Source organism: Pithys albifrons, chromosome 3 (genome assembly GCF_047495875.1).
Source record: "Pithys albifrons albifrons isolate INPA30051 chromosome 3, PitAlb_v1, whole genome shotgun sequence".
Classification (NCBI taxonomy): Eukaryota; Metazoa; Chordata; class Aves; order Passeriformes; family Thamnophilidae; genus Pithys; species Pithys albifrons.
In genome coordinates this window covers 98,851,557-98,921,650 of record NC_092460.1, presented here as the reverse complement: position 1 = coordinate 98,921,650, position 70,094 = coordinate 98,851,557, and the positions used below count along the sequence as shown (strand labels likewise).

The 70,094-nt window shown below is 46.6% G+C and overlaps 3 protein-coding genes and 1 pseudogene across 6 annotated transcripts; all 4 read left to right on the top strand.

The window, feature by feature from the left end:
- The first annotated feature begins 25,268 nt into the window (after window positions 1–25,268).
- On the top strand, window positions 25,269–38,654 carry LOC139670710 (endonuclease domain-containing 1 protein-like). 4 transcript variants are annotated; one of them, XM_071552875.1, is made up of 3 exons: window positions 25,269–25,601; window positions 34,860–35,179; window positions 37,290–38,654. In XM_071552875.1, exons 2-3 carry the CDS (start codon window positions 34,895–34,897, stop codon window positions 37,833–37,835), a joined length of 831 nt encoding a protein of 276 aa, XP_071408976.1. In that variant the 5' UTR covers window positions 25,269–25,601; window positions 34,860–34,894; the 3' UTR covers window positions 37,836–38,654. The 4 variants fall into 4 exon arrangements, with proteins under 4 accessions (XP_071408976.1, XP_071408974.1, XP_071408975.1 ...); XM_071552873.1 differs by lacking the exon at window positions 25,269–25,601 and adding an exon at window positions 32,387–32,722 and having other exon boundaries at window positions 34,919–35,179; XM_071552874.1 differs by lacking the exon at window positions 25,269–25,601 and adding an exon at window positions 32,639–32,722.
- LOC139669593 (endonuclease domain-containing 1 protein-like) lies at window positions 29,619–31,226 on the top strand (annotated as a pseudogene).
- Window positions 38,655–46,248: 7,594 nt separating the features above from the next.
- On the top strand, window positions 46,249–50,683 carry LOC139669613 (endonuclease domain-containing 1 protein-like). The gene is made up of 3 exons (XM_071550115.1): window positions 46,249–46,335; window positions 47,962–48,275; window positions 49,588–50,683. The coding sequence occupies exons 2-3, from the start codon at window positions 47,991–47,993 to the stop codon at window positions 50,128–50,130; spliced, it is 828 nt and encodes a 275-aa protein (XP_071406216.1). The 5' UTR covers window positions 46,249–46,335; window positions 47,962–47,990; the 3' UTR covers window positions 50,131–50,683.
- Window positions 50,684–55,434: 4,751 nt separating this feature from the next.
- On the top strand, window positions 55,435–66,057 carry LOC139669612 (endonuclease domain-containing 1 protein-like). Its single transcript, XM_071550114.1, has 3 exons — window positions 55,435–55,549; window positions 61,787–62,103; window positions 64,112–66,057. The coding sequence occupies exons 2-3, from the start codon at window positions 61,819–61,821 to the stop codon at window positions 64,652–64,654; spliced, it is 828 nt and encodes a 275-aa protein (XP_071406215.1). The 5' UTR covers window positions 55,435–55,549; window positions 61,787–61,818; the 3' UTR covers window positions 64,655–66,057.
- The last annotated feature ends 4,037 nt before the right edge of the window (window positions 66,058–70,094 follow it).

Below are 70,094 nucleotides of genomic sequence, written 5' to 3'. Positions count from 1 at the left end.
CACTCACTTGGAGCAGCACAGCCTGGGATGAAGGGGTTGGGAAGGGATGTCCCCACTGTGGTGGGGAGCCAGCTGTGGTATTTTTCCAAGCAGTACAGGGCACTGCAGAGTATGGGCATCACTGGAGAATGTATTTTAACTTCATTTCTCCAAATACCATTACTTTTTGTATTACTATAAAATGCTTGTGGGGGTGTTAACATAAACCCCAATGAGATTCATTTTAATGATTTTACTTGGAAAACACTCAAATGCCACCATTCAGGATAAAATCCCAAAACAGAACAGCAGCTGTAAAAGCCATAAGCACAGGTGAGTTAACTGGTCCATTAACAGCCTCCAGAGGACCACAAAGTGATTTTCTCCATTAGATTTTGCCATTATTTAATCTTCATTCTTGCTTGTCCTTACTGTGGAATGGACTGGAAGGAGAATGGCTTGATAGTCCCCCAAATAGTTCATTACTGGAAGTGCCGTGGGGTGATGGCATTGCCTGTTGAAAGGTGCCAAAATCCTTATAGATCAGAACCTTCTCAAAAATCACATCTGGGAAAACTTAAATTTTCTCAGGAAATTCATAAAAATTATCATGGACTTTCAGACTTCCAAGTAAGTTGTCATGTAAAGATTCTCCACTACGTTTCCAGTGTGAGAACTGAAATCACAACTGAAGCGTTTGAAAAAATAGAGAAAAGACTTTCAGCACAAGTAAATTTTCAGATTCCACTATGCAAATCAAAATTCCAGTCTGAGAATTTTGGAGTGAACCAATGGTGTAAAAAGCCCCACTCTTTAGTTGAGATTAGCCTGGAAATTTTAAGACATCATGAATAATTTATAAACCAGCCTTCCCACGGATGAGCAGCAGGACCAGAGCGTGGCTACATTTGTCACCATACTGAGATGTTTTCTGGCAATGGTGGAATTTTTATGGTGTTCTTGCTCATAATGGAGCTGTTGCTTAGCTTTTAATGTCCCAAATGTAAACAGATCTGAGGAAGCAGATCGTTAAAAACGTTTAGAAAGGGCGAGTGAAAAAGCGAAGTACTTGTGCGCTGCGTTCCAAGCAAAGCCTATAAATCACCGGCGTCGGAATTAGGCTGCCAGCCCAGAAATGGCATCGGGAGGAATAATCAAAAGATTGATTTTTTTGAAACCATGGCAAAAGAGCGGAGGGAAGAACCCAAGAGGTTTGAGAACCTGTCCTGTGCTCGATTTTCAGTTTTAATGTTGTGCTTTAACAAATCCAAAATTTGAATCCAATCTGCTTTTCAGTGTTAAGCTCCACGGTCTCTGAAGCCCTGGGACCAGTTGACTTTGCTGCCTGGTGCTCCTGCATTAACAAGGGCTGGGAATGCTTCAATCCACACAGAGGTTTTCTGCGTAGGAGTAACTAAAAAAAAAAAAAAAAGGAAAAAAACCCCACAGTTTCATTTGGATGTGAATCCGCAAAGCTGTTTTCTAAACTTAAGTTTGGGGTTGCAATGTTTGAGCCTTCACGAGTCGCTTCAATAACCCATCGCTGTCTCCTGGGACCAAAGCTGGGGATCCTTTGGGGCGCGTAGGGAGGGTGGAAGTGCCAACTCCTGGGAAGTGTTGGTGCAAGGGGATAGGTGGAGGCTTGTGCCCCCAGCAAGGCTCTCCTTGGCTCCCCTCTCCCTTCCCGAGCCAGCCCACCAGATGTGAGATGCTGCCTTTGGCCCGGGAAGCAGCGGGAGCTGCGTGGTTTGCTTCGTCGGGAGAGGCCGTGGGTGGAGAGGAGCTGGCAGAGATCCCAGGAGCCGTTGGGAAGAGGCTGCTCGCGGGGGAGAGCGAACTCACCACCCACTTCGGATGAAATCATGGAGTAAAGGCTGGTGAGGAGAAGAAGATCTAAAAAAAGGGGGACAGGAGAGGAAGGATGCTGGACCAGTGAGGAGGACGGTTCCTGTGCTGGTGGGTTCACGGAGGATCTGGTTCTCACAGGAGTCACTTGTAACAGATACAGAGCTGGTGTAAGGGGAGGAATTTGTCACAGGAAGGTTTGCTCCAGCAGCGTAGAAAAGTAGAACTTTGATACATGACCCATTCGATGGAAATTTACTAAAACGTGTCTGAATGGAGGAGTGATTGCTGCTCTCCCAGCCTAACCTCTAACCAAGCTGGGACCAAGGAAGATGCCTTCCTGGAGCAAGGAGAAGGAGGAGCACTCATCTGGAGCTGGCTCGTTTAAAACAGTCTTTTAAGGGCTGCTGGCAAAGAGAGTTTACAGTGCCACTTTCCTTACCCAACAGGTGGGTTACCTTGCTGCCCCAGCTGGATGGGCACCTTGTCTCATCCCTGGTGTGCAAACGACCAAGAAAAGACTCCAGTGTGGCTCACTGTTGCACTCTGAGACTGAACATCACCCAATGTGAACTCTTTGGATTCTTTCCCCCCATATTTATCTGATTTATGATAAATGACACCACTCATGAGAGTAGCTGTTTAAATCCAGCAAGAAGACTGTCAGTGTCCATGTTTTCCACCTGGGTTTCTTTCCAAGCTGCCTCACTGCAGCTCATCCCACGTAATTTCTGGAGAGCTCAAGCAGGAGGGGAGCCAGCTGAAGGAGCTGACGTGGCACGGGGGTGCATCAGCATGAGGTTTGGTCCAGTGCACCTTCTGAAGGCAACCTGGATCTTCTGGTGGGTTTTGTTGGATCCTTTTTTGCTCTTGGGAACACAGTTCAGGACAAAACTGTCATGGTCTGACTTTGAGGAATGGGATTCTCTGTGCTTTCCTGTCTGCTCCAGCAAGCGGAAAGGGATGTGTAAAACTCGTTCACCACCATCAGCTCCAGTGGGTGCAAAGTTGTAATCGTTTCAGGGAAGATACAGCCAAAAAAAAAAAGAGAAAAAACATTTCCCCAGCTCATTTTCATTTCCCAGAAAACCAGATGGATGAATCATTACAACAGCAGCTATGACAAGGGACCAGACAACAGACTGAGCCCGAAGCCCAGCCCAGTTGAGGCGAAATGAAAAACTGTCCAAGGATTTACCAACCCACCCTCCCACATGTGTTTAAAGGAGCAAGACTCCAGAATTAGGGCATGTGGATTTTAACCTTCCTCCTGTGTCCTACGTAGCAGCAGGGACAGCTATTGCAGAGACCACAGTGGAACAAATGCAGTGGTGCATCAGCAGTGACACCCAGTGAGGTATCGTGATGGTGTGGTCAGTGATGATCACCAGAATAGGATCACAGAATGGTTTGGGTTCAAAGGGACTATAAAGATCCTCTAGTTCCAACTCACTTGCTATAGTTAGGGACACCTTCCACTAGACCAGATTCCTCCAAGCCCCATCCAGTCTGGCCTTGAACACTTCAGGGATGGGAAATCCACAGCTTTTCTGGGCAACCTGTGCCAGTGCCTGACCTCCTTCACAGGGAAGAATTTCTTCCTGATACATGGTCTGACCCTGCCCTCTGTTAGTTTGAAGCTGTTTCCCTCTTGTCCTGGGCCTCCAGTCCCTTGTCCAAAATCCCTCTCCAGCTCTCTTGGAGCTTCTTTAGGCACTGAAAGAGGCTCTTAAGGTCTCCTGGAGCCTTCTCTTCTCCAGGCTGAACAGCCCCAACTCTCTCAGCCTGACTATAGCAGAGGTGCTCCAACCCTTGGAGGATCTCTGAGGCCTCTTCTGGACTTGCTCCAACAAGTCCACATTCTTCTCCTGTTGGGAACCCCAGGGCTGGATGCAGAATCACCTCCTTCTGTCAGTGATTCTCACTTCACCTCACCTTCTGGACTCAGAATCACCTCCCTTGATCTGCCCACATTTCTTTTGACTCAGCCCCGGACATGGTTGGTTTCTGGGCTTTCAGTGCCCATTGCTGGGTCATGTTTAGATTCTAATCCACCAACATCCCCAAGCCCTTCTCCCAGGGTTGCTCTCCATCCATTCTCCACCCAGTCTACTTGGAGTTGCCTGAGCACAACATGAAGCTCCTTAGACCACAGTGAGCAGCCTCATTGCTTTGTCTGTGAGTACATGCCAGGCTTTGCTGGGAGAGTTATTTGCAAGATATGAAGACATGCTCTTAATATAGTAGAGCAGTCCTATGTGTAAAACTCATCAAAACAACACCAGAAGTGACAAGGTTGAGAAAGCATTTAAGAGAGACCTGCCTTCAGGCTGCCCACAGAACCCCTGTAGGTGCATGTGCTGTGGTGCATCCTCCATTACACAAGGAGTTATTTTTTCCCAGAGGACACTGCCCCACTCCCTGTTCACAATGGTGGTACTCACATGCTGAAAAGCCATATAGGGTTGGGTTTTTTTATTTCATCCTCATCTCTGCAGCACTCAAGAGCTTTGGCTGAAGCAGTTGCTGTGATGACATCAGGTTTTTTCCTTGGTGAGGTTCTATTGTGTTTTCTGCTTTACAAACAAAGAACTGGAGCACAGAGAAACAAAGGTCAAAGAATCTATTAATTTTGGGTGTCCAATTTGAAGTAGCCGGTGCAAGATATTCAGGACTCTCTGTCCAAAGCACAGATTCCTCTCATGCCTTTCTTTGTTTTCCTCCACCCCCCTGCTTAGTTCCTTGCCTCTTGGGCACTCTAATTATGATTTTTAAATTCAAATGCTGCTCTCAGCTTTCGAGTGTTTTGATCGCTGACTGAAAAGCTATAGCTGAGCTCCACTCTGCAATACATGTTCCCTTTCTCTGCAAGGTAAACAAGGTCACTGCAGGTAAAAAGCCACAGGTCTGGGAAGAAATAATATCATTCAAGCCAAGGCACTTGGGAGCGATGTGGAGATCTCTTCATCTCTCCTACCCTCCATGACTTCCATGGAACCCATCATAGAGAAAGAACAGCACAAAGAAGCTGCATCTCTAAGAGAAAAACCTGGGTTTTACCTCAGGTGCTCAGGCCTTGGGTACATCTGCTTTGGCAGAGGCAGCTGTGGAAGAATTGCTTCTAGGGACGCAGGGAGCAGAGCCACGAGAGGGGTGGGAGGGCAGAGGGGAGCCAGCGGTACCGAGCCTGTTGTTTGTTGTGTTGGGAATAGCTTGTACTTGTGGGACTTGGTTAAAAGCCAGGAAAACCCTGAGGGTGAGGCTGCAGCACTCCTCGTGAGATGTTCCAGCCCCTGGAGCCCTTGGGAACAGCAGTGCTGAACACTGTGTGCTCTCAGCTGCCCCAGGCACAGCCACATCCATCCACACAAGGACACGTGTCCTGGGCTCCCTCCAAGCAGGAGCTCCCAGAACATCCACCTTTTATTTCTGCCTGCAGAGTCCTCTGGTCAGGCAGGTTTTGGGTGACTTTGTCCCATGTCCCATGCCTGAAAATACCCTCCAGCCTCAACACCTGGCACTTGGCTTTGGCAGAAGGAAGTAGTGGGACAGCGATGATGGGATTTTTGAGGCTGTGTTTGCCAGTGGCTGGTGAAGATGCAAAGGATCTATGCCAAGTGTAGTATAGGAGCTGAGGACATGAGCACAGTGAGCTGAGACCTCAGAAGGCCCCTGGGGTGTGGGTTTGAGTAGGAGGGAGCTGAGAAGAACTTAGGGGCAGGAGGAATAGTAATTAACCATGGAGCAATGTCTAGATGGCTCCCAAGGGGGCCTAGTACTCATCTGTCTGGGCATTTCCTGCTGCTGCAGGGGATTCCAGCGCTCCTCCTTGCTGCTTCCTTCACCTCTGGAGCTCTGCATCACTGTTGCTGTTGGAAACACCCTTATTTCGTAAGCAGGAGAGCTCAGGGCTGCAGAGACAGCACAAAAGCAGCTTGAGGACACTCAGAAGCAGGAAAACCAGTTATTTTTGATCAAACTTGCATAGAAATGTTGGCTCTGAGGAACATACTAGGTCCAGCCTCCCACTACGAGCAGGACTGCAGCCAGGCTGGCATCTTAAACAAGTCCTAAATCCCCTAAGTATGGAGGGTCCAGCCAGGGGGTCTGTGTCCCAGGGCACCACTGTCTCACAGTGAGAGACTTTCCTACATGCAGCATGAGCCTCCCAAGCCCCATTTTGCCACTGGTCCCTCGTGTCCCAGTCTGGTATGAGAGAGTTTTGTTGTGTCTTTACAACCACCTTTCATGTATTTGTAGCCAGCACTTTGCGCACCATCAAAAATTCAGGGCTGTGCAGGGCTTTCTCCCCACTATTTGCAGTTTGCTCATAGTGAAAGTACAAAAACCCACCTTCAAAGCCCACTCTGCTCCCCCCCAAACCAGGGTGGCAGCCACAGCATCCATGGGCACACCTGCAGGGGATGAGTCAACCACCACCAGCATCTCCCACGGGACTCAGTGCTGGCTCCCACGCTGGTGACTTTCTGTGCATGCAGAGGGGTCCAGACAGCAACTTCCAACTCCCTCCAGACCAGACACCTTCAGATTGGAGAACTGAGAAGACACACAGCCCTGGGGGCAGCAACTAGCCCAGGTTCCGTGGTAGACCTAGCCCCATCCAGAAGAGAAAGTCCAGAACATCATATCCTGTCCTCGTGGCTGGATCAGAAGGGGGTGGCACTAGGGCTGGGCCAGGGGAAGGGATTGGGCACACGACTCATGCTCTCCTTTCTAGAAACCATCCTATATCCTAGTTCATGAGGATAAAGCTGTAAATCATCAGGAACAACTTCAGTCATCACCATCGACACCAGGAGGAAGAGCTGTCTGGGAGGAGAGATAACAGAGTGCATTGGTGGTCCTTCCTCATCCCCTTCCTCTATGCTTCATGCTGGTGATATAATTAGTGCCTTTTTTTTAATTCACTTTTAATTTCACAATGAATATGAACAAGGCGAGTCCAGATGCAAATAGGAGCCAAGGCCCTTCTGCAGAGACCCTGGGGGAGGCTCCGACCACCACACACTGAGTCACCTCCAGCCCCCGAGAACCCCGCAGGGCCAGGAGGAGACGGAGGGGTGACAAGGCAGAACTTCCTACTAAAAAAAAAAAAAAAAAGTCCTGTTTCTCGGTTTGGTAAGGAGAGGAAAATAAAAGTTAATGCTGCGACCTAGTGGAGAAAAATCAGCTGTGCAGGTACGCGGGAATAGCTAATCCAGGCGTTGGGAAAAGCAGAAGGTTGTGGAATATGTATCCAGTGGAAGCCGTGGTGGTGCAGCTTATTTTTACAGGATTCCAAACCTGAGAGCACGTTCTGTAACAATTTCAAGTTTTCAGAAGGTGCTTGGCTTAACCCGAAATGATCTGGGGCTTGCATGGTCTTTAAGGTCTCTTCCAACCCAAAGCATCCTATGATCCTTTATTTCTCTGATCTTATGGAAAGGCTGTAAACATCCCCATGGCCTGTGTTAAACCTGGCACAGCACCAGTGTGACTGTGGCTCAAGGTCTGCTGCCAGCAGTGCCCACCTGGCATTGGATCTGTGCTCCCAGCATTTTATCCAGCCCCAGGAGGAACTGGAGCAGAGCCTGTTTGTTGGGCAAAAGTAGGGGGGGAAAAGTCATTGGCAATGGTGAGATGAATTTCCTGGTGCCTGCAGCTGTGTAAACCTGAGCTTGGCATGGCCTGGGACTAGATCCAAGGCTGGAGCACCTGGACCCAGCAAGTGGAAAATCCCTAAAGCACAGGGTTTGGGTCAACAATCACCCAAATGGGAAATACGAACACTACCTGAGGTAAGGGCTACTGTGAGTGAGTGCCAACCAGGGCAGGAAGGCACAGGGATCCTGGGCTCAGACTCAGGGTCCACACTGCTAAAAGGGGCCTGGAAAATGGGAAGGATTTCAAAGGAGAGCCCCAAGATTGAGGAAATGCTGGAAAAAAATTTCCAGGGGGTAAAGCTTAGCTCGGTGTGTTAACCAAGAGAGCAGGATCAATCTCTCCCCACCACCATCACCACCTGCCACGTCCAAGGGCCCCGAGCCCTTTGTTCTTTTGGTGGATGGCCTGGAGGACACCCAGTAACTAAACCCCTCTGCTGAGACCCTGCAGGAGTTTGTACATCCAGGGGGGTTTGCCACAAGGGAAGGAGGAGGGGAAGCTCCCTAACCCTGCCTGGGACACAGCCTTCTGCCTGGCCAGCTTCACCCTTGTGCTGAGGGTGCTGCAGAACTGAGACGCCTCTGGGATTAAATAACAGCTGAGCTGGGGATTTATAGCCCCACATTTTGGCTTTAGATGCTGCAGCTGGCACCAACCTGCCTAAATCCCCCCACTTCATGTCTCTGTGGCTTCATCGACTCACAGACAGCAGCAGCTCCTTTGGATCCAGTGGGGACCTGAGCCCAGTGGTTAAAGCCACCCTGGGATCCAGGACACCCTGTGCATGTGGCATCAGCTCAGTTAAATCACAGCTACTGACTTTCAGTCCTTCTGAATATGGAGGACACAAGGGATAGGCTGGATCCCACTGTCCTGTGTTCTCAGCCTGGATCAGGGAATGGGTGGCAGCCCTTAAACCTGGAGGTACCCAGAGTCATCTTACTCTGGCTGGGCATCTTACCCTGCTCACCCCACATGTCCTGCCTCCAAATTTGTGCTGTGCTAAACCTCCCCCACACTGCTGCTGCCCTTCAGCTTGGGGTTGTCACCAGTGGGTCACACTTGAATCATTTAAAATAGCCAAGCATTGCAAGGAGAAAGAAGCAGGGAAAGAGGATGGAGGAGTATGGTCAGGAGTAGCAGCAGGAAAAAAATGAGGAGGAGAGATGTGGCTCTGGGGGAGCAGAGAGAAACACACCAGCTCGAGGCAGCTGCAAAGAGCCTGACAGCTGGAAGACAAAAATAACTGTCAATGGTGAATCAATTTTCTCTGAGGAATGGGTGAATCTGGGGAAGCAGCAACAGGGGGAAGAAGATGGGGCAGAAAAATCTACAGGGCAATGAATCACATCCCAGAAAAGCCCCTTTTCCTGAAACAAGGCAGTGATGAAGCAGAAAACTGAGCAGAGACAGAAACAACCAATTATGAGGCAAAGGGAAGCTGACCTCTGATGAATAAAAGGCAAGGAGTTGTCTGGTAGGTGGATAAATCACTAGTGAAAAATTCATGGTTGTGAGAGACAACCTGGAGTGACAATCCATGAATGTGTCCATCAAGCAAAGGTTCTGCAGGGCTGCCATGGGGACATGGAGCCCCTGGAGATGCTCCCTCTAGACCTGGGTGCCAGTCTCCCAGTGATGGGAGGACAAGGAATTTCAAACAAGGGAAGGTGAGCTGCAGATGTTGAGCTGGGCAGAGGAGGTGATGTCAGGCACTGCCATGTGATGGGTGGTGAGTCCCATAGACCAGGATACAAAGTCCCCTAAGTTCCAAAACATATTTTTGGGGCATGGGATGAGATGTGCTTGAAGCATTACAGATAACAGACATTGAGATCATGGTTTGGATCCTGCAACAGCCTTGAGGATGGATACAGTATAATAGAAAGTACATTCAAAGGTCTTTCAGAAACAGTCTAGTTGTTATGACTATGAATATATAATAGACAGTGATGAGAAGAGCCTAGAAAAAAATGTGGAGAGAATCAGATTTCTTGAGGAAAGTTCTCTGTGTACCGATTTGTGATTACTAAAATCTTTAGAGAGACATTGCAGATATTTCATCTTGCAGAAAACACACATTTGTTATTAAGCCATGGCTGCCTTTGGCCACTGTAAGAGTGACCCTATGTAGAGGAGCCAAAAAAGCAATGAACCATAATTTGGAAATGAGTTTTGGGTGTTTATCAAAAATTTGGGAATGCTTTTTCCCAGCTGAGTGCTCCAGCCACTAGACTGGACTCCAGCTCTGTTCCTCCTTCATCCTCACCCAGCTGCTCATGGCTGCTCCATGATGCTGCTTTAGGAAAAGGATGATGGGCATGAATGGTTGCAGGACTTTGGAGGTGGGCTCACATGTGTGTGGGAAGGGGGTCCTACCAACTGCCTCCACCCCGTGCAGCTCCTCTTCAAATCAGCATTTCCCGGTTCACCCTCCAGAGGGACAGGAGCATCCCAGCACCGTGCTGGGGGAGCGGCTGTCCATGAACAGGCACAGGCAGAGGGCACTGACAGAGAAATGAAGATTATTCATGTGGACACAGAATCTTTCATATCAAACTCTAGACAACTCAGTGGGGTTGGAGATGCTCGCACACCCCACCCGTGGGGCTTGCAGTGAGTGCTCCAAGCCCAAGGGCCACAGCTCCACAGTCCAAAGGGAAGGAGAGTCACACCTCCGGATGCAGAAGCTGTGCCGCAGCCTTCCCTCGTGCTGATGCGAGGCCACATTGTCACTAGAGGGAAGCAGAACCATGTGCACGGGGCTGGCCGGGCACTGCTGGCATCACCAGAGCTGCTCTGGGCCGGCAGCGTGGGGACTGTGAGCAGAGGCACTTGCTCAGAGCAGCTTCGAGCTGAAGAAAGGGGTCACCTTCCTTACCTTGGACTGGGCAGAGCTCCAGCGAAGGGTAGTGGGGGAAAGCCACAAGGAAAGGGAGCAGCCAAACTGATTCTGGGCCACATCAACCAATTGTTACTCTCCAGGAGCACATCTGGGTCCTGTGACCCCTCTCTGGAGTGCCTCTCACTGCTGGGCAGCTGACACTGGGGGCTGAAGTGAGGTTCAAGGGCACTCCAGGGTGCAGGATCATGGTCAGCAGGGCTGGCTGGGGACTTTGAGCACTGCTGTCTCTGCCAAGGAGATGGCACTGCTGGGGACAGTGGGCACAGCTCTTCACTCTGCCACCACCCTGTCTGGAGCATGACCCTCCTGAGGTGGATGAACTGGAGGGATGGGGGTGTGAGGGCAAGGGTAGGGGAGGCACGAGGTGGTAGGAAGGGGACAGGTCCCAAACTGCCCTTGGAGGGATGCCCATGGTGTCTGTGCTCAGTGCTGGCAGTGCTGCCAGTCTGGGGATGCTGGGGAATGTGCAGGACATGCTGATGGAAACCACACCACCCACAGAGGAGGCTGGTCTCCAAACCAACTGCTCTGGGACCTGGAGATTTTATTCTTTATGAAGATGAGCAGCTGAAATAGTAATTTTCCCCTCCATCTCTAGAGATGAGGAGGATTCCCCTTCTCTCCTTGTGCACTGGGCTTGGCTCCACTTACACCCTCAGCTCTCCCATGGGGCTGCCTTGGCCACGACCCACCTTAAACCCACCCACATGTCTGGGGAAAACTTTGCCAAGCATTTGTCTGCTGCAGATCAGGAGAATTTCCCGTCATATTTGGAAATAAATGCATCCTGTAAATATCTTCCTTTCCCCACTGCTCCTGAGAGGTTTTTGACACAAAGGTCAACCTATTGACCAGCAGCTGCCGGTTTAGTTCAGTAACAAATCTTGCCACCAGAGCTCTGCTTGTGTTAGTACAAGGCTTAATCATTGTGGTTCTTTCTCCCAGTGCAGGTCACAGAGCTGGGCAATGCCAGGACTTGCTGCTTTGGCCAGCTCAAGGCTGTGTCTCTCTGCCAGCCTGACAGAATAGAGGTGCACTTCCTGATTTTCTCAATGCCATCTCTCCCGCAGAGAAATTTTCAGGGCATTTTGGTAACTCAATCATGCCAGTTGTGGAAAATTGCATTGACCCAGGAGGCAGGGCAGAAGGATTTATGTTGTGCCTCTGGGTTTCTGGAGGAGGGTGGGATGTCAGGAGGAGACAGAAGCTGACAATACCAGCGTAGGTGATCAGAAATTACATTTCTCAGATAGTGTAAGGAGCCTTCCTCTGGTGCCAGCACATCACCCAGCAGCCTTTGCCCAGGGCTGTGTAAGCCATGGGGCAGGTGCAACTGGGGGTGCAATTGAAGGGCATCTCCATGGGGAGCCATCAGCAAGATCATTCCCCTGCACCATTTTCATGCTGTCTGGTTAAATACTTGATGGAAACCTTAAAACAACAGAAACCTTAATTCTGCCATGCTGGGTAATCATGGAATCACAGAATGATTGGGAGAGACAAAGTTCCAGTCAGTTCCAGGTACTTCCAAGCCCCCTACCATGGGTAGGGACACTTTCCCCTAGAGCAGTTTGCCCATAAACAATTGTGGTTTGGGGTTTTATAGCTGCAGATGTTTCTCTTGCTGGTGAGTGTCAGAGCCAGTGTTTGTTCAGCTTATTATTGGGTGCAAGGAATGATGTGGAGCTGTTCAGTGCTGGATTTTTGTTGTTCTTGAGCTGAAATTGGTAGGGAGAGCTGGAAAACAGCCCAGGCACTTTTAGCAATTTGCACCCAAACATTCTGGTGTCACTTTTCAAATGTCTGTCCAAAGTAGACACAGTTGGGAGAGCAGCTAAGCATGGAGAGAAAGGAGTATCACCAGGATAAAGGGTCTGTAGTGCCTAAAACATCATTACAATGAGGAAATATCTGCTATTAAGGACTATTTTGGAAACTGGAGAAAAAAATATTAGCTGGTGTTAGATCTTGAGCTCAAGAGCTAAAAGTTACTGCCAGCAGGAGTAATTTGGGTGAGGAAGGAGAGACGTGTAGGCAAAATGGCTCACCCAGGAGGACAGAGAAAAGGCAAAAAAAATGACTGCTGAATAAAACAGTGTTGTATTTTGTTTCTGAGAAGTGGAGGTCCCTGCAGCTCTGGGGGCATTACTGGCCACTGCAGCAGCAGCAGGAGGCCAGATGACGGGCACAAAAAAGGATGTGATATTACAGTGACCCAATGGCAACGGCGAAGTGAAGAACAAGAAGTGCTAATGAATGCCTTGTTTTTAAAAGGAACTTTCGTTTCTCTCCATCACTGAGAACTTCCTGCAGCGAAAACAAAGCTAAGCTGCTTTCTTTTTCTTTTTATGAGCTGGTAAAAAACTGATTCTGCAGCACCCTGCATATGACAAACTCCTGTGGCAAGGGCTGCTTCAGCCAGGCCCAAATCACCAACCAAACCAAACCCCTGAAGTTGAAATCAAGGCCTAAAAAGGCTAAATTGGTGCTTATGGTTCCTGCCAAATCTCCAAACCCCACACTGTGGAGGTCAGTGCCATGAAATGCTGTGACTACAGATACCTCCAGCACCCCAGCTGGCTTCATGTCCCCCTGTGGCTGGAGCTCTCAGTAAAGGTTAAACCAACCTGTAATTAATTGGTCCTAAAAGCCAGGAAGGCCTGCCTATACTCTGGCCATAGCACTGGCCACCTGTTCCTGCCAAGGCTGTGGAGCACAGATCAGGACAGCAGTTGGTAGGGACAACTTCTCCACTGGTTTGAGTTCTGGCTGGAGACAAAGCTCAGCATTTGAATGATAACATGCCCTCTGCACCTCCAACCTGTGCCCTGGGGCTTTTTTTCTGCTTCTGTGGTGCCTCTGAAACTGGTCCTTGGTGACATTACAGCAGGAATGATGAACCATCTGGAGGTGGTTCATTGAGAGGCTGGATCAGATGACCAACCTCAACCATTCTGTGACTTAAAGAGTCTCAGCTTCACTTATTGTCCCCTTCATTCCTGACGCTGACTTGCTGGGTTTGCCATTCATCTGCTGCAATAACTCTTCTTGTTTGGTTGACTTTTCTTCTTTTTTTTTAATAGGGTTTCATAACTAAGCATCCATCTTCACCAGTTGAGCTCCCCTGTTTTATTTCATTGCTGGGACCTCAGTCTACACAACAGTTCTGCATTGAAGGGAACACACTGTAATCCAAGCCATAAAATGTAAATGAGGTGGATTTCACAGGCAGCTGTAAGAGCTGGATTCAGGAATAGGTTTTTCTTGTCCTCGGCTGTTTGTCAGGACACCTGTGTCTTGTTCCTACCTTTGTCTCCTGTTACTCAGGGCTGACCAGGAGGATCTTGCAAGAGCAAGATCTCATCAATGCAAATAAATATCTCAGAGGCAGGTGTCAAGAGGATGGTACAGAATTCTTCTCAGTGGTGCCCAGCAACAGGACGAGGAGCAATGGCCATAAACTAAAACGTAAGATGTTCCATCCCAACCTGAGGAAGAACATTTTTCCCTTGAGGGTGTCAGAGCACTGGAAGATCTGTCCAGATCCTGGAGTCTGGTCCTGGAGCCTCCCTCTCTGGAGACATTCAAAACCCACCTGTGTAACCTGCTCTAGGTGACCCTGCCTTGGCAGGGGAGTTGGACTAGATGGTCTCCAGAGGTTTGTTCCAACCCTAATGATTCTGTGATTCTGTAAGAAAATCTGAAAATTCAGCCAGGACTGTGCTGATGGACCTATTGCTAAGTAGCTCCACTGGGACTCCAAGTCTGCTCAAACATCATTTTTTTACAGGGGGAAAAGAGCAAGGAAAATTAGTCCAGTGGGTGGTTTTTCAGGTGAGGAGCTGCAGTTGATGCTCTTCCATGTCCAAGTGCTGCTGCATGTTGGTAACTGCAGTTACAGTCCTTCAGATTTGAACACACACCATGTAGCCAGACAGAAACCTATAGACACATGATATAGACATGACTCCCATGGATGATCATGGACAACCAACCCTGGCCACAGCACCCCCAGGCATCTCTCGGTACCTCCAGAGACCACTGTGGGGTCCAGAGGTTGCAGTGCTGAACAGCTGCGGCCTGCCTGGCACAAAACTCAAGGGCAGGCATCCATCCAGCCCTTCTGCTCTACCAGGTCGTCATAAAGGAAGCAAAATGTATTTCTGGCTAGAGAGGAGTTTGGAGGGGACATGTTCCTTTAGGATTTGCCAGTGGGCCTAGTTGGGGAGTTGTAGTTGTTGCCAGGGTTTGCCCACCACTGACACTGCTGCAGGAGAAAGCTGCTTCCAGGGAGTGATAGAAAACAACACTCAGCATGCCAGGCGTGCTGCAGGGCTAATATCTGCCTACCAGTTCATCTCCCATCTCCAGGAATTATGGCTTTTTTTCTTCTCCCCCTGGATCTCCCCATCTCCAGGAATCATGGCTTTTTTTCTGCTTCCCCTGGATCTCTCCACAGTGCCCACAGGGCTTCATCTGCCCCATATTCCAATAAAACTGAGCACTGCTGCTTTCTCCCTGTGGTGGCATCTCCTCTAAGGGCCACAATTGCAAGGGGGTTACTTCCAAGAGTGATTAGGGATTTGACAAAGCACCTTCCTGACCTCACCCCCCACCAGGCAGGGCTCTGCCTTGTTGGAGGTGGCCAGGCACGATGCCCGTGAGCTGCTCCCCCAGTGCCAGCTCTGGGCAGATCAGAACAGCTGACCGAGGCACTGTGCTGCTCCCACCCCCCAGCTGCACTGGGGCATCTTTATAAAAGGAGAAATTGCTGTTCTTTAAAACTCAGGGGTAAGAAATGGTTGTCTGACCTTCTCAACTTCTGCTTTTCACTTTTACATGGTAAACAGCTGTGCTGATGAACCCCAGTTCAGCACATTTCCCGTGCATGACTAAAGCTCTTTCCAGCACAGAAAACACAGGAGAGAAAACCTCCCTCCACTTCCCATCTGTGGCCAATATTTGCCCTTGGGGGGCTGTGTTGGCCACTGAATATCAACAAGAGTTCAAGTATGCAGAGTGGGAACCCTCCTGAGGCGACACTGCAGGGACAGTGTGTTTGACAAACTCTGTCAATCTAAAGTCAGCCTCTTTCCCTGTGCACAAGTGAGGCTGCTGAGCACACCCAGCTGTCACAGACCTGTGTCACAATGCTGAGTGAGCAACTCCTTGTAGGACATGCAGAGAGGAGAGCTCAAGATCTAACCCCAGGTAGTATTTTTTCTTGAGAGGAGAAAGTGACACCAAGGACTGGTGTCTCTGGAAGACCCAGACAGTCAAAAGATTGGATAAAAGGAAAGAAGAAAGCTCTGACTCACAACTGTCCTTCATTGCTGAGCATTCCTCGGGGACTCAGGGACAGTAAAAAAATGTTTTCATTACTTGGGAGGGATGCAACTGAGCTGAAGGACTTTGGGAAAGACTTATCTTCACTTCCCACAACTAAAGACCAGACCTGCAGAGATGTGATGGCAGCTGCAAAGGCATTAAGCAGAAAGAATCTGACAGGGATAAATAGTGCTCTTTGTAACATTTTGGAAGGATGTTGGTCAGAAGCAAGTCAGATGTTTAATCAGGCAGTTGTTGGAGTCTTTCACTTCTTCAGGGCACATTTTCACTAGTCACTAATTTTCAGGGTAACTGAGCAAGATTCAGTTCTATGACTTAGTGCTGGGAGGAAAACAGCTCCAAAAAACTGAGCAATTTGATTTCAGGCACACAGTAAATCAAAAGCAAACTCGAGTACAGTCATAAGGTTAGAGATAAATTGTTGCCCAGAGAAGTTGTGGGTGCCTCATTCCTGGAAGTGTTCAAGGCCAGGTTGGACAGGGCTCTTGAGCCACCTCTTCTAGTGGAAAGTGCCCTTGTCCATGCCTGGGTGGTTAGAAAAAGATGATCCTTAATGTCCCTTCCAACCCAAAACTTTCTGTAATTCTATGACATTTTTCAGACCTCAAAGGTCATCCCATGAATTTCCCAACCAAACCCCAAAAGTAATTATGCTTGTGGTTTATTTGGAGGACATCCCCTAATGGAGAAACCCCCCTACCTTCCCAGAGAGCCTGTTCCAGTATGCAGAAAGTAAAGGAAACTTTCCTAATGCCTGACCCAAACTGTATGAACTTGGTCTGTCCCTCCAGCTGGGCCCTTCTGGTGTTGATGTTGGGGGTGGTGTTTGAACCTTTGAGGAAGCTCCTGCCAAAATGCCATGTCGTGGTGCCATCTCATGCTGCACCGTGTGGATGATCCTTGTGGGTCCCTTCCACCTCAGAATAGTCTGAGATTCTGTGATTCTGTGACTGTAGGACTCAGCATCCCACAGCCAGCATGGCATCACCACCAGGCACCAACAGCTCTGGGCACCATAACTTTCAGATTAGTGCCAGTATCTGCAATACTGGTCTTGTGCTCTGCCTTCAGTGGCTGCCCAGATGCTCTGAGCACAAAGTACCTCTGTCTCTATCCAATCCATTCCACTGTGCAGATCTTTGCTAACTCTCATTGTGGAGGTGGCGTGGGGATAACAGTGCTGGATGAAGTGGAACAATTATGTCTTGAAGGCTCTCCTACCATGCTTGTGAATTTCCAGGTGGGTTTTTTTCCCCCCAGAATATTTCTCTAATTTATTTTGATCCCTTTAAATATTAATCCAACTTCCTCATGTCCTTGAACTCCTTTTCTGCTTGGAACAGTCTGTGAATTTAATAAGGATATGGTCTCTTCCATCAGCTGAGCTACCAACAAAGACAGTGAACAGAACCTCAGGAGATTGTGTGGAAATCCATGTTCTTCCACTCTGGTGTGAACCATTAAGTGCAGTTCCCTGGAAGCACTTTCCATCACTTCCCACATGTATCCCCATGGATTGTGTCAGCCTCTGGTCTCTCAAATAATACCATGAGAGACGTGATCCAAAATCTCTGTAAAGGAAGAGCTATGGAATCATCGGTCTCTCCCTTACCCACAAGGTCTGTTACCAGCTCACAAGAGGAAACCAGACTGGTTTGGGAAAATTTGGTCTTGACAAACCCCCTCTTTCCTTTTACTTTACAGATACTTGCAGAAAGGTGGTCTCAGAGTTGTTGTGGAATGAAATTAAGTTCATCCTTCCAGTCTATGGGTTCCAGGATCCGGTTTCCCTCCCAACCTCTTATTTTTAAAGATAAGAAAGATTTTGCCCCTTTTCTTCATGTGAAAGCATTTTCTTACCCTGCTCAAGTTCCCCAAACGGACTTCTAGTGAGTTTTTTTAATCTCAGAGGTGTCCCCATGACCAAGGCAAGGTGAGGCATCTCCTGCTCCTGGGTGCTTTCAGCTGATCAATAGCCTACCTTCTGCCCTGAGCAGAACATCAGAGTTCCTTCTCATCATATCATGGTCAGAGCAACTAAAAAGGGATTTTCCATTGCCCCAGATCAAGGCTGTGTTGTGTTTTGGCCTTTCTGATTTAGTCCCAGCATGTTCAACACAAGGAGGCTCATCTCTTTGAAGCTGACCTAGTTTCTGCTCTCTCTATGCCACCTCATATGCTGAGGTCAATGAAGACCTTGAGTTTAACCTGACCTATATTGATGCTTTTCTCCTTCACTGCAGAGAATGTTGAACTTGAGATCTCATTGTCGCTTATTTAATTTTTAATTTATTAGTTTAAATTTTATTTATTATTAATTTTATTATTTTTAATTTATCTTTATTTTATTTTAATTTATTTTAATTTAAATATAATTTATTATTAATTTTAAATTGAGAAACGAGTCAAGCATGCAGGCACATGTGTGTTCAGCGTTGGAAAATCTGAATTTCAAAACTCTTCCAAAACTCTTTTAAAGAGCTGAAATTCTGGTTAGTCATAAAATTATTCACTAAGGGAAAGAACAGATTTTGTGACCTAAAGTGTGAATTTGTGTGTTATTGCTTGACTTGTGTAAAAAATCTTCTCAGTTTTGTAGAGTTTTTCTGAATTCCAGTTTGTAGTACAGGAAATGGCCTCAAGTTGTGCCTGGGGAGGTTTAGATTTGATATCAGGGAAAATTCATTCACTGAAATGATTGTCAAGTGTTGGAACAGGTTGTCCAGAGCGGTGGTGGAGTCACCATCCCTGAAGGGACTTAAAAGCCATGTGGATGTGGCACTTGGGGACGTGGTTTAGTGGTGGCCTTGGCAGTGCTGGGGTAATGGATGGACTTGATGATCTTAGAGGGCTTTTCCAACCTAAATAATTTTATGGTCAGACTGACCATCTCCTCCTTAATATGCTGATGCAATGAACGTTAAATCAACTTTTCAACAATTTCAGTAACAAAAGCATTTAGGATTTTAAATAGGAATAAAACAATAATCCAGCAGGAAGGGCAGCCAGTTAGGTCATGCAGGCAAGGATGTGCTGCCCAGGCATGTGTGGAGGCTACAATAAATAAGTTTTTGTGAGTACATGGCACGGGCAGCTGCCAGGAGTGATGTACTCTGGACTGAACCTTTCTGAGGGCTGATGATGGACTGAATGTCCTTTTCCAGGTGTATCTGCTGTGCTGTTTGGGACACTCCCAAGCTCCCAAGTGTTTTATGTCAGTCACATCAAGGTAGGGAGGCTGAGGCAGAGGATTTAGGAGTCTGCAATAGTCCTTCTGCAAGTCTCTGTCAAAACTGAGGTTAGAACTCAGGAAATCCTGGCTTCCAGCCTGAACTCACTGAGGTTTTTCTTGTAACAGCAGAGACAAGTCAAAGGAAGACCAAGTCTGATACTTCTCATAAAGAATTTCCCCTGTGTTGAAGAGTTAAGTGCACACCATCCTGCTTTGCATGGGAAACCTGGTTGCAATTCAGCTCTTGCTGAATGGAGTGGCTCAGGCCAAAGATCAAGACCTTTTGTGCTCCAAGGTGAGGATCCCAGACAGAGGATCCCAGACAGAGGATCCCAGACAGCTGCCTCGCTGGGCTCGTGTCAGTCCCCAGCGAAACTGAGGAGCTGCAGCCTCAGCAGCTGCTGCGAACATGGAAGTGTCGCAGCACTTCCTACATGTGACTGCTGAGCACTGTCGAGCACAGGCTGAGCACAACCCCCTTCCTGTGCAAGGGCTGTTGACACAGCTTTGCTTCTCCTAAAAAAAAAAAAAAAGCCCCAAAAATATCTCTGGTCTGAGGAAAGCCCCTTCACCAGCCAGAGATCTCAGTGCCATGCAGAGCACGGTGTGGTGGGCAGCCCCTTTTCCTTCTCTACGTGATGTCTTTGCAGTGCTCCAGATAGGATGGAGTGAGATACATGTACCAAAAATAATTGGGGATTTTTTTTAAATAAAACCTGGTTGCCCTGTGTTTTGATGCTGATGTATGTTGCTGAGAGCCTGCCAGCTTGTGGGATGGGAAGGCGAGACTTTCAGGATGGGGTTTGTTCAGACAACAAAGTTGGGAAACAAAAAGTTCAGGTTTTAATACCTGGTATGTTTTACCCATGAACATCACCAGGCAGAAGGTAGACAAAGAAATTCCCCATACTGGCAGATTAGTTTTTCCTCTACCTTATCAATAAAGTTATCTAACATTATTGCAACTAATTGCAATATTGAAATTGAAAAATATTAATTGCAATATTGGAATTGAAAAATATTAATTGAAATATTTGTAACACACTGACATTTTTCTTCTACTGGAAAGTCAGTCTGAGAGCAGCAGAGAATTCAATCAATCTGTGAGTTTTTACCTGCAACTGGTAAATGTTATTTACTTACCTTCAGGAACAGATTGTTTCTACATGTCAATTTGTTTGGATGACTGAGAATAAATAACATGCAGCCTTTTTATGCTGCCTGAATGGATGCTAAACGAAAATAATTTGGAGCACGAAGGAGTACTTTGAGGGTAAATAATATCTCTAAGTCTGTTCCTCTATTTTCTGAAGGTTTAAGTGATTTCCAAGAGTAAAAATAAAGCCTCAATGCACAGTATGGCATGGGGAGAAAGAATCTCAGATGAGCAGAAGACTTCATGCCATAAGCACTGACAAATAATGCCCAAATGGCTGGAGGGCACCTGTGATCTTCAGGAGAGAGGAGCTCTGTAATGGAACAATCAGGCTGAGAAGTTGTCCCAGGTTACAATAGAAAGGGGTGTTCCCTCTTTTAATCCTGCAGAAGAATAATATTTGGAAAGGTTGATATTAAGTAATGGCATGGATTTTAAAGGCAAGTTTGTGTCACTACCCCAAATGTGCCTTCCACTTTATGCATCCACAGGGAATGGAGGAAGGGCTGGAGCACCTCTGTTATGGAGTCAGGCTGAGAGAGCCTGGAGAAGAGAAGGCTCCAGGGAGACCTTAAAGCCCTTCCAGTGCCTAAAGAGGCTTCAAGAGGGACTCTGGACTAAGGCCCAGAGGGACAGGAGAAGTGGGAATGCCTTCCCATTGCCAGAAGGCAGGATTAGATGGGATGTTGGGATTAAATTCTTCCCTGTGGGGGTGGTGAGGGCCTGATGTGCCCTTGTTGCTCAAAGAAGTTGTGGCTGCCACAGCTCTGGAAGTGTTCAAGGCCAGGTTGGACAGAGCTTGGAATAACCTGGTCTAGTGGAAGGTGTCCCTGTCCATGGCAGAGGTTGGAATGAGGTGAATTTTAAGGTACTTTTTAACACAAGCCCATCTGTGACTCTGATTATAATATCCAGGACCAAGTGTGAGAATGGTATACAAAGAAGGGGTCATGTTCTCAGCACTGTGTTTCCTGTAGTACAACCTCCAGGGTACCCTGTTGGGGCTGATGGTAACAGCTCTGCATTTATAAGAAACTGTTGTTACCACCAAAAAAACCACAAAAGCATCAACTAACTCATTTTGTTCTGATTTCTGTGATTTTGGTCTGTGCCTGACCGAAAAGCAAGAATGAGGGCAAAGAAACCAAGTGCTGAACGTGGTGTTTTCAACCTTCTATTGCTCCAGCCTTTGACCAGTATTTTGGTTTTATTTTGAATGACTCTCTGGATTTATTTTCATAATACCCGTGGCTGCTGAAAGATTTGCCTTTTGTCACCTGAGCTGGACTTGACTCTACACTGACTCCATCCCCTGCCCTTCTTAGGGAGGAAACCTCTGTACCACCCCCTGTAACTGAGGAAAGGCGTTTCTTTAGAATGATGGAATCATTTAGGTTGGAAGAGATCATCAAGTTCAACCATGTCCAGCACTAAATCATGTTCACTGTTGCCAGTTCTACACGTCTTTTAAATCCTCTCAGGGATGGTGACTCCACCACTGCCCTGGGCAGCTCATGCCAGGGCTTCACAAAACCTTCCCTGAAGACATTTTTCCTCAGATCCAATCTAAACCTCCCCTGGTACAACTTGAGGCCAATTTCTCTTGTCCCATCTCTTGTTACCTGGGAGAAGATGCCACATGAGCCTTTTTTTTTCTCCAGGCTAACCATCTCCAGCTCCATCAGCTGCCCCTCATCAGACTTGTGCTCTCAATCCTTCACAGACACTTTTAGGTTTTGTAGATACAAGAGTAAGTGGAAAATTCCAGGTGAGTCTTCTCATTCATTGCTCCTGTGGGGTCAATATCCACACATTGAGCACGAGAGACACAGATTTGGCTCCTGCTGAAGTTACACAGGAAAAAACAGGCAAATCCAAAAAGATCCTCATGGAAAGACTGAGGCTGGAAGGGAGCTCTGAAAAGTCCAATCTTTCCCTTGCAGCAGGTCTGGTACCAATGCCAGATCAGAATGCTCAAGACTGACTACATTTTTTGCTTTATGGTGTTTCCAAGTGTTAATATTGGACAGTTTGATCAAGTCCATCTCTTTGCATTCAGTACCTCCACCCTGAGGTTGTTGTGCTTGTGGTTTAGGGTTCTGCACTCTCAAAAGATGCTGATGGCATTTGCTCTCGCTTTGTCCAGGCACAACAGTCTATACTCAGAACAGGTGCAGCTGCCTCCTCTGCCTCAGAAAATATCCCTCACTGACAGCTGGGTCCTGGCAGTCAGTGCTTGATGGGAATATTGTGTTCTAGGGAAGTGCCTTCTTCATCAAAGAGCCAGCTGAGGTGAGGTTTGAGCTGGTCCTGTGCAGGTTTCTGCATTTCTCTGATGGATTCCTGTGTGGTTTTGTTTCAGGGAATTCTTGGTTTATCACTGAAGAATGTGCCCATTATTAGCCCATTATTATGGCTGAATTTCCCAAGTTACACCTGAAAATCCATCCACCCTTCGAATTCCCATTCCCCTCTCCCATATCTGGAATGTCAGATGCTGTACATGTACAACACTTTCAACCCCACGTCAGTACAGAAACCCACAAAACATAAGAAATACTGATTTTACCTTACCACAGCTGATGACTCACTGTATCTTGCTGACATATAGCTGGAAATACCCATTTAAAATTTTCCTATTTCCTTGTTAGGGACAGAGGTACCTTTTTACAAGAAACTTGTTCTCTGCATCAGATTCTGCATCTGTAGCATCAGGACTCAGGATTTTCTCACACATCCTACTGACAATGCCCTTGTTCCATGAAATGGTATCTCCAGCAGAAAACCAAGCCACAAAGGAAGCATCATTGGTGCCCTTGGGTTGTCCTCAGCCCTCTGAGGCCATCTCTTTGGGATGAAACAGGAATGTTGCAAGGTAAGGCTGCATCCCAAGGAGAAGAGTCAGCCCAGAGGAGGCATAAACTGACTATCGACTTGCTCTGTTGCAACCATGACCTGGCTCTTGGTGCAGCAGCAGGTCTGACTCAGAGCGAGTCACCTGCACAAAGAGCTTTTGACTTCACTGCTCAGGCACCCAAATTTGCATCTAGGCCATGGCTACTTTAGCATGAGCTCATCTTCACACCAGATGATCTTTGGTGTGGTCAGCTGGTGCACCAGGTGATCTTTGGGCACTAAGAGGTAGAGAGCTCCACTTTAACCCCAGCCAATCCAGCCAAGAGGTAGGAGAGATAAAGTCTGGTCCTCACCTTCTGTTGTGTTCTGCAAACACATCAAACATCAGGATGTAAGAACATCAGCACAGAATTCCATGAAGTGCATCGTTCCCTCCTGTTCTTGTTATGCTGATGATTTATCTATTTTTCTGTCAAGAAAACCTCCTCCCACACAGGGAAGGTGCTGAGCACAGCAGGTGAGGAAACTCCCCTCAAATTCCTGTGGGACTGACAGGTCAAGCTCATGACAATGAATGAGGAGGTGCTGTTTGCATCAGAGGTCTGTCCATAAGGAAAGAGCTTTGGAAAAGGATGAGTTTTGTATTTTGATATTATGCTTTGGCTGAATAATACAATATAGACATCATGTGTATAGAGATGTCAACACGGAGTGTGACTCACCTCATGTACTGAGAGGTGCAAATCAGAGCTTGTCACTCTGGGAATCCTTATGGTCATCAGAGAGAAATCAGCCCTTTTGTAGTGGAATTCCCTTCATCTCTCTGCTGGGAGCTGTGCCCTGGAAGTGTGTGTTCCTCTTGTACTGACTGCACAGGGAGTGCTGAGAACCAGCTCTTAACAGGGTGGATCCTGCTTAGCCCAAACCAGAGCTGCTGGGACCTCAAGTCACTGAGATGGAGTGAGGTAGGAGGGGCTTCTTATAACTGTTTATCTGTGGTAGTCTGTCTCCAAGGGCCAGTGTCTTGTAAATACAGTTTAATGAGGACATGACCCTAATCAGGCCAGGTTTTAAGTCTTGACTTTTTTCTTCACACACACATCATGGTGCAACAGTGGGCAGCAGTGTCTGAGAGTGACCTGCCTATTCCCACTGGTGCTCAGCTTCTATTCCAGATGCCAATTTTAAGTATCAAGTCTTGTTGATTTTAGAGCAAGGTTTGTTGATTTTAGGTTTAGCCACCATCCAAGGTTACTTGAAATACCATTGGAAAACATTAACTTGTCTTGAGCACTCAAAATGTAAAGGGTTTTATCACCTTCCCAAAAGCTTTTATCACAAGTATGTTCAGGAATCAATGAGTGTGAGCACTGCAAAAGATTTAGGAATGTTTACTCAGAAGTCTGGATTTTTCAGGAGTGGCAAGAAAGTCCTAAAAACACAAAATGACAAAATACATAGTTACAAAGTTAGTGATGTGCCTTGAGGAGAAGCTGCATGAGGAGTGGCTGAGGTCACGGGCCTGTTCAGCCTGGAGAAGAGGAGACTGGGGGGAGACTAATTGTGCTCTGCAGCTTCCTCAGGTGGGGCAGAGAAGGGGCAGGAGGGATCTCTTCTCTCTCATGACCAGTGACAGGACCCAAGGCAATGGCCTGAAACTGGGAAATTTAGGTTGGATATTATCACCCAGAGAGTGATTGATCACTTGAAGAGGCTCCCCAGGAAAGTGGTCACAGCACTAAGTCTGTCTGAGTTCAAGAAAATTTGGACAACACTCTCAGGCACATGGTGGGGTTGTTGGAGTTGTCCTGTGCAGGGCCAGGAGTTGGATTTGGTGATCCTTGGGGGTCCCTTCCAACACAGGATATTCCATGATTCTAAGATGACACTAAGCAGGAATAAGGGCTCTTCTGACAGCTCCAGCATCTCCAAAGGCTTTCTCTTAAATCACAGCTTCAGTCTCTTAACAGAAAGTCATGTCTGTGTGTCAGCAGGATTTGCCACCTCCCAGGATGCACCATTATCATCTCTCTCCTGGCTGGAGCCAGTGAGCACTGAGCAGAGTCAAGACATTCTGAGGTGAAGGGAGGATCAGTGTTGCCCACTGACTGCAGAGAGCTGGCCCTTCCTGCCATGCCATGTCCATGGGCTCCAGAGGATGCCAAGTCCAGCAGAGATGACCCAAGGCACAGCCCCTGAGCACAAGGGCTGCTCTTCCTCATGAGCAACGAGGCTTTTCTGCTGGAGTCTGCTCTGACATATTTCCGCTTGCCATCAACACCCTCATTTCCATATGAAGTCAGCCAGAAGTCAAACTGGAAATCCTGCTGATGTAAGTGCTAATTACCCTCAGCAGAACTAATGAGCAGTAGCAAAGCCTGTTTTTATTTCAGAGGACCAAGCCTGGACTCCAGAGCGGTTGAAGTGTGGCTCTCCCCGTGGAGTGGCTTTGTATGGCTTGCAGAGGAACTGGGTTTGTGCAGAGACCGTTGGACATGATCAGTCTCTCCTTGTGGAGACAGATTTGCTGATGGGATCTCATCTAGTTGGTGTCTTTTCCCCAGAGGAGTCTGAACCCAGTTTCTGGAAGTGTGTCCTCCTCTTGGCTCTCTGAGGTATGTGGTGTGTTTTTTGTTACTTTGGACTATAGAAAGACTTAAAAATGCAATTCTCAGGGCCAGAGAATTTGGCCATTTACTGTGTTGTTATAATTTTCCAGGCTCTGAGTGTGACAGGACAGGGAAGGGCAGGGGGTGGAGAAGATGGGAGATGAATCTATGTAGGATCTTAGAAGTGATGGTTGGAGCATCAGGTGGAGGACTCCAATTCAACTTCCTGGTTGAAACAGAAGCCCTGTCAGCTAAACCTTGAGTCACCCCTGCAATTCATCATTTATCATTTCCCAATAACCAGTGCCAGTGCTGTACTTGCTGCCTAGAGGCATTTTTCATCCTGCTGTGCAACCTGCACCTTCAAAGCCACAGTCTGTGGCTGCTGCTGCCCTTTGTTATAGTGTCTGACTTTACCATGAAGATCTTGACTTTGCTCTCTTTGCCTTTTTGAGTAGCTGTAGGTGCCTTTCAGCCTCCCCTTTGCCAGGCTCAGCAAGCCTGAGGTATGTGCTCCCTGCTCAGACCTTGGTAGCACATCTCAGAGCAGCTTCAAACCAGTCAAATTTCAATATGTTTGGGAGTCTATACATGTGGGGAAGTCCTAGCCCTAATGTACAAATATCTCCCAGGAAGATAAATCAAAGGAGGATTAATAAATAGGCTTTATTAGTAAGTAAAAGTATTTAATACTCTTAAAAATATATCTGTATGAAATCACAACATGGATTGGTTTCTGTGCAGACCAACAAGTTAATAGAATCAAAGTGCAGTTGTGAGCATTGCTATAGCTTATAATATGGCCTCTTAAGGTAAGAAGTCTGCTGTTCTCACTGTAGGCTGGAAAGAAAAGGAAAGTCCACAAATTCAGGCTCCAGAGTTGTTTTAATATCTTGGGGGTTCCATTTTACCTTGGGAACAACTGCAGGGTGTGAGACAATTTCCAGTCAAACCTACTACCCTTTGAATTCCTTTGCTGTGAATGAGACCAGCAGTGGACTGGAGCAGTGCCTCAGCTTGATGCTGCTGCTGCTTTTCTCCAGGTAAAGTTTGCACCTTGGTGCAGATGGGTGACCTGTGAGGGTGAGCTAAGCCTGAAGGAGGGAGAATGGGCTGTGCTCCAAGCCTGGAGGGAGCTGATTTCCACACCACAGAGAACTGAGCTTCTCTCTGGGTATGTGGGAAAGAGCTCTGAAATCTGGAGAGGTGACCCCAGTGATGGTGTGGCCTTGGCCTGCAAATGCTTTTCCAGATATCTCCCAAAAACAGAGTCAGTAAGAGAGGAGGTGGATTCATTGCACAAAAGCTTTTAAGTATCTGAAAGTCAGACATCTGTAACCAAGCTACAGCTTGATTGACTTTATATACAAACTCATCTCTGGAGTCAGGTTTTCCCCTCCATTGACTACAAAGGTTTGGAAATCTCATTTTCAAATGCCTGAGTGAGGATGAATGAATCCCATAAACAGAAATTTTGGGGATGGGCATCTCTTATTATTTCTTCCTTTGTAATATTTTCCTATAAGATTATTTTAGGGTTTTCATGTGTTGTAGGTATATACACAGCAACTCCCTTTTCCCTTCCACATCACTGCTTTTGCCATCCACATTTTACCCCTTCTCCCAGGCTCACACCCTGCTTTTTCCTTGCTGCCATCCCTTCATCCATCAACACCCAACCCAGAGAAGTACTGGGGTGTGTCTGTGACAAGAGGTTTTGGTTTTTGCCTAATCCTTCCCTGGAGAATCTGTGTTGCCACATGAGAATCAGAAAGTGAAAATAAAGAGACTAATTTTTAGTCTCCAAAGCTGAAAGAAACTGAAAGAGTGAAGTAAACCACAGGGAACCCGACAGCTCTCAGCTGGTGAGTGTTTGTAGCAGAGTGATGCTTGGCTGGAGACCCCTCTGTCACCCAAGTGTTACCTGCTCTGCATGCACAGGGACTGTGGCACTCAGTCTGGTAGAGTTAATACAACCAAAGGTATCCAAATCCCATGACAAGTTTTTCAGCTGAAGTGTACAATATCAAAAAACCTGTCAATCCTTGTGAAGAATGAGTGGACTGAACACATTTATCTCCAAAATTCAAGGATTGCACTTTAGTCAACATTTGGAATGTTGCATAGAATGCCTCAAGGAAAATAGTTTAAAATAGATAATGTACATCCAATGTCCTTGGGGGGATTTAGCAACATGGTCAGTCTCTTATATCCTCACCTTTCCCTTGCATTTTTCTCCATAGAAGTGATACTTCTTACACATCCCTGGAAAAGAGTTGTGTTGTTCACATGAGAGATGAGCATGTTCCTGAAGGGAGAGCTGCACAGCAGAGGTACTTTAGGATCACTTCTGGGACACAGGGGAGGGACAAAAGAAGCAGCTGTTGCCTCTTCTGGGTACCTCAAATCTTTGATCTGATCTGGGTCAGTGTTTTAACCGTCACTTGAAGCTCCCATTCATTCAAACACCTGGCAAAGCTGAAATGTGGCTGCCTCATCCCTGGAAGTATTCAAGGCCAGGTTGGGTGGCACCTTGAGCAATTTGATCTGGTGGAAGGTGTCCTTGCTCATGGCAGGGAGTTGGAATGAGATGATCTTTAAGATCCCTTCCAACCCAAACCATTCCATGATTCCTTCTATGATTCCATGAACATACTTGGTGCAGCAGGAAGGTGAGACATGCATGTCTCAGCATCCTGGTTGTTGCAAATTGTGCTGGCCTTGAGGTGTCTACATTCCCTCTCTATCCTCGCTTACATCAGCAGAGTATCTCCAAAAACCACAGGCAGCACACGGGTCAATGAGGGTGGAATGTCCAGTCTCCAGACAACTCCAGAGCCTGCTGTGACCATGGGATCTTTGCTGCCTTCAAAGGAGACCAATCCAAACCAGCATATATCTCCTTCATCTACATGTCCAAGTGACATTTCTCTTCCTGCTTCTCTTCTTTGCTGCTGTGATTTACTCTGTCCTGAAGACCTGCAGCACTCAATCTCCTTAGCATCTCTTTGGCTATTCACTTCCTTTTTCCATGGGGACTGAAGACTCAAGAGAAGGCTTTAGTGGCACCTGATTTTTTCAGCAGAATTACAGAATCATCAGGTTGGAAAAGATCTCCAAGATCATTGAGTCCAACCTTTGACCGATCACCACCTTGTCAACTAGACCAGAGCACTGAGTGCCACATCCAGCCATTAAGGTAGAAACATTACTCTTCTCTGGTCCAAAATCCCCTTTTTCCAGTCCTGAGGTTTTTCCATTTCCCTGCAGTTGCTCAGCTGCCTCGCAGCTTGCCCTGTCCTGAGCATGAGGTTGGACTGCTGCCTTCAGCATCTGATACAAGCAAAATCTAGCTGTAAATCAGGAAAACATCCACATGGAGGAGCCAGCTCTGGACTTCAATACACTTTCCCCAGAAAAGTGCTGCAAGTCCTGCTTCTTTTCTAGTCTGACATGGAAAGCTTATCATAAGTATTCCATGTGCATATCTCTGGGCTTCCAACTGGGAGAAAAGTGGAGGATCCAATAGGATTCTTTACTAGTTGAAGAAGTGGAGGTTTGTCTTGCAGAACAGACCACATGGGGGCTGGATCAGTGAGCAGCAGAGCTCATTGAACATCACTCACAGCACTTCTCCATCCAGGAAATTCACAGCTCTGGACAACATGTAGGCACTGCCTGCACTGACATGAAAAGCAGAGCACAATTTTTATAAAAAAACCAGTGAAATGGAAATCCATGAGCTCGTAGACCCCAGGAGTAAGAAAAGAGGTTCGTGGCTTCTTCTTCTCATTTCTGATAATAACAATCAACACATTGTTCCAGTATTTCTGGACTTTTGGAAGTGTAGGAAAAATACTCCAAATGAGTTCTGAATAAATGAGCAGTGGGAACAGTCCCCTCCTCTGCCAGCTGCGTCCCACAGACACAAAAATGACTCCAGACCATGACCAGCTCTCTCCAAGTTCAGTGTCCCTCTGCATTTGCCTTGCAGGGGAGCAAGAGCCCTTCACCTGAAATCCTCCCACGGTGCTGTGGCTGCTGCTGCTGCAGGTCTGGGTGAGCTGCCTCTGGCTGGGACACAGTGAGCTGGTGACATCCTTAGGAAGTTGTTCTCAGTTTTTCTACTGGGACACCTCCCCAAAACAAAGCTCTGAAGCCAGAGGACCCAGCCTGGATCTGTCAGAGCTACAGCAACAGTCATTACTATGTCACCTTGTACAACAAAACCAGGTGTATTCCTGTCTACTCTGCTTACAAATATGAGCCTGGACCTGGCAAATGACTTGAGACCCAGGTGAGTGTCCTCTCCTACAGCATGTCACCTTTCAGTCATTAAAAGATGAACTGCAGCATTTAACCAAACACTTCTATTTCCTCCCACCCCCCAACACTCAATGCAAATGAAACCACTGGATGGGATTCATCTCATAAAACTTCAAACTGTCATCACAACACCTCTCCCTGCATATGGGGTTCAAGGAGGCAAACACTGGTGCCCCAGGAGTGTGGTACAGCCACATATGGAATCAGAGAATGGGAATGGGAGGATGCAGGGAGAGCTCTGGGCAGATGTGGGTGTGGAGCAGACAGTAGGAAAGAGAACCAGATATGGTGAGGAAGATCTCACCAAAATCACATTTCAAACCTAGGAGTGGCAAATGCTCATTATCTTATGTTTCCACTCCCACTCCCAGCACAGGCTGCAGGCTGGATGACAAAGCTCTCAAGCCAAAATGAGAGCAGTAAGATTCTGAGCTTCTTTATTTTTCTTTTTAAGTTCTTGTGTTTATCCATGAGGGGCAATTTCTTTCAAATTCATTCATTTACATACTCTGATATGACAAAAAATGGTGTCCTTGACACTCAGAGACTTCTGCACCAGGGGAACTTGCTCCATTACTCCTATTCCCAATACTAACACTTTTTCCTCCTTTTTACCTGTCAAGCTGCTGGGTTCAAATTATCCCAAAACTATGGAAAAAGTTTCAACCCTCTAACATGAGCACAATGGCAGCTTAGAGAAACTCAGCGAGAGCCAAGCTGTCCTCCAAGACTACAAGAACCTGAGGAGTTTGAACCAGGGCCATTTGAACCCCAGTGGTCATCTCCATGACTACAGATGCAGCAGGATGGGTACCTTCACCCTCACCAACATAGTTCCCCAGGATAAGAAACTCAACAGAGGTTCCTGGAACAATTACAGCAGCAAACAGCAATCAGGAAGACCCAGGGCTGCAACACCACCTATGTCATCAGGGGTGCTGTATCTGGGGACATATTGCCAAGGAATAGGCCTGGGAATATTGCCAAGGCAGAGTTAATAAAGCCATCTACATCTGGTTGAGTTCCTGCTATGAGAAGAACCTCAGTGACATGGAAGCTGGGGTGGTCACTGCTGAGAATGACAAAAACCAGGTTCTGCAACTCGAGCTGGGCCAGCTACAAGCTGCTTGGACACACCTCTGTGGGATGGGACAAGTTTCTCTGTTCCACAGTGACTGTCCCTGGGAATAAGCCTCCCATCCTGGGTGTAAAAGGCTCATGAGCTTTTGCCACATGTTGTAAAAAGAACCACAGGATCACTGAATGGTTTGATTTGGAAGGGATCTTAAAGATCATCAAGTTCCAACTGCCCTGCAATGGGCAGGGACACCTTACACTAGATAACGTTGCTTAAAGTCCAGCCTGACTTTGAACACTTCCAGGGATCAGGCAGTCACAATCTCGCCAGGCAACCTGTGCTGGGGCCTCACCACCCTCACAGCCAAAAATTTCTTCCTAACATCTAATATAAATCTGCCCTCTCTCAGCCTGGGGCCATTCCCCCTTGTCCTGTCAATACAGGTTCTCATTTGAAGTCCCTCTCCAGCTCTCTTGGAGCCCTTTTAGGCACTGGAAGGGGCTTAAAGTTGTCACCAGAGCATTTTCTTCTTCAGGCTGAGCAGCCCCAGGTCTCTCTGCCTGTCTCAAGAGCAGAGATACTTCGCTCTCTGATGTGTGAGAAAGGTTGGCAGAGCCTCCAGCTGGTTTGCTTTGCTGCCCATCCTGGCAGAGAGCTCTTAGGGATGAGTCCTTGCCCTGACACTCTGGAGGGGCCAGCAAGATAAAAGCCCATAGACAAGGAAATCAGAGCTTCTCACTGAGATGACAAGGGCTTTGCCTTGTTTTTTCCTTTTTCTCCATGCCCAGATACAGACATTAGTTCCTTCCTCTCCTCATCAGCTGTCCCTGGCAGTGTGCTGCTGACCTGTCCCTCACCTCCTTAGCAAGGCTGTGAGACTAGGGCAGTTCAGGTTTCCCACAGATGTTGTGGAGTCTCCATTGCTGGAGACCAGCCCTAATCTCACTACAACATCCTTTCAGGTAGTTACAGAGTGTAGTGAGGTCCCCTCTGAACCTCCTCTTCTCTAGACTAAAATCTAACCTTAATATCTAATCTAAACCTGCCATTTGTCCGTTTAAAGCAGTTCTCGCTTGTCCTGTCACTCCAAGCCCAGGTCAAAAGATCCTCTCCAAATCTCTTGTACCACCTTCAGGTAGTGGAAAGGGCTCTAAGGTGTCCCCAGAGCCTTCTCAGACTTCAGCTAGTAGCATGACTAGGTGCTGTTACACAGCATTTGCAATTAGGCAAGGAAAAAATATGTAGCCTGACCATATTAATTATATTCTGAGAGGCTGTAGAACAGCAGACTGTGAACACCTGCATGCAGTCAGAGACAGGCCAGTTGCTCTAATTACACCAGAGATGTTCTGCTGTGAACAGGCACATGGAGATGTTGCAGCAGCAGCTGTGGCCCGTGGGGAATGAGGAAATGGACAGGGAAGTCACCAGAGGCAGTTGAGTGCTCCTGACACGTGATGCTGCAAGTCAGTAAAGCAGGAAAATATCCTGAGGAACTTGCAAGTAGCAACTGTCTCCCCATTTCAGGGCAGGCATGATCAAATCTCCCCTGAATAACAACAGAAAACCTTTCTTTCCTGTGGAATTCCCTGTTTGTCAGAAGGGGCAGATTTACAACTGGGTCTATATTGCAGTGGGACTCCTGAGGGATCAGCCCACCTGTTTCTCCAGGGAGAAGAGGGACGGAGCAGTTCAGCTGCCTGTTCTGAGACTCTGCTTCAGGGTAAGCTCTTGCTCCTTTCTCACCATTGATTGCAAGTGTTTCCTTCGCTTTGGAATAAATAGGTCAGACAAAGTGCAGGCTGGAGCTGCTGAGCTCCAACGTGTGCCCTCCAAAGAGAACTGTGAGTTTATATCTGCACTGAATTGTGCAGCTCTAACGTTTTGAGTTAAGGAGGTCAAGGACGGAAGGACTGATTTGGGAAAGAAACTCAAGCCAAGTCACCTGGAATATTCACACCAAACTACTGAATAAGAAGGCAAGGGGAGCTTACTGAGTACAAAAACTCCACCTATAACCTTGCAAAAAACTTCTGGACAAACACAGGTGCTGGCTGCAATCCTGGACAAACTTATTCTAAACCCTTTTTGGGAAATCTTACAACTCTTCCTTCCAGGAATCCTATATAAACAGCCAGTCTCAGACTGCAGCAGAGGCATTTCAAAGTTCTCTGCCACTCTGGGGCTGCGAGCAGAGTCCTGAGCTGCTCTTTCCCACGGTAGGTTGGTTTCTATCTGTCTAATGTCAGGTTAGTTAGACATATTTTAAGCTCGTGGAGGGGTAGGTGGAAAAAGACTTTTGAGGAACTTCTCTGCTTGATTTGGGGGCAGAGGTGGTCATGCTCTGCAGAGCACTGTTAAAAGCCACTGCTTGTTCATGTTCTCAGTTTCTGACCAGCTCACTGGTCATCAGGTGCCTGATCCAGGGTTGGTAGAGAGATAAAGGACCAGATGTCCTGAGTCAGAGCAAGAGTATTTGTAGCTCAATATCTCACTGTCAGCAGAGAGCCAGGCCCCCAAGCTGGACCACCTGGGGTTCAATATTGGAGCTGAATGGAAGAGCTGCATACCTGGGTGAACCTGGATGGGGGCAGGGACTTGCAGAAAGAGCAACATCACTGTTATTTCCCTGCCAATTCCCCCTTGAACTAAAGCCCAGCTCAGCATTGCAGGTGGCTGAGCAGGGTCCATATCCAGCTACAAGTCTGTGCTGTAGGAAGACCCTCAGAGCAGAAGCAAGCAAGAATGGAATGAAGCTGAGTCAGGGGAGGTCTGTGAAACACCAGAAGGTTTTTCACCCAGAAGGTGTTCAGGCACTGAACAGGCTCCCCAAGGCAGTGGTCACAGCACCAAGCCTGACAGAGTTCAAGAGGTGTTTGGACAATACTTTCAGGCACACGGTGGGATGGTTGGGGTGTCCTGTGCAGGGCCAGGAGTTGGGCTCGATGATCCTGATATGTCCCTTCCAAATCAGGACATTCCAGGACTTTATGATTCTGTGATAATACTCTTTATTAATAGAAGTGTGGCAGGTTAAGGTACCAGGGCAACTGGTGACAATATCTGACTGCAAAACTATATTCAAAGCAATACACTAGTTCAAAGCAATGCACTAACAAGCTCTAATCCCCAGCAAAAGCTGGCTGGAGATAATCATTCAGCACTCACAGAGTATTGATCTTACCCCATAGGTGTCCCTATGGAGGAGAAGACAGGTTCAGGTTCAACCCTGTCATCTGACCCCAGAAATTATGATGGAGTCTTCCCTCACTTCTTTGCATTTTTAACTCATTTTTATGCCATTTCTTTACATTTACATGGAGCTGGAGTTATTTTAGTGATACTTATTACTCAGTGGGGGGTGGTTGTACCACAGAGATGGATATCTCAACACAGTACCAGAGTTACCTCAGGATGGCGATGTGTGTCAGTGCAAGGAGAGTGATTTTACCATGGTTGCTGATTCAACAGCAGGACATCTTCCTTTGCCTCCCTTGGTTTTCAGCTGCTGTACAGCTTTATCAGCTAGAAAACACCACTGAGGTCCCTCCTTTTCAAGGGTTTGGACAGAGCCTGGTCATATCTCCACTCTGCTCCACTCTCTGTTAAGTCCCTTTAAATTGTGTTGTGTGTGGGAGGCCAGGTAAGCTGACTGTGTTTCATCTTGGGAGTAGCAAGCATATTTTTCCCTGAAATTTCCATACCTTTATCCTTTTACCCCAATCTTCTTCCAACACGCCATTGCCCTGCTGATTTTTCCATAATCAGCAGGACAGACGTTATCCCATCCTTGATCTCTCATAGTCCCCTCTCAGACCAGTTCTCTCCCAGTTCAGTGTCCCTCTATATTTGCTTTTCAGGAAGGCAAGAGCCCTTCCCTTGGAATCCTCCTGCGATGCTGTGGCTTCTCCTGCTGCAGGTCTGGGCGAGCTGCCTCTGGCTGGGACACAGCGAGCTGGTGACATCCTTTGAAAGTTCATGTCCTCAGTTTTTCTTCCGGGAGATCCCCCCAAATGAAGCCCTGGAGCCAGAGAACCCAGCCTGGATCTGCCAGCGCTACAAGAACCAGTATTTCTTTGCCACCTTGTACGACAGACAAGAGCGTATTCCCGTGTACTCTGCTTATATCTACGAGCCTGGACCTGGCAAACGGCCTAAAGGGTGGCTGGTTGAGCCCCAGGTGAGTGTCCTCTCCTACAGCATGTCACCCTCCAGTCATTAAAAGATGAACTGCAGCATTTAGCCAAACATTTCTCTTTCCCCCCACCCCACTACACACACCTGCAAATGGACCCACTGGATGGGATTCATCTCATCTTACTTCAAACACCTGCACCACATGATTCCTCTGATGTGTCTGAGACATCAGCAGGACCATGAGATGAGTCACATCCAAAAAGGTGCCCAGTTTTCTGCATTGACCTCAGACCAACATCAAATCAAATTACATTGCATTACATTACAAAGTCAACTGACCCCCCTCACTGTGTCCTGCTGTGTGGGAGACCAAGAGATGGGGAAAAGGCATCCAACAGCAGCTACATTTGACGGATCAACAGTCCTGCTGGGCTCTGATCTCCAATTCTCCCTGAGCTGTTTTGCATCCCTGATGGAGCTTATTTGCTTTCAGTGAAGACTCAAACAGGCTTTGTAAGTGACATGAGAGAAGTGAGGAGAAACTCAGAATTGAGTGAGATGACCCAGGGAAAATCCTTTGCACAGGCACTCAGTGATGAAAGGGTTTGATTAACGCTGGGGATTTTTTTAGTGATATTTTAGGCTGTGAAAAGTGAGGAGCATCAGTGTCAGTCCAGTTAGAAGGCCATGACCTCCACCCATGGCCCCTGAGCACTGTTGCCTCAGGCCTGGTTCAGAGGGATCCACCAGAAATACAGATCTTCACAAACTGCAGAGCTCTCCCAAATGTCCTTCAGACCTTCAGTAAAAATGGCCAAGGAAATTATGGAAGAGAAAGAGAGGAAATTCAGATCATTGCTAAGGATGCAGTAGAAGAAGGGTTTTAGGGGAAAATAAGCCTCAGAAGAAAGCCATAGGCCTTGTTCCAGTGCAAGTCTCAATATGTTTCCCTAAAGATAAAAGGAAATGTGCTGCAGTTATGAATTAAAAAAACATTTTCACTTGTTCCACATATGAACTTGAGAAACCAATATGGTGTTGCACCACTGCAGCCTTCACGTTTAGGGGGGATAAAAGCATATTGACTCATAGAATGGTTTGGTTTTGAATAGACCTTAAAATCATCTCATCCCAAACTCCCTGCATGGGCAGGGCCCCCTTCCACTTGACCTGGTCACTCCAAACCTCATCCAACCCGGTCTTTAACACTTCCAAGGATGGGGACTCCACGGCTTCTGTGGTCAAAATGTTCCAGGGCCTCACCACCCTCACAGTGAAAAATTTCTTCCTAATACCTAATCTAACCCTTTCCTCTGTCAGTTTGAAGCCATTTGCTCTTGTCCTCTCACCTCATTCCTGGGATAGTCCAACTTCTTCAAGTCTTAGACAGTTGGCGTTTTGCCAGCTCAACCTAAGACGGGGTAGAGAAGGAGAGGAGAAAACAGGGCTGAGTCCTTTTGTCGTCCTGGAACTTCTGTGAGCACCTCAGCTCTTCTGTTCATCCTCTTTCTATCCAGTTCACCTTCAAGAAACTCAGTCTTCCAAGAGGATATCTGAGTGCTTGTTTTCCCAAAGCTTGGAAAGCACTTGTGTGTTGACAGATTGGTTTAAAAAAAGCATGAAAATCTTTCATAGAGACGGAGAGAACTCCTGTGGAAAGGGTGCTGAATGGAGAAAAGGCCAAGGCAGAGGATATGGTGATTAGATGGAGGTGATTAAGGTTGGATGTGATTAGTAGGAGTGGAAGGAAGTGGGGAGATGCTGGGGCAGATGTGGGGTGTGGAGACAGGTGAAAAGGGAACCAGATGTGACAGGGGATGCTGGGTCACCAAAGTCATATTTCAAACCTAGGAGTGGCAAATGCTCATTTTCTTATGCATCCACCCATACTCCCACCACAGGCTGCAGGCTGGATAATAAAGGCCACAAGTGAAAAAGAAGAGCTGTCAGACTCTGAGCTTCTTTTTCTTTAAAGCTCTTGTGTTCTTCCAGGAGAGCCAGCTATAGGATTTCTCTGGGATTCATACATTTACATACACTGAGATGACAAAAAAAAGGGGTTCTTGACACTTGTAGACTTGTCCTCCAGGGCAACCTGCTCCATTACTCCCATTCCCAATACTAATGGCTTTTCCTCCTCTATACCTGTCAAGCTGATGGGCCCAACTTATCCCAAAACTATGGAAAAGGAGTGGACACTCATAAATCATTACAAGGTCAGCTTAGAGAAACTCCGTGAGAGCCAAGCTGTCCTCCAAGACTACAAGAACCTGACGGGTTTGAACAGAGGCCATTTGAACCCCAATGGCCACCACCACAGCTACGCCAGCAGGATGGCTACCTTCACCCTCACCAACATAGTGCCCCAGGATGAGAAACTCAACGGCGGTGCCTGGAACAACTACGAGCAGCAAACGATGATCAGGAAGACGCAGGGCTGTAACACCACCTATGTCGTCGTGGGTGCTGTGCCTGGGAACAACTATATTGCCAAGGGAAGGGTTAACAAACCCAGCTACCTCTGGTCAAGTGCCTGCTGCGTGGTGGGCAACAACCACAGGAAAGCTTGGGCGGTCATTGCCGAGAATGACCAGAACGAGGTCCAGCTCCTCACCCTGGGGGAGCTGGAGGACATGTTGACCCAGCTCTATGGGAGGGGACAGGTTTTGCTGTTTGACAGTGAATGTCCCCGGGAATAAGCCTCACATGCTGGGTTTAATAGGCTAAGGAACTTCAGCCACATGTCAGAGAATCACAGTTGGAAAGGACCTTATAGATCATCTGTCTGGCTTTAGCCCTCCTGCTGTGGACAGGGACACCCTCCACTGGATCAGGCTGCTCAAAGCCCTGTCCAGCCTGGCCTTGAACACTTCCAGGAATGGGTCACACACAACCTCACTTGGCTGTGCTGGTGCCTCACCACGCTCACAGTCAATAATTTCTTTTTAATATCTAGCCCTGCCCTTTATCAGTTTAAAGCCATTCTTGTCCAATCACTCCAGACCCTTGTCCCTCTCCAGCTCTCTTTGAAAACCCTTTAAGTACTGGAACAAAACCTAGTTCTCCTCAGAGCCCTCTCCTCTCCAGCTGAACAGCCCCTGCTCTCAGCCTGTCTCCACAGCAGAGGTGCTCCCGCTCTTAGAGTATCTTTGTGGCCTCCTCTGAATTCCATCTCGACAGGTTTGTGTCCTTCTCTTGCTGTGGGCCCCAGAGCTGGATTCAGCACCGCAGGTGGAGTCTCACAAAAGCAGAGTAGAGGGGGACAAATGTCCTGCGCATGGACTGTAGAGGGCGACCAAGACCACTCGAGACCCGCAAAACCTTCCAACACATTTTCAGAAAGGTCTGACAGAACGGACTGTACATGAAAACTAATTTGCACAGTAAGTGAGAAACCTGTTTTCAGTGCAGGGAAACATCCATATAAAGGTAGCCACTGTCATGTGCTTCTATAGTAGGTCAGGGAATACTGTTTCCATGCTAAGTGTGTGATTTACTAATAAAACATTGTGAGCTTTTGAGAACTCTCTGACTTTTGTCATTCCTTTTGACCATGAGCATTTATGAAAGGTGTTCCCTCTCCCTTAAAGGTGGTGTGGGAAGAATGGCAGCTTTAGATGAAGTCTGGGAGAGGATCTCCCGCTGAGTCATGAGGTGCAGAAAGGACCCCCTTGCTTTCTAAACTCCTTTTCAGAGAGGAGTCTGGGTGCTGGAAGCTGGACCCAACCTTAGTGCCACACTTTGTCAATGGTTTAGGTCTAAGGGATTCTACAGGTGTAATTGAACCTTTACACAACTTTGTCCCACAGGATTGAGGATGGCAAACCAGATATATTTATATAATAGAACTCACTTATTAGGATAAATATTAGACAGAAAAATCCTAATTAGAATTATTTATTATGCAGTATAAAAGCTATAACTATTAGTATAATATATTACTAAATTAACATTTATTAAAGCAGTTATATTAAAGTTAGTAAAAGCTAATAAATTATTAAGTAGAGTTTGATGTTTACTCACCCATACCAACAACCCTCTTTCTCTCACTTTTGAGAAGTGACCTTGAGGGGCATCCCCACTCAAGGGAGGATCCTCCACGAACACTCTCCAAGAAGGGCTATGTCAGAAGACCCTGCATTAAAAAGTGGGACTACAATTTTGCTGTGTAAAGTAGTGGACTAACAGTCAGATGTCTCCAGACCAGCTGTGTCAGCTCAGCAGCTTTAGATAATTTTTTTGTAGTATCACTTGTTTGTTTCTTTATCGAGTACTTTACCATCTTCATCTTGATCTCAGTCTCAGGATGTTTAACTTTGGGACTGGTGAGTCCAGCTGATTTCCTCATTATTCAACAGCAAGAGCAGTGTGACTCCTTCTTCTCCATTCACCACCTGGAGACTGGCAAAGAGGCTGCTCAAGTGATTTTCTTCCATTCCAGACAGAGCATCCTGCTACAGGTGGAATATCACATTTTTGACATTGGGGGCAGGATGTTGTGATGGAAGAGGGGCATGCAGGATTCCAGCACTCTGCCCATGAATTCTGGGCAGGGAGGGCTGGGACGTGACTCCCTGACTGTCAACAGGTGGGAGAGATCTGAGGAGCTGCAAGCCAAGACTGTCCAGGAGAAGTCAGTGCTTGACTGCTCCCTGATTTTGTAAAAATTGAGAGAATATGATGCCTGCCTGACTTCCCCAGGCACGGAGTGGACCAACGGAAATAGGTATAGCCCCGGGGCTGTGGTTAAATGGAACAAAAGGTATGAAAGGAGAAAGGTAAAGCAGATGTATGTGCAATTTTGGGAACGGCTTTAACGGCAGCCCAAAAAGAGAGGTGTGCCACCAAACGGGCAGAGGGAGAAATGACTGGATCGCCGCAGGATTAGGTGGAAGGACTGCAGTTAAATGAGAAGAGGGAAAGCAGCCTTTGGAAGAAAGCGTTGCTTGCTGCTGAGAGTGACTGTGAAAGGGAGAGCAGACCGCAGGGGCTGCATGGGTCGCAGGAGTTGCAGGGGCCGGAGGCGTTGCAGGGGCCGGAGGCGTTGCAGGGGCCAGAGGGGCTCCTGCTGGAGGTGTTCCTTGCCAAGAGCAATCAGGAAAAGGAAAAGAGTGTTCAGGCAGAGGCATTCCTTCTTACTGAGCGTGAGAAGAGGCTGTAGGCACAGGGGCTGTTGCTGCTCAGCACGAGTGGAAGGGACAGCCGGTGTCAGGCGTAGGCGCTGCCGGCTGAGCGCGATTGGGCAAAGGAAAAGCGGCGCAGGGGGAGGCATTGCTCGCTGACAAGTGCAGATACACCAGAGGGCTTCAGACAGAGCTTCGGGATGTAGCTCAACAATTCGGTAACTCTGACTCTGGGACAAGGAAAGCAAAGAGGCCAAGGATTGACGAGAGGCTATAAGGATTATCTCACAAATACATTCTGACCAACACAGCCAATTACAGCAGCAAAGGATGTACAGGGACAAAGGTGGGAAGAAGAAATAAAACTGAGTGCAGAAAGAGCAGCCCAACTCTCCTGAGGTCTGTAAACAAATTAAACAAGGAGAAGGAAGAAAGTTATTACATTTTACCAGTAGTCTCCTTAATGCCCAGCTTAAACAGAGAGTGTGTTTATGTACATTTCCTAGCAGGTTTTGTTTGCTTGTTTTAGAAACCTGACCATTGAGAACAGGAGCTGAAGTATGAGACAGGCATGCTCAGGCATCAGATATACACGAAGCTTAGACCAGGCAAATTTCTGTGATACACTACTTGGGTAACTTCATTCCCTGCTCTGCCTCTGAACCTCCTCTGCAGATTGTTGGGAAAATTATTTTGTGCAATGTGTTCAGTCTGTTAATCAAAAGATCAATGTGTGCCAGATCATTTAGTTCCTGAGTAGTTTACAATAAAATTTATTTGCTCCAATGCTGGATTGCAGGGTCACCTTATATAGAAACCACAAGTTGCTTCTTGCTGAAATTTCCACCGCTAGAAATATCACAGCACCCAGAGCATCCTTGAATGAGGTAGGGTGTCCAAATCTAAGCAAAGGTGCCATAACGTGTTCTAAAGTGTTCCCTCAGACTCCAGTTACTTCTCCTATGAATGTACATAAACAAAGTGGATCAGGATGCAAATGGCTCATCCAATCTGTGTCACTTCCAGAGGTTAGAGCTTGAAATTCTCAGGTCAGCAGCTGCTCAGCTCATCCTACTGGGTTTCAGTGCTCACCCAGCACATCCCTCTTTGGGGGTTGCACTGAAACATTGGGTAGGGTTGAGCTGCAGAGCCAGGCAGCAACATGCAGGTGTCTCCAGGTGAGGTGGGTGTCCCAGCTCTGATCACAGCCAGTAGAGATCCAGGGCTGGCTCAGCTCCATAAATAGATGCACCCTGTGCCCCTTGAGGTGCCCTGAGGTACGTGAGACCCCCAGTGGGGCTGACCTGGTACAGGATCCTGGGGAACACCCACACCCATCTGGGCCAGCAGCCAGAGGCCAGGCAGATTTCCCAAGAACATCTCCAGTGGCTCTGGACACCTGAGCACAGGGAACCAGATGCCACCAGAGACACTGGGCAGTGCCCGGTAGCACCATGGACTTGTGCTCCTGTTGTCTCCATGGCCATGGTGAGAGCAGCAATAGCACTGACTCGTGCTAGCTGGGGTGCTTAGAGAGGTAGGAGAATATTTTGGTTCTTTAGGAGGTCAGGGTAGGAACATCACCCACACACCCCTTTTTTGGACATCCCCTGTGGTCCCAGGTCCCTGCCTCCGTGGAATTTTTCTCCTGGGATCAAATGCTGCCACAGCCCCACAATGGGCTGAAACCATCAGTGCTAATTCAGTCTGAGGGACCTCTGCAGGCTACTCTGGTGTACCTCGTGAGGCTCCCTCTGACTCACCCACTTCTTCACTCCTGCTCAGTTTTGAGACCACACTCATCCTCACCACTGCTCATCCCACTCCCCACTGCACCTCCTTTCCAGGTTCTGGAACCACGGACTGTTTGGCCATCCCCATGAATCCCACCTCCATCAGCACCCCTGCCTCTCCAATGGTCCTTGACCCCTGACAGTACCGAAAAATGTCCTCTTATCCACAGAAAGCATGTGAAATACAGGGGAAATCCAAAAGGGAAAGAAATCAGCTGGGAGATGCAAAGGGCCCCTAATCCCCTTTTTCCAGTACTCCAGTTACAGGAGGGTTTTCCATTTCTCTGCATTTGCTCAGCTACGTCCCAGCTTGCCCTGCTTTGAGCATGAGGTTGGACTGCTGCCTTCAGCATCTGACAGAAAGAAACTGAGGTGGAAATCAGGAGAACATTCATGTGGAGAAGCCAGATTTGGACCTTAGTGCACTTTTCCCAGAAAAGTGCTGCAAGTCTTCCTACTTTTTTCAGCCTAATATAGAAATCTTATCAGAAATACTTTATCTGTGTGTCTCTGAGATCCCAACCAGAATAAGACTGGAGTATGCAACAGGATTCTTTACAAATTGAAGAAATGGAGGTTTGTGTTACAGGACAGACCACATGGGGGTTGGATCAGTGAGCTGCAGAGGTCATTGAACATCACTCATAGCACTTTGCCATCCAAGAAATGCTCAGCTCTGGGCAACATGTAGGCACTGCCTACACTGACATGAAATGCACAACAGTGCCAGGGTTTAAGAGTTGAGCACAATTTTTATTAAAAAAACAGTGAAATGGAAATCCATGAGCTTGAGGGCTCCAGGGGTATAATGAGAAGTCCATTGCTGCTTCTACTTACTTGTGATTGTAAAAATTCACTGGTTGTTTCAGTGTCACTGGACTTTTGGAAGTGAAGGGAAATGAGTGCAGTTTAGTTGTGAATGAATGAGCAGAGGGAATGAAATCAAGCTTTTCCATTTGTCCCCAGTTTTAATTAATCTGGGTCAACTTTTCTCAGTATATCCAAAAAATGCACTGTCACTAACAATGGGATTCCAGTCCAGGAATTCTGTCACAATGAGTTGGTTAAAATCCAAGGACCAATAAGGATTGCTTGGACATCAAGCTCAGCACTTTGCTATGCTTCTTCTTCAGAAATGCCCATCACATGCTGTTTCAAACTAGAGTTGCAGAATTCCATCATTCCAAGATCTGGAGGTTCCTTTCAATGGACAAGATTTTGCACTGGGAAAACAGAGCAGGATCAGACCCAGAGGGCAAGGGCAGAGCTCAGGGAGTGAAAGCCTTCTGCTTCCCATCATTGCTTTCCCTGGAGTGCAAGAGGACAATCAGCTGGATCAGAGAAACTGAACTCCTGGTATTCAAGGATATTTAGGATAAGCACAGAGCCTGTGGCCTGGGGCCTGGGGGTGTGTGTAGAAAAGAAGAATTCAGGATAAAATAGTCAAGCCCTCTGCAGCTTTTATTGCAAATGTGTACAAAATATTGCCAGACCCCTTTAACTTGGCTCCAATGTGCAGATCAGGACAAGTGACCCTTTTAGACTCTCTGACTTTTGTCATACCCATTTCTGGTGCTTGGACAATAATCATTAACAATCTTTAGTCTCTTTTCCACCCCACTAGCAAAGATGTAAACCAGCGTATTTCTTCCAGCTTATTCCCTGTACCCATTGTGTCAGATCCTTTTTATCCCTTCCTACAGGGAGAAAATTGTCTCCACCAAACCTTTCTGTGCTGATTGGGATCCTATTTGAACACAGACACGTCAGTGGCTGTAGAGTGGCAAACAGAAACTGAAATGTGCCCTCAGGATCTATAAGAAGAATCACAGAATGAAGACTGGTTTGTAGTGGAAGGGACCTGAAAGATCATCCGAATCCAAGCCCTATTCCATGGGCAAGGATATTTTTCACTAGACCAGGTGGTTCCAAGCCACATTCCATGGGCAAGGACACCTTTCACTAGACCAGGTTGTTCCAAGCCAACCTGGCCTTGATCATTTCCAGGGACAGGGCATCCACAGTTTCTCTGGGAAACCTCAACAACATCCCAGCCAAGAGTTTATTCCCAATATCTAATCTTACCCTGCCCTCTTGTCAGTCTAAAGCCATTCCCTTTTGTCCTATCAGCTCCATGCCCATGTAAAACATTCCTTTCCAGCTCTCTTGTGAAACCTTCATGTACTGAAAGGGGCTTGAAAGTCTCTCCAGAGCCTTCTCTTTCCCAGACTGGTGTCACGAATAAGGGCTCTTATAAAGCCTTGGAAATCTGGCAAGACAAAATATGTAGTCTGGCCATACTAATTATATTCTAGATGCTGCAGAAGAGCAGACTATGAACATCTGGGTGTACACAGAGACAGGCCAGTTGGTCTCATGCCACCAGGGATATTCTGCTGGGAACAGAAATTTGTGTAGGTGCTGCAGATGCACTGCTGTTATGGGTTTGGCTAAGTGTGGGCCTAAATTTAGGCTTTAGATTTTGGGGTAGGCCTGGGACTGCTGGATGACTTGAGCTGGGCTGGGCTAGTTGACAGCTGACTTCTTCTAGCCAATGGTATTCCATACCATATTCCGACATCATCTGAAGATGTAGGAGATGGTGTGGGAGTGGCTCGTTCGGTTCCTTTATGGCTGTCATCTCAGAAGGATGCACCGTGCCATTCCAGGAGGGACAGGAGGCCCATGCCCAGCAGTGGTTCACCACCATGTTACTTAGAGAAGTAAAATGTTTGTTCTTAGCCTTTCTCTCTGCTTGGGTCTGTCTCTGGGGAATTGACTAGTTGTGCTGGTTTAAAGGTAAACTGGCAGGAGAAATGGACCCACCACAAAAGAAATTATAAGTCAGAGCTACAATTTAATGAAAGATATTACCATAAATACACTGACACAAAGAGAAATTGCTTTCAACTCACAAAACCCAGCAGTATAACCCAGTGTCCTGGGGCACAAACCCAAAGGGGTTTCTTAGCGCTTTTGCTGAGACCCGCCTGGTTCCCCCAAGTCCAAAGCAAAAGGAAATGAGAAACCTGTTGGTACAGGTGAGGGCTGTAGTCTGGTCAAGAGTGGTTGTCTCCTCCTGTTGAGGTCCTGCTGCTCCTCTGGATCTGACAAGTGGTTCCTGAGGTCTTACCCACCAGTTATGTACCCTCAGGGAGCACCCAGTCCCTCCCCAAGGGCGGGAACTCACACAGTGGGTGATTAACTCTGGGAGCCAGGGGGTATCCCTGAACTGTTGATGGCCCATTAGCAGCCACCCCCCCGCCCCCCCAGGCTGGGCGTGAAGGTGCCAATGACTCCCTGGGCAGCTGCTGCTAATGGTCCATTGTCCTTGAGGAATGAATAGAGGGGGTAGAATACACAGCTTTGATCACCCACACACAGTGTTAACTGGTCCCACCTGCTGAACTAGGACACTACTCTAGAGTGATTTGTAGTTCGAATGGTAGGATTTCTGTTTGATGGGGAGTGGGGAGTTATTTCTTGTTATTTCTAACTTTTGTAAGTGTATTATAATGTAGTTTTCTTTTAATTTTCTCTTTTCTATATAAATATATATAGTTAAAGTTTAAACCTATCTATGTGTTATGTTGAGCTGCCAAAATGCCAACTGCCCAACAGACAGAGAAAGGGCTCCCTCCAAAACCAAGGGAAAAGGAGGGAGAGAAAAAACCCCAAAACCTGAAGTAGCGAGCTTCTTATATTATACAAAAGAAAGACAATTAAAACCAGAATATGATATAATACAAATGTAGGCAAAGACCAAAAGAGACAGAAGCTCCTCCTCTCTCTTTTTATACCTCTTGATGCTTCTTGATGATGTCAGATGATATGAAATACCTCTTTGGTTGCTTAAGTCAGGTAATGCTTGTCTCTTCTAATCTATGGCACATCCTTTGGGCCTGCTAAATTTAGGCCTAGCTGAGGCCTAAAGCCAAACCTACCACAACTGCCCATGGCACATGGGGAATGAGGAAATGGACAGGGAAGTCACCAGACACAGTTACTGCTCCTGACATGTGCTGCTGCAAGTCAGCAAATTTTGGAGAAATTCTTGGGGAACTACAAATAGTAACTGCCATCCCATGGGCAAGGATGAACAAATCTCCTGTGTGTAAAAATAGAAAAGTTCTCTTTTCTATGGAATTCCCTATTTATCAAAAGAGACAGATTTATGACAGGGTATATATTGCAGTGAGACTTCTGAGGGATCAGCCAGCTGTTTCTCCAAGGGGAAGAGGGAAGGAGTGGTTCAGCTGCCTGGTCTGAGACTCTGTTTCAAGGTAAGCTCTTGCTCCTTTCTCACCATTGACACCAATAGTTCAAGTGTTTCCCTCACTTTGGAACAAATAGGTCAGATAAAATGCAGGCTGGAGTTGCTGAGCTCCAACATGTGCCCTCCAAGGAGAAACGCAAGTTTATGCCGGCACTGAATTGTGCAGCTCTTTAATTTTTTGTGTTAAGGGTGGGAAGGACAGAAGAAATTATTTGAGAGAGAAATTCAAGTAAAGTCACCTAAATAAGTTCTATATATCTGACACGAAGTGAGTCAGATATATTTTAAGCTCATGTTGGTGTGAAAGGACATCTGAGGAGCATCTCTGCTTCATTTGGGGCAGAGGGTCATGCTCTGCAGAGCACTGTAAAAAGCCACTGCTTGTGGTTCATGTTCTCATGTCCCTGATTCTGAGCTGAGAGTGAGATAAAGGACCAGATGTCTTGAATCAGAGAAAGGGTGTGAGTCCAATGGAAATGAAGAGCTGAAGGTCTGAGAAAAGAGTAAGAATGGAACAATTGTCAAAGGTGACTGCTGAACCCTTCAACAGTCCTCAGCCCGGAGCCTTCTGCAATGTTAAGAAAGCAGTGTCTTCCAGAAGCTGTGACAGATTTCTGTTTCATAAATCCATTCAGCTGCCTGTCCTGTCTGCGTTATTCAAAATGATAATTAGTTTAAAATCACTCTGTGGAATGTCTAGCATTGGAAATGGAAACATCACTGCTACCCCAAAGCCTGTGCTGCCTCTGAAAGAAGGCAGAGCACCCTGCCTGGCTGCCACCATCACAGAGAGCTCTTCAGGGTTTTCTCCAAAAGGATTGATCTTCCTAACTGCTGAAAGTCATGTCAATGCTGAGACAGAGAAAAGGGGACTTGTTTCTGTTCAAGAAATAGAAATTCCTGCTACAGTGCCCTTTCCTGTACAGGACAGACAATCAGCAAAGCTGTAGATGGGCATTGGCAGGAATGGCATCCCTCCCTGGGAAGAGCTGCCCCTCAGTATTTGCATTGCAGCAGCCACGGTGCTGCTAAGACAGAGGTGTTATCCCTCGTGCTTGCTGCTGCCATCTGCTTGGCCCCTTCCTTTCCTGTATCCAGGTGTCTGCAAGTTCCCAGTCTGGGGTTGGGTGCTGAGATAATGCCAGTTGAGCAGATGGACACACATTTCTGAATGTCAGCTGAGTCTGTGCTGTGGGGAGGTCCTCAGAGCAGAAGGGAGAGAGATGATGTTCAGGAACTGGGACTTCCATGGCCTGGGTTGCTTTGGGCTTTTTTCTCCAGTGCCAGTGCAAAAGCTGAGTTGTGGTCCAACTCAGGTAGGTTGGAAAAGGGGACCTTGTCCCACTGCTGTTCCCCAGTTCAAAGATAACTTTGCTCTGAGCCCTGAATGGACAGAGGGTGAATTTGTGGGCTGAGTTCTTCCCCTGCTACCTCCTGTAAGCACCTTAAACCTATTTTAATTTGTCTCTTATTGCTCTGATGATTTTTTCCATATCCAGCAGGACAGATGTTACCACCTGCTTGGTCTCTCATAGTCCCCTCCTCTGCCAGCTGTTTCCCTCAAGCACAAAAATGATTCCAGACCATGACCAGCTCCCTCCAAGTTCAGTGTCTCACTGCATTTGCCTTCCAGGACAGCAAGAGCCGTTCACTTCTCCCACAATGCTGTGGCTGCTGCTGCTGCTGCAGGTCTGGGCGAGCTGCCTCTGGCTGGGACACAGCGAGGTGGGGACATCCTTTGACAGCTGTCTTGAGTTTTTCTACCAGAACACCCCCCCAAACAGTGCCCTGAAGCCAGAGGACCCAGCCTGGATCTGTCAGGTTTACGACAACCAGTATTGCTTTGCCACCCTGTATGACAAAAGCAGGCGTATTCCCATGTACTCTGCTTACAAATACGAACCTGGAGAATCCCCAAAACCTCAGATATGGATGGTTGAGCCCCAGGTGAGTGTCCTTTCTCATGCCATGTCACCCTTCAGTCATTAAAAGATCATCTGCAGCATTTAGATATTCAGTAAAAACAGCCAAGCAAATTCCAGAGGACAGATAGAGGAAATTTAGGACCTTGGAAAGAACAGAGTAGCAGGATGGAATGTAGTTGTTAATGAGTCACAAAAGAAAGTCGTGTGCTCTGGTCCAGAGGAAGATTAAACACCTTCTGCTAAAGATGAAAAGAAAGGTGTTGTAGTTTTAAAGAAAATTGTCTGCATTTGTTATTCACTGGAACTCAAACAGCTAATATGGTACTGTACCACTGCAGTCTCCACATTTAGAAGGATGAAAGTTTCTCTCTTTCCATGGAATCATAGAATTATAGAGGGGTTTGTGTTGAAAAAGACTTTAATGATCATTACATTTAATTGGCCCCTGCCATGGGCAAGGCCATCTTCCATGAGACCTGGCTGCTCAGAGCCCCAGCCAATGTGGCTTTTTTTCCTCCTGGACCACAGAGCCAGGCCATCTGCAAAATCTTTGATTTTAGTAACTGTCTTCTGAAATCTTCTGTCACTATTTAGTTTCCTCAGTACTGTTTGGGAATTATGAGCTCCTGCAAGAGGCTGATCATTTCTAATGTCTGTCCAGTGAGGCTGCAGAAATTGCTTCCTGGCCCAGATCAACTCTGAGACACATTATTAGGATTGCAGGAGCAGATCCCATTTGCACTGAGGTCTTTTTGATTAATAAAGAAAAGAAGCTTAATTCTTGCAATGAATTGTAGCCCTCCCTGGAAAACCTCACCTCTAGGACTGGTTTCTCAACACATCTCCTTGTGTATGGAGGCAAACACTGATGTTCTAGGAGTGTGGTGCACCTGTAGCAGCCACACACAGAATCATAGAGTGAGAGAAGGGGGTGGGAGAATCTGGGGAGATCCCTGGGTAGATGTGAGTGTGGAGACACAACGAAAGGGAACCAGATGTCTCAGGGAAGGTTTGTCACCAAAGTCACCTTTCAAACCTTGGAGTGGAAAATGCTCAGTCTCATATATCTACCCACACTCCCAGCACAAGCTGCAGACTGGATCACAAAGGTCACAAGGAGAGCAGTCAGATTCTGAATGTCTTTTTCTTTAAGGCTCTAGTGTTCATCCAGGAGGGGCACCTATAGGGGTTCTCTCGGCTTCATACATTCCCATGCACAAAAAATGGCAAAAAATGTGTTCTTGACACTTGGAGACTTCAGCTCCAGGGAAAACTATTGCTCCATTATTCTCTTCCCCCAGTCTAACACTTTTTCTCCTTCTTTACCTGTCAAGCTGATGGGCTCAACTTATCCCAAAGAAATGAATACTGAGTCAACTCTCATAGATGAGTACCATGTCAACATAGAGGAAATCAAAAGGAGCCAGGCTGTCCTCGAAGACTACCAGGGCCTGAAGGGTTTGACCCGTGGCCACTTGAACCCCGTTGGCCACCACCCAACCTACAAAAAAAAGCTGCCTACCAATACCCTCACCAACATAGTGCCCCAGGATGAGAAACTCAACAATGGCGCCTGGACGAAGTACGAGCAAGGAACAATGATTAAGAAGACCAAGGGCTGTAACAGCACCTACGTCATCGTGGGTGCTGTGCCTGGGAACAGCAAGATCCCCAGTGGGAGGGTGAATATCCCCAGCCACATCTGGTCAAGTGCCTGCTGTGAGACTGGTACTGGCATGAGGGCTTGGGCAGTCATTGCCGAGAACAACAAGAACAAGGTTGATCTCCTCACTCTGGGGGAGCTGGAGGCCAAGTTAGCCTCACTGTATGGGTTGAAAGAGGTTTCTCTGTTCCACAGTGACTGTCCTCGGAAATAAGCCTCTGATTCAGGGTGTAAAAGCTCAGGGGGTTTTGCCACTTCTTAGAGAATCACAGAATCACAGAATGGTTTGGGTTGAAAGGGACGAGTTTCAACTCCTCCTCCATGGGCGGAGACATGTCCCCCTAGACCAGGCTGATCCAGACATGTTGTGAAGTCTCCGTTGCTGAGGATGATCAAATCCCAACTGGATGTGATCCTGGACAACCTGCTCCAGGTGAGCCTGACTGACCAGGGTTCTGGACTAGGAGATCTTGAGAGGTCCCTCCAAACCTCAGCAATTCAGTGATTCTGAGATCTGGGGAACAAGGTTTTGTTTGCTTGCTTTTGGAACCTGCATGTTCCAGGATGCTGAGTTATGAGACAGGCAGCTCAGGCATCAGATATACAGAAATCTTTGACAAGGCAAAGATAAATTTCTGTGATACATTGCTTGGATAACTTCATTTTCTGCTCTGCTTCTGAACCCCCTCTGCAGATTTATGCAAAATTGTCAAATGTATGCAAGGTATTCCGTGTATTCAATAAAATCAGTGTAATCAATGCATCAATCAAAAGATCAATGTGTGCCAGATCATTTAGTCCCTGAGTAGTTCAAAATAAAAAATATTTGCTCCGGTGCTGGATTGCAGGGTCACCTTATGTATAAACCACAAGTTGCTTCTTTCTGAAATTTCCACCACAAGTAACATCACAGTACCCAGAGCACTTTTATGGGACAAATATTCTGATTGTAGTTGCTGGAGATAAGCACAACACAGTACAGGGCAAGTATAGGCATGAGGCCAAGAAGTGGACATGGACTGCAGGGGAGGAACAAGACCACCCAAGGCCACCAGAGCCCTCTGACCCATTTCCAGAAAGGTCTGATAGAACAGATTGTGCATGGAAAGTATTTTGCATAGGAAGTCAGAAACCTGTTTCAGGCCTGGAAAACGGATCTACAAAAAATACCCACTGCCATGTGCTTCGATAGGAGGTCAGGGAATACCACACCAATTTCCATGCCAAATGTGTAACTTGCTAAAAGAAAATCTGGTGAGTTTTGAGAACCCTCTGACTTATGTCACCCCAAGCACTTACAAATCTTGAGTGCTCCCTTTCCCATAAAGCTGGTGCAGTGGACACAATGGGAGCTTCAGAAAATGCTTTTTAGAGAATCTCCTGTTGAGTCACAAGGTGCAAAAAAGACCCCCTTGCTTTCTAAACTCCTTCTCAAAGTGGAGCCTGTGTTCATCAGGATCCAATCTTAGCCCCAAACTTTGTCAATTTTTTATGTCTAAAGCATTCCAGAGGTGTAATTAAATATTTATACAAGTTTATCCTGCAGGACCAAGGATGGGAAACTGGATATATTTACCTAAGTAGAAACTATTTATTAGGATAAAGATTAGACAAAAAGATGCTTTTGCTTTTCTAGAGAGAAACAGCCTCTCATTAAACCCACATGGTAGATCATGGGTCAGCTCCTCTTGCAGCTTGCCTGGCTACTGCAGCCCAGCACTTCTCTGACCACATGCCTTGTCTGCCTCAGACAATGTCCTTCACAGGCAGTCAGTCTTCAAAGGCAATGTTATGTTTTAGGGAAGTTACTTCTCCATCAAAGAGCCAGCTGAGGTGAGGTTGGAGCTGGCCCTGTGCAGGTTTCTGCATTTCTCTGATGGGGTCCCGTCTGGTTTTGTTTGAGGGAAAACTTGGTTCCTCACTGAAGATTGTGCCCATTGTTATGGTTGATTTTCTCACCCTACTGCAGTTACACCTGCAAATATCTCCACTCTCTGTGCTCCCACTCCCCTCTCTCATCCTGCTGGAAATTCCCATTTCAGATTTCCCCATTTGCTTCCTATGGACACAGGAACACTTTCAGAGGGAACTTTTTCTCTGCATGTTTACAAGTGAAAAGGATCATTAAATTCTGCATCCAATTCATCATCAGGAAATGGTATCTCCAGCACAAAACCAAGCCACAAAGGAGGCATCATTTCTTTCCTTGAGTTGTCCTCAGCCCTCTGAGGCCACCTCTTTGGGATGAAACAGAAATGTTGCAAGATAAGACCACATCCCAAAGAGAAGAGTCAGTCCAGAGGAGGCCTAAGGTGACTGTTGATTTGCTCTGTTGCATCTATGACCTGGCTCTTGCTGTAGCAGCAGGTCTGACTCAGAGCGAGTCACCTGCACAAAGAGCTTTTGACTTCACTACTCAGGCACCCGAAATTGCATCTAGGCCATGGCTACTTTAGCATGAGCTCATCTTCACACCAGGTGATCTTTGGTGCCAGCAGCTATTTGGGAACTGTGTAAGAGGTAGAGAGCTCCACTCTAACCCCAGCCAACCCAGCCAAGATGTAGGAGAAATCATGTCCGATCCTCAACTCTGTTGTGTTCTGCAAACCCATCAAACATCTGGATGTAAGAACATTAGCCATCCTCCCATCCTGTTCTTGTTATGCTGATGATTTATCTGTTTTTCTCTCAAGAAAACTTCCTCCCACATGGGGAAGGTGCTGAGCACAGCAGGTTAGGAAACTCCCCTCAAATTCCTGCAGGACTGACAACTCAAGCTCATGACAGTGAATGAGGAGAGGCTGTTTGCATCAGAGGTCTGTCCAGAAGGAAACGGCTTTGGAAAGGGGTGGGTTTTGTATTTTGATGTTATGCTTTGGCTGAGTAATATCATTTAGACATTGTATGTCTACAATGTCATTTAGACATTGTATGTCAGCTTTGGCTGAGTAATATCATTTAGACATTGTATGTCTAGAGATGTCAACACAGAGTGTCACTCACCTCATGTACTGAGAGGTGCAAATCAGAGCTTGTCACTCTGGGAATCCTTATGGTCCTCAGAGAGAAATCAGCACTTTTGTAGTGGAATTCCCTTCATCTCTCTGCTGGGAGCTGTGCCCTGGAAGTGTGTGTTCCTCTTGTACTGACTGCACAGGGAGTGCTGAGAACCAGCTCTTAACAGGGTGGATCCTGCTTAGCCCGAACCAGAGTTGATGGAACTTAAGTAATTTAGATGGGGTGAGGTAGGAGGGACTTCTTATAACCGTTTATCTGTGTTAGTCTTTCTCCAAGGACTAGTTTCTTGTAAATACAGTTTAATAAGGACATGACCCTAATCAAGCCAAGATTTGAGTCCTGGTTTCTTTCTTCACACACACATCATGATGCAGCAGTGACCTGCCTACTCCCACTGGTGCTCAACTTCTAGTCCAGGTGCCAATTTTTGAGTAGCAGATTTTGCTGTGTTTAGGTTTAGTTACAGTCTTTAACATTCACATCCTTGTCATGCCCATGGAAAACATTTCCATGTCTGGTGCACTGTTATGGGGTTAATTAAGTGAGACTAAATTTAGGCTTTAAATCTAGGGGTAGGCCTGGAGCTGTCAGCTGATTTGAGCTAAGCTGAGCTAACAGCTGACAATTTCTAGCCAATAATATTGTATTCTATGCCATATTACGACATCATTCTCCAAAAGAGTAAAAGGAGTGGCTTAGGCAGTCGCTTCTTAGCCTTCCTCTTCGGAGGAAACACGATGTTGTCCCAGGGGGGATGGGGAGGACCAGGCCCACCACTGGCTTGCCAGTTATCTCGGGAAAGTAAAATGTGTTGTTCTGGTTCTCTCCATTTTGCTTGGGTTTGTCTCCCTGGGGACTAAGTCCTTTAAAGTAATTTGTAGTTAAGATAGTAGAATTTGTGTGTTCATTAGGAAGTGGGGAATTGTTTCTTGTTGTTTCTAACTTGTGCGAACCTGTATTATACTTTTCTTCTAATGTTCTTTTTCTTTCTGTAAAAATACATGTGGTGTTAGCATAAAGGTAGTTTGGAGGTTTCTTTCCCTCCTTCTTCTTTTCTTCGGTGGGCGGAAAAAGGCTTTTCTCTCCAAACTTGGGGGAGTTGGCAGTTTGCTGCTCAAACCAAGACATGCACTCAAAGTGCAAACAGTTTTACACTGAGCTCCCACTGTACATACTCAGCCTAAGAGGTTGGCTCATGTCTTTGTCCAGTGTAAGAAAAACCATCACTCTGCAGTTGGGCAGTGCAGGCTGTTTGTTCCTGCACTGTCGAGCACAGATCCTAACTTAAGAAGTTTTCCAATGAACTCCTAAGATCAACCTCAGTGGCATTTTATCACCTTCCTAGAAGCTTTTATCACAAATGTGTTCAGGTAATCCAGGGGGTGAGCATTGCATAAGATTTATGAATGGAGAATCTGTTTACTCAGGGGATCTGTTTACTCAGTCTTCTGGATTATTCATGAGTGCCAAGAAATTCCCAAAACCACAAAATGACATAACTTCTCATTAGAAAGATGGTGAAAAGCTTAGTGGGGAAGCTCTGTGAGGAGTGGCTGTGGTCACTTGGCTTCTTCAGCTGGGAAAAGAGGAGGCTGAGAGGAAACCTCAACTTCATCGTGGTCTGCAGCTTCCCCACGAGGGGCAGCAGAGGGGCAACCACTGATCTCTTCTCTCTTGTGACCAGTGACAAGACCCCAGGCAATGGCCTGAAACTGGGAAGTTTAGGTTGCATAGTAGGAAAAGTTTCTTCCCCTAGAATGTGACTGATCACTTGAAGATGTTCCCCAGGAAAGTGGTCACAGCACCAAGCCTGTGTGAGTTTCATGGAATATTTAGACAAAGCTATCACGCACATGGTGGGATTGTTGTTTTAATAGGTAGGGCTAAGAGCTGGACTCAATAATCCTTGTGGGTCCCTTCCAACTCAGGATATTTTATGATTCTAATTACACATAGCAGGAATAAGGACTCTCCTGTCAATTTCAGCTTCTACAATGGTTTTCTTTTAAATCACAACTTCAGTCTCTTAACACGAGGTCATGTCTGTCTATCAGCAGGATTTGCCACCTGCCAGGATGCACCATTATCATCTCTCTCCTGGCTGGTGGCAGCGAGCACTGAATGAATACAGTCAACACATTTGGAGGAGAAGGGAAGATCAGTGTTGGCCACTGACTGCAGAGAGCTGGCCCTTCCTGCCATGCCACATGCACGGGCTCCAGAGGATGCCAAATCCAGCAGAGATGACCCAAAGCACAGCCCCTGATCACAAGGTCTCCTCTTCCTCATGAGCAACAAGGCTCTCCCACTGGAATCTGCTCTGACATATCTCTGCTTGCAATCAACACCCTCATTTCCATATGGAGTGAGCCAACAGATTAACTGGGAATCATCAAAACGTGATTGCTAATTACCCTCAGCACAATTAATGTCCAGTAGCAAAGCCTGTATTTATTCAAGTGTGGCTTTCCCAGTGGAGTGACTTGCAGAGGAAGCTGGTAGGTGCACAGACCTTTGGATGTGATCCGTCTCTTCTTGTGGAGAGAGACAAGCTGCTGGGATCTCCTCTAGGAGTAAGAACTTCTGGAAGTGTGTGCTCCTCTTGCCGATCTGAGGTATGTGGTGTATTTCTTCTGACTTTGGTCTGGAGAAAGACTTAAATTTACAACTCCCAGGATCAGAGAATATGATAGAAATTCACTGCATAGTGGAAAGAAAAGGAAATTCCACAAATTCAGGCTCCAGAGTTGTTTTGATATCTTGGGGCTTCCATTTTACCTTGGGAACAACTGCAGGGTTTGAGGCACTTTCCGGCCAAACCTACAAGCTTTTGAGTTTCGTTGCAGCAGTGGACTGGAGCAGTTCATCAGCTTGCTGCTGCTGCTGCTTTTCTCCAGAAAAGGTTTGCACCTTGGTGCAGATGCACAACTGCTGCCTGTAAAGGTGAGGAAGGCTGGGAGGAGGGAGAAAGGGCTGTGCTCCAAACTTGCAGGGAAAGTACATTTCCTTCCCCAATTGCCTTGGCAGGTGTTGCAGATGGGGTGTTGTAATCTCTCTCATAAAGAGAGAAGTAGTAATAGGTCTGCTGATAAACAACATCAGTGATCTAAGAGTTTGATAGTGCACATGGCAGTGGTTTAACAGGGTTCCATGGTAAGGTACACTTGAGTATGGACTGCACAGAGGGCAGGGTCAGAAAGATGTGTCAGGGAGACCCTCCTGTTGAGTTATACCATTCAGAATGGACCCCTTTGCATTTTAAACTCCTTCTCAGATGGGAGAAGGATCCCAGGTAGATGTTATAGGATCCCAGGTTCATCTCAGACTTGGTCAATGATTTATGTCTAGAGGATAAGATGTGCACCAATTCTTTATATCACTTAACTTAGATTTCAAAGTGTCAGTGTGCATATTGCCAAACCTCTTACTGAGAATCTGACACAATAAGGAATCTCTCAGACTTGAGGAGTAACTTTGAGAGGTGTATCTACTCATGGGGAGATTTGTTGTGGCTGACAGTGGGATTTTAGACAAAGCTTGTTAGAGAAGCCCTCCTGCTGAGTTATGACATGCAGAAAGGATCCTCTTTCTTTCTAAAGTCCTTCTCCAAGAGGACCACAGCCATGGTAGGATCCAATTTTAGTCCCAGACTTTGTTTGTCAACAGTTTTCAATACTACTTTGTCCAACAGGGTTAAAGATCCATGTATATTTATATAAAATGAATTATGTACTATGACAAATGATTAGACAAAGGATCATAATCAGAACTATTTACAAAATATAAAAGCTAAAACTACCAGTAGTGTATAGGATATGTATTGTAATTTTGGAATAGGATAGTATAGTGCACCATATCAAAGCAATTATATTACAGTAACTATATTGTAGTAATTATATTACATCAATTCCATTAAAACTAGCAAAAAGAAACAATCATTAATTAAAGATTGATGTAACTCACCATACCAATGCTTACAGGCAGATCTCTTTCTTTTAACCTCATGGTATTTCCTCAAAGGGTTGTCCCCACTTCAAGAGGGAATCACTACTCTAAGAGTATGCTAGAAGAGTCTGGTCAGACTTTTATCCTATGAAAGTGGACTGGGCTTTTACAGTATAAAGTGATTGACTGCCAGTCATGTATCCCCAGGTCAGCTTACCAGTTTATCTGCCAAATCTTTGCCTCACTATGAGGATGTTAATTTGGGCATGATGTGTCAGACTGGTTTTAGCACAGTCCAGCACTAAAACCAGCACATTATGCCCCCTCTCAGCCCACCACTGAAAGCTTGCAGAACAGGGCATTGGTTGAGTTGTTTGACCACAATCCAAAGGCCACGGTATCTTGCTGCAAGACCCTGGCACGCAGCCAGAAGCAGGGCCTGGACTGTCCATTATTTTTGGAGTCAGATAATTAACTCACAGGCTTCTACTTGCAGACTCACTACAGGTTTTAGTTTCTTCCAAACATGTCTTGAGTTGGACTTTGAGTGTGGTTAGGTGGGCATGACACTCAAATCAGCCCTTGGTTATTGTGTTTTCTGCCTTTCCTGAATCTACACTGACTCAAATGTATCCATCATGGCCAAGCTGCCACTGGTGGTTATCACTTGAGTATAAAGTTATGGGAAGTAAAGGGCGGCTTTGGGGAGAACTCACCATCACAGGAGGCTGTGCTGGAGGCTGGAGTTGACTGTTTCGGGTCCAGCGGCAAAGCCATGGCGCTGCTAAGTTGGGTGAGGGAGTCTTGTGAGGAAGAAGCAAAGAGGAGGGATTGAAGAAAGAGGTCTCATGAGCCCTAGAAAGTGGAAGAGCCAGATCTGGGCTCTGACCTTCCCTTTGGTGCTGACCCTTTCTGCCCCACACCATGTAAGGAGGCACTGCTGGGACGATGCAGTGATCTCTGTTACCTCTGTTACCTGACCTGAAAGTGCATGGTCCCTCCTTTTTCTCTCACTACACCTCCCTCACCCATGAGCCCCCAGCCCTCACCTCACAGTCAGGGTTTCCCCATCAGTTCAGCACTTGCCTTTTTCAATGCAGCACCATAACATCGGAGAGAGGCCAGCCCTCCCTACCCTGAGCCACGGGGATGAGCTTCTGGAACTTTGAGCAAACAGACTTTTTTCTGTGGGGAAAGGCTCCTGTCTGACAAAACCTGGACTGCATCTGCAGCCACTTTAGTCTACAAAAGGTGTTCAGATGTAGAAATTCCCTACTGATTTCCATAGCACAGTGCAAAGAATTGAGCTTCCTCCTGGGTCTATGGGAAGGAGTTCCTCCAAAAACTGCAGAAGTAACCCCAGTGATGGTGTGGCTTGGCCTGCAATACTTTTCCAGATACCTCCCAAAAACAGTGTCAGCAAGAGAGGGGGTGGATTTATTGCACGAAGCTTTTAAGTATCTAAGAGTCAGACATCTGTAACTGAGCTATCAGCTTTCACTGTCTTTATACATGGACTCATCTCTGGAGTCAGGTTTTTCCCTCCATTGATTATGAAGGGCAGGTTTGGAAACATTCTCCCCTCTGATTTGAAATACCTTTTTCCCAGTACTGCAGTCACAAGAGGGTTTTCCATCTCCCTACATTTGCTCAGCTTTCTCCCAGCTTGCCCTGCCTTAAACATGAGGTTGGACTGCTGCCTTTAGCCTCTGGCAGAAAGAAAACTGAGGTGGAAATCAGGAGAGCATCCACATGGAGGAGCCAGATCTGGACTTTGGTATAATTTCCCTTGAAAGGAGCTGCTAGTTTGGCTTCTTTTCAAGCCTAATGTGGAAAATGTATCAGAAGTTCTTCATCTGTGCATCTTGCAGCTCTCAGCTGGGAGAAAACAGGAGGACTCAATAGGACTCTTTACAGGTTGAAGAAGTGGAGGTTTGTCTTACAGAACAGACCACATGGGGGCTGGATCAGTGAGCAGCAGAGCTCATTGAACATCACTCACAGCACTTTTCCATCCAGGAAAGGTACAACTCTGGACAACACATAGGCACTGCCTGCACTGACATGACAGACAGAATAGTGCCTGTTATTAAGCCTCAGAGAACAAATTTTATAAAACATCAGTGAAATGCAAATCCATGAGCTTGTAGATCACTGGAGTAGGATGAGAGGTTCATGGCTTCTTTTGGTTATTTCAGTTTATAAGAACCAACATGTTGCAGTATTCCTGGATTTTAGGAAGTGGAGGGAAGTTTAATTGTAAATGAATGAGCAGTGGGAATAGTCTCCTCCTCTGCCAACTGTGTTCCACAGACACAAAAATTACTCCAGATCTTGACCAGCTCTCTCTAAGTTCACTGTCCCTCTGCATTTCCCTTTCAGGGGAGCAAGAGCTCTTTACCTGAAATGCTCCCACGATGCTGTGGCTGCTGCTGCTGCAGCAGGTCTGGGCGAGATGTCTCTGGCTGGGACACAGTGAGGTAGTGACATCCTTTGAAAGATGTCTTCAGTTTTTTTGCCCCCAAATAGAGCCCTGAGTAAGTGTTCCTACAAACATTTTGCCATCAGGCAAGGGAAAAAATGGTAGCCTGAGCATATTCTGAGAGGCTGTACAAAAGCAGAGTGTGAACATTTGGTTCAGAGATGTACTCAGAGACAGTCTGGTCAGTGAATGACACCAAAGATGTTCTACTGGGGACAGAAATGCATGTAGGTGTAGCAGCAGCAGCAACCACAGACCATGGAGAATGAGAATATGGAGAGGGAAGTCACCAGACTCAGTAAACTGTTCCTGATAAATGATGCTGCAAATCAGCAAACCTGGAAGAAATCCTGAGGAAACTACAAATAGTAATTCTCTCCACAGCCTGGGACAGGAATGAACAAATTTGACCTGAATAACAACTGAATACTTTTTTTTTATGTGAAAATCTCTGTTTATCAGAAGGGGCAGATTTCCAACTGGGTCTATATTGCAGTGGGACTCCTGAGGGATCAGCCACCTGTTTATCCAAGGAGAAGAGGGAAGGAGCAGTTCAGCTGCCTGTTCTGAGACTCTAATTCAAGGAAAGCACTTCCTCCTTTCTCACCATTGACTCCAATAGTTCAAGTGTTTCCTTTGCTTGGAAATAAATAGGTCAAAGTGCAGACTGGAGTTGCTGAGCTCCAACACGTGTCCTCTGAGGAGAAATGTGAGTTTATATCTGCACTGAATTGCGCAGCTCTTTGACATTTTCTGTTAAAGAGCGAGGAGTGGTTTGAGAAAGAAAATCAAGTCAAGTCACCTGGAAAATTCACATCAAACTCATGAATAAGAAGTGGAGGGACAGGGATGAGAGGTGTGGGGCAGAGCTTATTGAGAGTCAAAATTCCACCCATGCTCTTGAAGAAAACCTCTTGAAAATCACACAAGCTGGCTACACTCCAGGACAAACTCACTCTCACCCCTGTTTGGGAAATCTTACAACACTTCCTTGCTGAGGATCCTGTATAAACATCTAGACTCAGACTGCAGCAGAGGCATTCCAAAGTCCTCTGCCACTCTGGGACTGTGTGCAGAGTCCTGAGCTGTTTTTTCCCATGGTATGTTGGTTGATACTAATTTAGTTAGATATACATTAAGCTCATGGAGTTGGTTTTGCAAAAAGAACATTTCAGGGGCATCTCTGCTTTATTTGGGGAAGAGATGGTCATGCTCAGCAAAGCACTGTAAAAAGCCACTGCTCGTGGTTCATGTTCTCAGTTTCCTACTCACTGGCCCCCACGTTTCTGATCCTGAGCCGATATAGAGATAAAGGTCCAGATGTCTTAGATCAGAGCAATGGTGTGTGTAACTTTGCATCCTGAATCCAATGGAAATGAAGAGATGAAGGTCTGGGAAAAGAGTAAGAATAGAACAAACACCAAAGGTGACTGGCCAGGCCTTCAGGAGTCCTCAGCCCAGAGCCTTCTGCAGTGTAAGGTGGGCTGAGTCTTTCAGAGGCTGTGGCAGATTTCTGTCCCATGAATCCTTCCAGCTGCCTGTCCTGTCTGCATTATTCAAAATGATAATTAGTTTAAAATCACTCTGTGGAATGTCTAGCATTGGAAATGGAAACATCACTGCTACCCCAAAGCCTGTGCTGCCTCTGAAAGAAGGCAGAGCGCCCTGCCTGTCTGCCACCATCACAGGGAGCTGTTCAGGGTTTTCTTCAAAAGAATGATCTTCCTAACTGCTGAAAGTCATGTCAGTGTGGGGCAGAAAAAAATGGGACATGTTTCTGTTCAAGAAATAGAAATTCCTGCAACAGTGCCCTTTCCTGTACAGGACAGACAATCAGCAAAGCTATAGCTGGGCATTGGCCCCTTCCTGTCCTATATCCAGGTGTCTGCATGTTCCCGGTCTGGGGTTGGGAACTGTGACAATGTCAGCTTAAGCACATGGAGACACCTTTCTGAATGTCAGCTGAGTCTGTGCTGTGGGGAGGTCCTCAGAGCAGAAGGGAGAGAGATGATGTTCAGGAACTGGGACTTCCATGGCCTGGGTTGCTTTGGGCTTTTTTCTCCAATGCCAGTTCAAGAGCTGGGCTCTTGTCCATCTCAGGTAGGTTGGAAAAGGGGACCTTGTCCCACTGCTGTTCCCCAGTTCAAAGATAACTTTGCTCTGAGTCCTGATTGGACAGAGGGTGAGTTTGGATCCCTCCTCAGATGGTCTGAGTTCTTCCACTGCTACCTCCTGTAAGCACCTTGTTTTAGATTTCTTTCTTATTGCCCTGGTGAGTTTTTCACATCCAACAGGACAGATGTAACCCCCTGCTTCGTCTCTCATAGTCCCCTCCTCTGCCAGCTGCTCCCCACAAGTATAAAAATGATTCCAGACCATGACCAGCTCTCTCCAAGTTCATTGTCCCTCTTAATTTGCCTTCCAGGACAAGAGCCTTTCACCTGAACTCCTCCCACAATGCTGTGGCTGCTGCTGCTGCAGGTCTGGGCGAGCTGCCTCTGGCTGGGACACAGCGAGGTGGGGACATCCTTTCACAATTGTCGTAAGTTTTTCTACCAGAACAACACCCCAAACAGTGCCCTGAATCCAAAGAACCCAGCCTGGATCTGCCAGCGCTACAACAACGGTTATCATTATGCCACCTTGTATGACAGAGACCGGCGTATTCCCATCTACTCTGCTTACACCTACCAAGGTGAACGTGGCAGCAGACCAACAAAAACATGGATGCTTGAGCCCCAGGTGAGTGTCCTCTCCTACAGCATTAAAAGATGAACTGCAGCATTTAACTAAATGCTTCTTTTTCCTCACACCCCACTACACACACTTGCAAATGGAGCCCCTGGATGGAATTCATCTCATCTTAGTTCAAACATCTGCACCACATGATTCCTCTGATGTGTCTGAGACATCAGCAGGATGATGAGATGAGTCACATCCCAAAGGTGCCCAGTTTTCTGCCTTGACATGAGTGCAACATCAAGTCAAATTACAGTGCATTACATTACAAAGTCAACTGACCCCCCTCACTGTGTCCTGCTGTGGTGGGAGACCAAGGGTTCTGGAAAAGTCATCCAACAGCAGCTAAATATGAGGGACCAACAGTCCTGCTGGCCTCTGTTTTGCACTTTACCCTGAACTGGTTTGTATTCCTGACAGAGCTTAGCTGCTTCCACTTCAGACCTCATTTGTCTTTGTAAGTATCATGAGAGAAGTGAGGAGAAACTCAGAACTGGTTGAGATGACCCAGGGAAAAAGCCTCTGCACAGGCACTCAGTGCTGAGAGGGTTTTGTTAACACTGAGGACTGTATTGAATGATACTCAGGCAGTGAAAAGTGAGAAGCATCCGTGTCAGTCCAGTCAGAAGGGTGGGATCTCCACCCATGGGCAGTTGCCCCCATAGCACCGTTGCCTCAGGCTTGGTGCAGAAGGATCCACCACAAATACAAATCTCCACAAACTGCAGAGCTCTCCCAAATGTCCTTCAGACCTTCAGTAAAAAAGACCAAGGAAATTACAGAAGAGAAAAAGAAAAAAAATTCAGGTCATTGCTAAAGGACAGAGTAGCAGGATGGAATTTAGATGCTAATGAATCACAGAAGAAAGCCACATGCCCTCTACCAGAGGAAGAATAAGTACGTTTCTCTAAAGATGATAAAAAAGGTGTTGGAGTTATAAAAAACCCACACACTTGCACTTTTTACTCACTGGAGCTCAAGCAATTAATATGGTACTGCACAACTGCAGCCTCCATATATAGGGGGATAAAAGATTCTCTCTTTTTGTAGAATCTCAGAGGGGTTTGTGTTGGGAGGAACATCAAAGATCCTCTCATTCCAACCCCCACCACCTGACATGGTCAGGGCCACTTTAGAGTAGTCTGGGTTGTTCAGACTGCCATCGAGCCTGGCCTTTTTTCTCCTTGACCACAGAGCCAGGCCACCTGCAAAATCTTTGATTTTGGTAACTTTCTTCTGAGATCTTTTGTCAGTATTTAGGTTCCTCAAAACTGTTTGGGGTTTATGAGCTCCTTGAAGAGGCTGATCATTTCTACCTTCTTTCCAGTCAGGCTGCAGAAGATGGTCCCTGCCTAGATCAGCTCTGAGACACATTATTAGGACTGCAGAGACAGATCCTGCTTGCATTGAGGTCTTTTTGATTCAGGTTTTTGAGAAAAAAACTTCATCCTTGAAATGAGCTGTAGTCCCCACTGGAAGACCTCACCTCACTGGTGTCCCAACATTTCCATGTGTATGTTTTTACTGGAGGCAAACACTGGTGTTCCAGGAGTGTGGTACACCTGTAGCAGCTACACATGGAATCACAGAATGAGAGTGGGAGTGGGAGGATCTGAGGAGGGCCCTGGGTAGATGTGAGGTCTGGAGACAGAAGGAGTAAAGGAAATCAGATGCATCAGAGAAGGTTTCTCACTAAAGACCATTCTCCTTTCAAACCTAGGAGTGCACATGTTCATTGTGGCATGCATCCACTCACACTCCCAGCACAGGCTGCATAACAAACATCACAAGTCAAAAGGAGAGCAGTCACAGTCTGAGCTTCTTCTGTTTTAAAAGCTGTTATGTTCATCCAGCGGGGCAGCTGTAGGATTTTTCTCAGCTTTACACATTTTCATACACTGAGATAACAAAAAATGAGATCTTAACACTCAGAGACTTCTCTTTCATGGAGCCCTGTTCCATTACTGCAACCCCCAAAACTAACACGTTTTCCTCTTCTTTACCTGTCAAGCTGATCGACCCAACTTGTCCCAGTGATATGCAAACAGTGAGTACTATTCCCAAAGATTGCATCAGACAGCCAATCAGCCAAAGCCAGGCTGTCAACCAAGACTACGATAACCAGACGTGTTTCAATCGTGGCCATTTGAACCCCTCTGGGCAACACAAGAACAACTCGTTGGCACAAATAGCTACCTTCACCCTCACCAACGCAGTGCCCCAGAACAGCACACTCAACAGAGGTGCCTGGAGAAGCTATGAGCAGAACACGATGCCTCAGAGAAGCAAGAACTGTACGAAAACCTATGTCATCGTGGGTGCTGTGCCTGGGAACACTGCTATTGCCAATGGAAGGGTGAATGTACCCAGCCATATCTGGGCGAGTGCCTGCTGCAAGATGAACAACAACACTATGAGTGCTTGGGCAGTCATTGCCCAGAACAAAGAGAACAAGGTCCAGAACCTCACTCTAGAGGAGCTGGAGACCAAGTTGTCTAGGCTGTATAACAGGGGAAAGGTTTCTCTGTTCCACAAGAACTGTCCCCGTAAATAAGCCTCACATCCTGTGTGCTACGGGCTCTGGGGCCTTTCCCACGTGTTGCAGAATCACAGAATGGTTGGGGTTGGATGGGACCTTGAAGATCTCTTAGTTCCAAAGGCCCCTGGAATATAGCACAGACACCTTCCACTAGAACAGGTTGCTCAGAGACACGTCCAACTTGAGCACTTCCAGGGGTGGAGCAGACAGAGCTACTGTGGCCAGCCTGTAGCAGTGTTTTTCCATCCACATAGGGGAAGAATTTCTTCCTATTATGCCCCTTGTCAGTTTAAATCAATACCTCTTCTTCTGTCACTCCTTGCCCTAGTCCTAAGTCCCTCTCCAGCTGTCTTGGAGACATTTTAGGTACTGGAAGGAGATATAAGTTCTCCTCAGGGCCTTCTCCAGCTGAACAGACCCACCACTCTCAGCCTGCGTCTACAGCAGAGATGCTCCAGCTCTCAGAGTATCTTCATGGTCTCCTCTTGGCTCCACCTGAAGAGGTTTGTGTTTTTCCCATGTTGTGAGCTGGAGAAAACACTGCAGGTGGGGTCTCATGAGAGCAGAATAGAGGGGGCCAAATGTCCTGTGCAGTGTCTGTCCTGCTTCCTTTTCTGATGTGTTTACAGATGTGTCCCTCAGAGTAACTCCTCCTCCTCTGATAAAAGGGAGAAAGAGGTTGGCAGAGCCTCAAGCTGGTTTTCTTTGCTGCCCATCCTGGCAGAGAGCTCTTAGGGATGAGTCCTTGTCCTGACACTCTGGAGGGGGCAGCTGGATAAGAGCCCATGGACAAGGAAATCAGAGCTTCTTCCTGAGGCCAGAAGGGCTTTGGCTGTTTTCCCTTTTCTCTATGCCCAGATACAGACCTTAGTTCCCTCCTCTCCTCATCAGCTGTCCCTGGCAGTGTGCTGCTGACCTGTCCCTCACGTCCTTAGAAAGGCTGTGGCACATGGGAGGCTCAGGTTTCCCACAGATGTTGTGGAGTCTCCTTTGTTGGAGATGATCAAATCCCAACTGGACATGAACCTGGACAACCTGCTCTAGCTGAGCCTGCTTGACCAGGGTTCTGGACTAGGACATCTTGAGAGGTCCTTCCAAATCTCAACAATTCAGTGATTCTGTGATCCTGGGAACAAGGTTTTTTTGCTTGCTTTTGAAATCTGTGTCTTGAGAGCAGGAGCTGAGATACGAGACAGGCAGCTCAGGCATCTTTGATCAGTCAAAGATAAATTTCTGTGATACACTGCTTAGATAACTTCATTCTATGCTTTGCTTCTGAACCTTCTCTGCAGATTTATTGAAAAAGTCTTGTATGAAATGTGTGCAATTCTTCACTGTATTCAATGTACTCAATGTGCTAATGAAATATCACCGTGTGCCAGATCTTGTAGTTCCTGAGTAGTTCACAATAAAAATTATTTGCTGCAGTGCTGGATATCAGGATCACCTTATGTATAAACCACAAGTTGCTTCTTGATGAAATTTCCACCACTAGTAATGTCACAGTACCCAGAGCAGCCTTAATGAGGTAGTGTGCCCAAATCCACCCTGAAGATGCCAAAACATTTACTAAGGTGTCCCCATCAGACTCCAGGTACTTCTCCTATGAATGTGCAGGAACAAAGTAGATCAGGGTGTAAACAGTTCATACAAGCTGTGTCACTTCCAGAGGTACCAGCTGGAGCCTGAACTTCTCAGCTCAGCAGTTGTTCTTCGTCATCATACGGTGTCTCATTGCTCACCCAGGACCAAGGTCTTTGGGGGTGTAAATCCCAGAAGATAAGGGGTTAATGTTTGTGTCTGAAACACCAATAGCTGGATGGCTGTGGAGCCCACAAAGAACTGTTAGTAATGACATGAGGTGAGAAAAAGTAAGATGTGTCTGGAGAAGGGGCCATGTGGAGATAGGGCAGCACTTTTCTGGGACAAATATTCTGGCTGCAGTTGCTGAAGACAAGTACAACACAGTACAAGCCAAGTACAGGATGGATGCTGAGAAGTGGGCATGGTTTGCAGGGGGGGGGAAAAGTCATCATAAGTCCACCTATGCCCTCCAACTCACTTCCAGAAAGGTCTGACAGAACAGACAGGGCACAAAAACTAATTTGCACAGAAGTGAGAAACCTGTTTTAAGGCTGAGGAAACAGATCTACAAAAAATACCCACTGCCATGTTCTTCTGTAATAGGGCAGGGAATACCACACCAATTTCCAGGCCAAGTGTGGAATTTACTAAGAAAATTTGGTGAGCTTTTGAAAACCCTGTGACTTTTGTCATTCCTTGCCAGCATGACCACTTATGAATCTTGAGTGCTCCCTCTTTCCCTTAAAAGTGGTGCTGTGGGCAAAATGGGAACTTTAGGCAATGTTTTTGAGTCACCTGTTGCAAAAAGGTCCCCTTGCTTTGTAAACTCCTTCTTGAAAAGGAGCCTGGGTGCATCTGGATCCAATCTTAGTCCCAGATTTTGTCAATGGTTTATGTCTAAAGGATTCTAGAGGTCTAATTGAACCTTTACACAAGTTTATCCCAAAGGACCGAGGATTGCAAACCAGATATATTTACCTAAGTAGAAATTATTTATTATGGTAAAGATTAGACAAAAAGATGCTTTTCCTTTTCCAGAGAGAAACAACCTCTCATTAAACCCGTGGGTCAGCTCTTCTTGCAGCTTGCCTGGACACCAGGCTGCTGCTGCCCAGAGCTTTTCTGACCTCATCAACTGCCTTGTTTGCCCCAGAAAATGTCCCTCAGTGACAGCTGGATCCTGCCACTCAGTTCTTGAGGAGAATATTGTGTTTTAGGGAAGTGCCTTCTTCATCAAAGAGCCAGCTGAGGTGAGGTTGGAGCTGGCCCTGTGCAGGATTCTGCATTTATTTGGTGGATACCTGTCTGGCTTTGTTTGAGGGAAATCTTCGTTCCTCATTGAAGAATGTGCCTATTTCTATGGCTGATTTTCTCACCCTGCTCCAGTTAAACCTGCAAATCCCTCCACCCTCTGTGCTCCCACTCCCCTCTGTCATCCTACTAGAAAAAACAATTTCAAATTCCTCCATTTGTTTGCTAGGGACACAAGAACACTTTTACAGGGAACCTTTTCTCTGCATGTTTATAAGTGAAAAGCAGCATTAATTCTGCATCCAATTCATCATCAGGAATCAGGATTTTCTCACACATCTTACTGGCAATGGCCTTGTTCCATGAAATGGTATCTCCAGCAGAAAATCAAGCAAGAAAGGAAGCATCATTGGTGCCCTTGGGTTGTCATCAGCCCTCTGAGGCCATCTCTTTGGGATGAAACAGGAATGTTATAGGGTAAGGCCACATCCCAAAGGGGAAGAGTCAGCCCAGAAGAGGCGTAAGCTGACTATTGACTTGCTCTGGCTCTTGCTGTAGCAGCAGATCTGATTTAGAGCAAGTCACCCACACAAAGAGCTTTTGACTTCACTGCTCAGGCACCTGAAATTGCATCTAGGCCATGGCTACTTTAGCATGAGCTCATCTTCACACCAGGTGATCTTTGGTGCTAGCAACTATTTGTACACTGAGTAAGAGGTGGAGAGCTCCACTCTAACCCCAGCCAATCCAGCCAAGATGTAGGAGAAATAATCTCTGGTCCTCACCCTCTGTTGTGTTCTGAAAACACAACAAAGATCTGGATGTAAGAACATTAAGCACAGAATTGCATGAAGTGCATCCTTCGCTCCTGTCCTTGTTATGCTGATGATTTATCTGTTTTTCTCTCAAGAAAAGCTCCTCCCACATGGGGAAGGTGCCAAGTACAGAGGGTTAGGAAACTCCTCTGAAATTCCTGCTGGACTGACAGGTCAAGCTCATGCCAATGAATGAGGAGAAGCTGTTTGCATCAGAGGTCTGTCCAGAAGGGAAGAGCTTTGGAAAAGGATTGGTTTTGTATTTTGTTGTTATGTTTTGGCTAAGTAATATAATTTAGACATTATTTGCGTAGAGATGTCAACACAGAGTGTGACTCACCTCATGTAATCTGAGAGGTGCAAATCAGAGCTTGTCACTCTGGGAATCCTTATGATCATCAGAGAGAAATCAGCACTTTTGTAGTGGAATTCCCTTCATCTCTCTGCTGGGAGCTGTGCCCTGGAAGTGTGTATTCCTCTTGTACTGACTGCACAGGGAGTGCTGAGAACCAGCTCTTAACAGGGTGGATCCTGCTTAGCCCAAACCAGAGCTGCTGGGACCTCAAGTCACTGAGATGGGGTGAGGTAGGAGGGACTTCTTATAACTGTTTGTCTATGTTAGTCTGTCTCCAAGGGCCAGTTTCTTATGAATACAGATTAATTAGGACATGGTCTTAATCAGACCAGGATTAGAGTCCTGGCTTCTCTCTTCACACACACATTGTGATGCAGCAGTGGGCAGCAGTGTCTGAGAGTGACCTGCCTATTCCCACTGGTGCTCAGCTTCTATTCCAGATGCCAGTTTTAAGTAGAAGATTTTGCTGTGTTTAGGTTTAGTTACAGTCTTTAACATTCACATCCTTGACATGCCCTTGGAACACATTAATATGTCTGGTGCACTCAAAATGCAAAGGGTTTCGCACTGAGCTCCCACTGTACGTACTCAGCCTAAGAGGTTGGCTCATGTCTTTGTCCGTTGTAAGAAAAACCATCACTCTGCAGTTGGGCAGTGCAGACTCAAACCTGAACTGGACATGATCCTGGACAACCTGATCTAGCTGACCCTGCTTGACCAGAATTCTGGACTAGAAGATCTTGAGAGTTCCCTCCAAACCTCAGCAATCCAGTGATTCTGTGTTCTTGCGACAAGATTTTATTTACTTGCTTTTGAAACCTGTGTCTTGAGAGCAGGACCAGAGCTTTGAGAATGGCAGGCTCAGGCTTGAGATACACAGGAACATTTGTCTAGTCAAAGAGAAATTTCTGAGATACGTTGCTGGGATGACTTCATTCTCTGCTCTGCTTTTGAATCTTCTCCGCAGATTTCTGGAGAAAGGATTTTGTGAAATGATTCCAATGTATTCAGTGAATTCAATACATTCTATGTACTCAATATGTCAATAAAAAGATCAATATGTGACAGATCATTTAGTTCTGAGTAGTTCACGATAAAAACTATTTGCTTCAGTGCTGGATTGCAGGTCACCTTATACATAAACCACAAGTTGTTTCTTGCTGAAATTTCACAGTACCCAGAGCATCCTTCCAAGAGGTAGAGTGTCCAAATACAACCTGAAGGTGTCATAGAACATACTAAAATGTCCCCATCAGACACCAGTTACTTCTCTTATGCATTTGCATGAACAAAGTAGATCAAGCTATAAATGGCTCATACGAGCTGTGTCACTTCCAGAGGTACCAGCTTGAGACTGAACTTCTCAGCTCAGGACACAGTCACCTGATGGGCTGGAAGCACCAGTGCTATTTCAGGCTGAGGGACCTCTGCTGACACCTCTGCTGTACCT

Excerpts from the sequence above, each read along its gene's own strand:
- LOC139670710 (XM_071552873.1), top strand. The coding sequence starts at position 32,534 with ATGATCAAATCTCCCCTGAATAACAACAGAAAACCTTTCTTTCCTGTG. Across the intron at positions 32,723-34,918 it reads TTCTGAGACTCTGCTTCAGG|GTCTGGGCGAGCTGCCTCTG; the intron begins GTAAGCTCTTGC and ends CTCCTGCTGCAG. Across the intron at positions 35,180-37,289 it reads GGTGGCTGGTTGAGCCCCAG|CTGATGGGCCCAACTTATCC; the intron begins GTGAGTGTCCTC and ends ATACCTGTCAAG.
- LOC139669612 (XM_071550114.1), top strand. The coding sequence starts at position 61,819 with ATGCTGTGGCTGCTGCTGCTGCAGGTCTGGGCGAGCTGCCTCTGGCTG. Across the intron at positions 62,104-64,111 it reads CATGGATGCTTGAGCCCCAG|CTGATCGACCCAACTTGTCC; the intron begins GTGAGTGTCCTC and ends TTACCTGTCAAG.
- LOC139669613 (XM_071550115.1), top strand. The coding sequence starts at position 47,991 with ATGCTGTGGCTGCTGCTGCTGCTGCAGGTCTGGGCGAGCTGCCTCTGG. Across the intron at positions 48,276-49,587 it reads TATGGATGGTTGAGCCCCAG|CTGATGGGCTCAACTTATCC; the intron begins GTGAGTGTCCTT and ends TTACCTGTCAAG.